Source organism: Nuphar pumila, chromosome 8 (genome assembly GCF_984573655.1).
Source record: "Nuphar pumila chromosome 8, dmNupPumi1.hap1.1, whole genome shotgun sequence".
Lineage (NCBI taxonomy): Eukaryota > Viridiplantae > Streptophyta > Magnoliopsida > Nymphaeales > Nymphaeaceae > Nuphar > Nuphar pumila.
In genome coordinates this window covers 108450393-108522481 of record NC_143256.1, presented here as the reverse complement: position 1 = coordinate 108522481, position 72089 = coordinate 108450393, and the positions used below count along the sequence as shown (strand labels likewise).

At 36.5% G+C, this 72089-nt stretch overlaps 2 protein-coding genes across 5 annotated transcripts; one reads left to right on the top strand and one right to left on the bottom strand.

Annotated features, from left to right (window-relative positions):
• Positions 1–42860: 42860 nt before the first annotated feature.
• LOC149830166 (CRS2-associated factor 1, chloroplastic-like) lies at positions 42861–46036 on the top strand. 3 transcript variants are annotated; one of them, XR_016433638.1, is made up of 4 exons: positions 42861–43699; positions 44176–44303; positions 44391–44541; positions 45910–46036. XR_016433638.1 is itself a non-coding variant. In XM_090015725.1 (3 exons), the coding sequence occupies exons 1-3, from the start codon at positions 42868–42870 to the stop codon at positions 45464–45466; spliced, it is 1143 nt and encodes a 380-aa protein (XP_089871851.1). In that variant the 5' UTR covers positions 42861–42867; the 3' UTR covers positions 45467–45514. The 3 variants fall into 3 exon arrangements, 2 of the variants coding, with proteins under 2 accessions (XP_089871851.1, XP_089871852.1); XM_090015725.1 differs by lacking the exons at positions 44391–44541; positions 45910–46036 and adding an exon at positions 45284–45514; XM_090015726.1 differs by lacking the exons at positions 44391–44541; positions 45910–46036 and having other exon boundaries at positions 44180–44317.
• On the bottom strand, positions 45732–49419 carry LOC149830165 (sugar transport protein 14-like). 2 transcript variants are annotated; one of them, XM_090015724.1, is made up of 6 exons: positions 49365–49419; positions 48969–49219; positions 47182–47504; positions 46473–47102; positions 45883–46318; positions 45732–45783 (listed from the first exon to the last, which is right to left on the bottom strand). In XM_090015724.1, the coding sequence occupies exons 2-5, from the start codon at positions 49105–49107 to the stop codon at positions 45884–45886; spliced, it is 1527 nt and encodes a 508-aa protein (XP_089871850.1). In that variant the 5' UTR covers positions 49108–49219; positions 49365–49419; the 3' UTR covers positions 45732–45783; position 45883. The 2 variants fall into 2 exon arrangements, with proteins under 2 accessions (XP_089871850.1, XP_089871849.1); XM_090015723.1 differs by having other exon boundaries at positions 45732–46318; positions 48969–49154.
• Between the last annotated feature and the right edge of the window lie 22670 nt (positions 49420–72089).

Here is a 72089-nt window from a genome sequence, read left to right as displayed (position 1 = left end):
CATACAATTCACAGATTTGTTGTATATTGGCATTTACAAGTTCTGATATGTCACTGAGTAAATCTTATTCCACAGAATTTTCACGATCACCACAAGATCCAACTGATGAGATTAGCTCTGAACAAGCCTTGAGAAAGTCTGGAATCCCTCCTCCAGATATGTAGCCTTTAGGTCCAGAGCAGCGACGTCCAGTGTTTGTTATTCCACTGATGCGATTAGTTTATAGGCAATATCTCTAAGATGATTGATCGTCAAAACAATGTTATGGCCTCAAAATGTGACTAGGGGTAGGTACAATGGGATCCAAATTAATGAAGATAGCATCACACTAATGCCTTGTGATAAAGTTGAAGGTGACATACTGTTTCTCAAACAGACTTTAGATACAGGATGCAGGGGCTATGAAACTGAGCATAGAGATAATCTGATGCTACGCATATCAATTACAGACTTAGCTCACAAAATAAGGTGATCATGATACCAGGATTGCATAATTACAAAAAGTTTACATTGTTAATGATGAATTTAACGGGATGCAATATAACAGGGATTAAGTGGAATGCCATAAGGAATTTAGGTGTAAATAAAACATGAATGCTATGTTAGGTGCAATGATAATGGACATTGAATAATACAGAACGATCAAAATGCAAATGATGCCAGAATTATCATGAAAAACACAAGATGGGATGAAGAATGTACTGGCATGGATGCTTGAGGACATAATGCAGATGGCGCTGGATTATAGTGTGGGAGGAAAATAAACCCATATAGGACCCATCCCCTCTATAAATCAAACATGAGTCCCGAAAAAAAAAGAAAAAAAATTTGTCCGGCGATCAGGGGATTTCATGGCAGATGCTGAAGTCTGCGAAATACTGATGCCCAGTTGTTTGGGTGAATATAACACCATGTGAAATTAATGAAGATAAAATCGATGCTGGGATGTTGAATTGATGTCAGAGGTAAGAGAGGATACAAAAATAAGAACGTGAGTTGAGAAGAAAAAAAAAAAGAAAACAAAATCGCATGATCTAAAAAAAAAAAAACAAAACCAGAGAGATTCAAAATCTTCTTACAGAGATGCTGGAACCCATATGAACAGCAATACACATGAGAGGATATGCTAGATTGTAAGTAGTATAATATAAGAATGGAACAAGAGATCAAACATTAAGGAAAAAAAAAAAAGGGAAAAACATGTTGGAATAAGGATTTCCATCGATTTTGCACATGAGTAGGCCGATTTTGCTATAAGCAAATCGACCCTACGCGGGTGCTTAAGGTAAAAGAAATAAAGAAAAGAACCAGAAAAAAAAAAGAAGAATAATAATAAAAAAAAAAAAATAACAATACAAAGAAAATGGAAAGGGACGAGAGGTGAGGATGGACACTTACCTGGTTTGTTGATCTTCGGTTCATAATGGAATTATGATGCTTTGTATGTGATTATAATATGATGCTTCTTTTCACTGAAGTTATGCAGAAGAGAAGTCTTTCCTCCGAGCACCGGGTGAATTCGACTTCTTCAGACAGGAAAAAGGAAAGAGAAAAGGAGGGGAGAGGAAAAGGATCGAAAGTAGGTGAAGAGGATGCTGGCGTTAATGGCTTCTTCCCAAGAGATCTCCCCCCTCCCCAGAGGTTGGGATGCCTCTTCTTTTAAGAGAGTTGCTGGCCCGTTTGTTGAAGATGGAGGGCTAATAGAGGAAGAAACTGTTGAAGATGAAGGGTGCGATGGAGGCTGTGATGGAGGTCGCACATGGGGGGGGGGGGGGGGGTCGGCCATGGAGGAGAGAGAGGCGGCTGAGGAAGGAATATGGCGAGAGTTAGGGTTTTCAAAAACCCTAACTCGACTTTAAAATGAAAATAATGCTTTTTCCAAAGAAGGGCCTCTTTTTTAAAAAGTTTTCTCTAAAACAGGTTTCTAAAAACTATTTTGCAATTTTCTTCATTTATTTTTGATTTTTTTTTTTTGTTCTTTTCCGAGTATTTTTATTTTTATTTTTTTGTATTTTGGGAAATACAAAATCCTAAAATGTACGGCAAAGCAAGGATTTAAACTAATTTTTTTGTATTTTTGAGAAATATTTACAAAAAGAAGGTTTTCAAGTCTATTTTGAGGAAGTTTCTTCAAAAAATGGATTCGGACCCGAATTTTGGGAAAAAAATGTTTGAGTTTTTGAAGCTCGAATTGAGAAATACATGTGATGGATCCAAACGGATGTCGAATGGACTGTCCGAGCTATTTAAAGACTATTTTTGGTATTTTCTATAATTTAAATTTAAAATTTGAACAAGGAGGTTTAGATTTGGATCTGGACAATGGATCCAGATCCAAAATCAATTTAAACATATGAAATGAATTTAATTTCAATAATACTTGAGAAATGAACTGAAATTTAGATTTGAAATAACCCATTTGCTAAAAAAAAACTGAATTTAGGGGCAAAAATGGAATATTTAAAAGATTTTGAAAAATTTGGGGTGTTCACAGCGCTCAACCCCATCAGAGGGTCGACCCCGGCAAGGAAAAGCCCTTTCCCATTGCACCCTCTCCTTCGTTGCGCTCGAGTTCAACCCTCACACCTCTCCATCCGCAGCCTTCTGAGCCTCTCCCATGTCCGTCGGAGCCTCATCGGAGTCACCTACATGTGCCTCCAATCGCCAGAGCCACCTCAACTTATCTTCCACAAGAGCTGAGCCCCGTTGAATGCTCAGCGGGGCCCCTCCACACCTCATTTTCCAAACGGTGCTGCCCATTAGCAAATTTAGTCACAATTCCTACAAATATGATATTCGTGGATCCATATCCGCCCAAGGATGAGTTGGCAGGATCCTATTGTCCTAAGTTTGAAAGGGTTTTTTTTTCATGGTGACTTCATTTTAAAACATCATTTTTTGTGTAGATTTCTCAACGGAACTCGCTTGTGCCCCGCCACCCGTGGTAAGTAAGTGACAAAAACAATCCAAATCGGGTAAATACCCGTGGTGAGTAAGTGATACAAGCGCATCACATGTCATTTAATTTATTGAATGTAAAACTTTATTGTTCACACACTCACTTAGTTGTTGATATCTAGGACTGCTTTGTTTGAGTTCGGAGATCATGCTGAGCATGATTTTAATATATGAATATGGAAGTGTTCTTATTTTTGGAGTACGGAGTCCATGCTAGGCATGGTAGTAGTTAGTGGGATATTGAAGTGTGTTTGTTGCAGGTACATGTTTGACATTTGTTTGATATGAATTATTTCGATGTATTGCAATGTTTGATGTGATTGTATCCATGCTTACATGTAGTTACTTTCAATTTGATTATGTCTTCCATGTGAAATTGTATACTGAAAGCATGATTCAAATGAATGTATCGTGTCATGAATAGTTTGCACATGAAAATATTAAGTTATCAATGCATGCATCATAATTCTTGTGATTGTATGACATCATATATTGCATGATAAATTTGATATTTTCTTCATCATAGCATTCTGATGGTTCTCTTTTAACTGGTTAGGATACTATTCGTAACATCATACGACAAAATGACTGCAAACCGTGAATGGATGTACCGTAGGATAGTGGACAATGAGTTATCGCATGAATATATGGATGGTGTTGACAGTTTTATTGAATTTGCAACGGCAAGTGTCAGTACAGTAGATCCCACAGGTCGGATTAGGTGTCCCTGCAAGATTTGTAAGAATAATCGATTTGTAGAACCTCATGGCGTTAGACATCACCTATACAGGAAGGGTTTTGTGAGTGATTATCAGAACTGGACGTTTCATGGAGAAGAATTTAGAAACGATTTTGATGCACGTGTGAATGTGGTGCACGATAATCCATATACGAATTTGATATTTGATGCCGCAGGAACAGAACTGGGTTCTGCTATGAGTTCTAGTGATGTAAGAACTGTCGTAGATGAAGAATCACCAAACGATGCAGCTAGTAGATTTTATGATTTACTTAGAGATGCTGATGAGCCACTTTGGAACGGTTGTGAGAGTCACACTATCTTGTCTGCAATTCTTCAACTAATGAATTTGAAGTCCGAGTATAATTTTAGTCAATCATGTTTTGACCGTTTGTGCATGATTGTGAAGAGTATGTTGCCCAAAGATGAGAAATTGCCACAAAATTTCTATCGTGCGAAAGTTATGGTCAACGCTCTAGGTATGGGTTACAAAAAGATTGATGCTTGTCCAAATCACTGCATGTTGTATTTCAAGGAGAAGGAAAACAACATATCATGCCCGTCATGTGGGCATCCTCGGTTCAAGCCAAAGACAAGAGGCAATGGTATTACGAGATCAAAGGAAGTTTCATACAAGTCGCTCTGCTACTTTCCTATCACTCCTAGATTGCAGCGATTGTATATGTCTTCAAGGACAGCTAAACACATGAGATGGCATGCAAATAAAGTTTGACACGATGAAAACAAGATCACGCATCCTGTTGACGCTGAAGCTTGGAAGCACTTTGATCGTACTCATCAGAACTTCGCAATGGAAGTGCGAAATGTTAGACTCGGTCTATGTACAGATGGATTTAATCCATTTGGGGGTAGATCAACTCCATACTCATGTTGGCCAATATTTGTAACTCCATACAACCTTCCACCAAGCTTGTGTATGAAACGTCCAAATCTTTTCTTGACTCTGTTGATCCCTGGTCCGACCTCACCTGGCCAAAATCTTGATGTATATCTAAGGCCATTGATTGATGAACTAAAAGTACTGTGGGATGACGGTGTTACCACGTATGATGCCCACAAAAAACAAAATTTCAACATGAAGGTCGTTGTTTTATGGACAATCAGTGACTTCCCTACATATGGTATGTTATCTGGTTGGAGCACACATGGGAGGTTGGCTTGTCCGTACTGCATGGAGGATTCCAAAGCTTTTAGATTGAGGCATGGAAGGAAGCCTTGCTGGTTTGAGTGCCATCGTCAATTTCTACCCAGCGATCATCCGTTCCGACGTCAAAAGAATGCATTTAAAGCAGGCACAACTGAAACGGAAGGTCCATCCTCAAGATTGTCCGACATAGAGATTCTAAGAAGATTGTGATACTTTCCAGATGTATTAACAGATGCCCGCAGTCCTACACCCTTCCGTGGATTTGGAAAGGATCACAATTGGACGAAAAAATCTATTTTTTGGGAACTACCGTATTGGTCGACCCTATTGATACGACATAATTTGGATGTGATGCATGTAGAGAAAAATGTGTTTGATAATGTGTTCAATACAGTAATGAATATTAAAGGAAAAACGAAGGATAATCCGAAGGCCCGTATGGATTTAAAATTAATATGTAAAAGACCAGAATTGGAACTCAAAGAGTATAATGGCAAAGTACTGAAACCAAAGGCGAAGTACGTGCTTAAACCTGATCAAATAAAACATGTATGTCAATGGTTGAGACAACTGAGATTTCCAGATGGATATGTCTCTAACATTGCTCGGGCTGTGAAGATTGACGATGGACAGTTATATGGGTTGAAGAGCCATGATTATCATATCTTTATGCAACGATTGATACCCCTAGCATTCCATGATATGTTAGACAAACCTATATGGGGGGTATTGTCAGAGTTGAGCAGATTTTTCAGAACATTGTGCGCATGGGAGGTCGTTGTATCAGATGTAAAGAATCTCGAGGACTCTGTCATCACCACTGTTTGTCTACTAGAAAAGATATTTCCGCCAGCATTTTTCGATGTTATGGAACATTTGATCATACATCTGCCATATGAACTAAGGGTTGGTGGCCCTGTGCAATATCGATGGATGTACCCATTTGAAAGGTATATGTTTTTTTATATTTGTCTCTTTAATGATAGATATTTAAAATTTGAAATGTATATTCTTGTCAGATGCATGTTCGACCTAAAAAAAAGGTTCATAATAAAGCAAGAGTAGAAGGCTCTATTTGTGAGGCGTACACTTTAAAAGAGATTTCAAATTTTTCATCTATGTACTTCGAACCTCATATTCCAACACGTTACACATGCCCACCCCGTAACGATGATGGAGAACAAGTAACTGTAGCTGACAAGCTGTCGATATTTCAACCACTTGGGCATGCATTTGGTAGTTGCCGATCAAGGCTATTGACAGATCGAGAGCAAGATGCAGCACACATCTATATTCTTTTTAAGTGCTCAGCGATCGACCCATACATCGAGTAAGTATATGTATATGCAACTCAATTATAAATCCTTTTATGTTCTATATGTGTATACATGGCTCGGTAATATAAGTATTTGTGGTTTGCAGACGATTTGATCTGGAGTTGCAAAGCGAAGTTTCACATCTCATTGATGCAGAAGTACAAAAAGAACGTGAAACTAAGTTTGTGGAGTGGTTGAAACAGTTGGTAAAGAAGCTAACATAAATTTTGTACTTATAAACAACACTAAGTTACTTAATTGATCATGATCACAATCATTGTTTATGTCTGTGCGTAGGTTCGCCATGGTGATGTTAAAGATCAAGCAATATGTGATTTAGAAAATGGTCCGACCAAAGTTGTGCAATGCTACAACGGGTATATCATAAATGGTTATTGATTCCATACAAAAGACTACGGTATAAACAAATCAACGATAAATAGTGGTGTGTGTGTCAAGGGTAGTAGCTACGGTGAAAATGAACATGATTACTACGGTGTTATAGAGGAAATAATGGAGTTGACTTACTTAGGCATGAATAACAGGGTTACGATATTCAAGTGTCATTGGTTTGATCCAACTGCAACAAGACTCGACAAAGCTTCAGGCATTGTGGAGGTGAATCATAAATCCAGGTTTGGAACATATGAACCATTCATATTATCCTCGCAAGCTCAACAAGTTTATTATACTTCATATCCGAGTATAAAAAAGTCATATAGAAATGAATGGTGGGCAGTTTGCAAGGTGAAATCCAAACTATACCCCGAGTATGATCAGTTACAGGAAGATGAGTTAGCTGAAGACAGCGATTACTATCAATCAGATGATGTCTATGACTTCGCTTATGGTCACGATGTTGCGCATGATATGCATGTCATATCTCCATTGGCCGATGAAACATTCATAGAGGAATGTGATCCAAATGATGTACCAAGTGGATGGGCAAACAATAAAGAAGAAGAAGAAAGTCAGACTAGTGACGAGGAAGAATTCTCAAGCTAGTTAGCAAAATCTTATACTACAAACCTCTATTTAAATGCATTGCAGTAATTAATGTGAGTTGTATTGCAATACTTGGTGTGAATGATTAAAAATTTTATTTGAATGTATTGTAATACTTGATACGAATGATTCGAATGCATTGTAATACTTGATGTGAATGATTTCAATTATTTGAATGTATTATAATTTATGCAACGAATGATTTGAATTATTGCAATACTTGATGTGAATGATTTGAATTATTTGAATGCATTGTAATACTTGATGCGAATGATTTGAATGCATTGCAATGCTTGATGTGAATGACTTGAATGCATTGTAATACTTGATGTGAATTATTTGAATGTATTGTATGACATGTGTTATTTGTTAGAATATGGTTCATGGAGGTTATAGTGGTCGCTCATCCAGTAGTAGCCAAGCTCAGCCTTCATCTTCACGGGCTCCTGTGATAGGTATATCATATAACTAATTGGATGTTTGATTAGTTCAAATGCGCATTCTGAGAATTTCTAATGTATTTTTTTACAGATGATGTTGCGCCTGTACACGACCCACCTACACCAGTTGATCACACAAGTCAACAGCCAACACAGGAAACAGGGTCTTCTCAGGCTGGCACAAGAAGACTCATTCGAATAGTGTATATCGATAATCGACCGTAAGTATTTTGTTTTCAATTATTGCATATCTTTTAAATATTTTATATTGATATTTACTGTGTAACAATTCATGTGCAGCACGAGGTTTGAGCCACAAGAAGTAGTACGGGAGATTAGGAATTCACTTCTTCAACATCTACCAGGACCAGTTGCTCAATGGAAAGAGTACCCAAAGGAGGTGTTAGACAGATTGTGGTCCTCATTTATGGTATACAGTTGTTCCTCACAGTTAATGTGTTTCATATTTAATTTATTTAAGCAATGTCTACTAACTTTCTGAAAATATTTGTAGGCTTCGAATCGCTTCGCAACTACGGTGGAAGAAAATGATGCAAGGAAGGTGTGGCAGAAGGTGGCTGCCAATCGATTTGCAGACATGCTGTACACTATGAAGACTGCAGCAAAAAAAGCATCTGGCGTAGTAGATGATCCATTACTGTGGAAGGACCATGGTCCTATTACTATCAGGAGAGATTACTGGGATGAAATGTGGGATAAGTGGGCGGGAGATGCATTTAGAAATCGCTCTGCAAAGGCTGCACAAAATCGATCGAAGATGCCCGAAGCCCATCTACACACAGATGGATCTAGGACATTTGGGAGCCACATGAAGAAAATGGTAACTCATTAATATATAATATTAATTTTATAAGTATTGTTGCAAACTTGTGTACTAAATCTTTTGTTATTTAACTTCGCAGGAAGCAGAAAAAGGAGGCAGTGTACCATATAAGGATGTGTTTGTTGAAACACATAAACGGAAGACCACGGGAGTCTTCATATCAGAGAAGGCGAGAACGACAACAGTATGTATTAATTCTATTAATAATTATTGCAATATATATGCAAGTTATCATAATGTTATCATTAATTATTAATGAATACTTTAAACATTATTTTGTAGGAGGCATATGAGCAACAGATGGTAGAGTGATATGGCGATGACGCTACTCAGCATCTATCATTTGATCCTACAGCATGGGTGACTGCAGTAGGTGAACCCAAAAAAGGTCGCGTGTTCGGGTTTGGGAGTAATATGAACACTTCACCAGTTATTGGTTCTTCCAATTACGGCTCACCGACTTCTTGCGCCGACATAAGCTCCAAGCAGCCGACTATTCTTTCCGATGATGATGTACGCCAGATCGTTAATGAATCACTGAATAACTACTTCCAATACACCGTCGCCCCCTTTCTCCGAAATGAGATCAAGGCCGTTGTTCTGGAAAGGGGATCTTCGATTCCAGGTCCCTCTCAGGTATAATCACATATTCAGTTTTTTGTCTGCCTTAGAACACATATGAGCATAATCGAATCACATATATAACTTTTTGCCTGCCTAAGAACACATATGAGCATGTTATAATCACATATTCAGTTTTTTGACTGCCTTAGCACACATATGAGCATGCTATAATAACATATAGAGTTTTTTTATTGCCTTAGAGCACATATAAGCATGGTATAATCACATATAAAGTTTTTTTGCCTGCCTAAGAACACATATGAGCATGATAGAATCACATATAAAGTTTTTTTGACTGCATTAGAACACATATGAGCATGCTATAATCACATATTCATTTTTTTGACTGCCTAAGAACACATATGAGCATGTTATAATCACATATTCAGTTTTTGACTGCCTTAGCACACATATGAGCATGATAGAATCACATATAGAGTTTTTTTATTGCCTTAGAGCACATATGAGCATGCTATAATAACATATAGAATTTTTTTATTGCCTTAGAGCACATATGAGTATGCTATAATCACATATAAAGTTTTTTTGCCTGCCTTAGAGCACATATGAGCATGTTAAAATCACATATTCAGTTTTTTGACTGCCTAAGAACACATATGAGCATGTTATAATCACATATTCTATTTTTTGACTACCTCAAAACACATATGAGCATGCACAAATCATATATATAGTTTTTTTACTACCTTAGAACATATATCATTTATGATAGAATCACATATAAATTTTTTTGCTTTGCCTGCCTTAGAGAACATATGAGCATGCTATAATCACATATTCAATTTTTTGACTGCCTTAGCACACATACGGGCATGATCGAATCACATATATAGTTTTTTGCACACATCTGAGCATGGTAGAATCACATATAGAGTTTTTCTAGCTTCCTTAGAACACATATGAACATGCTATAATCACATATTCAATTTTTTGACTGCCTTAGCACACATATGAGCATGATAGAATCATATATAAATTTTTTTGCCTGCCTTAGAGCACATATGAGCATGTTATAATCACATATTCAGTTTTTTGACTGCCTAAGAACACATATGAGCATGATAGAATCACATATAAAAAAAATTTGACTGCATTAGAACACATATGAGCATGTTATAATCACATATTCAGTTTTTTGACTGCCTAAGAACACATATGAGCATGATAGAATCACATATTCAGTTTTTTGACTGCCTTAGCACACATATGAGCATGATCGAATCACATATATAACTTTTTGCCTGCCTAAGAACACATATGAGCATGTTATAATCACATATTCAGTTTTTTGACTGCCTTAGCACACATATGAGCATGCTATAATAACATATAGAGTTTTTTTATTGCCTTAGAGCACATATAAGCATGGTATAATCACATATAAAGTTTTTTTGCCTGCCTAAGAACACATATGAGCATGATAGAATCACATATAAAGTTTTTTTGACTGCATTAGAACACATATGAGCATGCTATAATCACATATTCATTTTTTTGACTGCCTAAGAACACATATGAGCATGTTATAATCACATATTCAGTTTTTTGACTGCCTTAGCACACATATGAGCATGATAGAATCACATATAGAGTTTTTTTATTGCCTTAGAGCACATATGAGCATGCTATAATAACATATAGAGTTTTTTTATTGCCTTACACCACATATGAGCATGCTATAATCACATATAAATTTTTTTGCCTGCCTTAGAGCACATATGAGCATGTTATAATCACATATTCAGTTTTTTGACTGCCTAAGAACACATATGAGCATGATAGAATCACATATAAAGTTTTTTTGACTGCATTAGAACACATATGAGCATGCTATAATCACATATTCAGTTTTTTGACTGCCTAAGAACACATATGAGCATGTTATAATCACATATTCAGTTTTTGACTGCCTTAGCACACATATGAGCATGATAGAATCACATATAGAGTTTTTTTATTGCCTTAGAGCACATATGAGCATGCTATAATAATATATAGAATTTTTTTATTGCCTTAGAGCACATATGAGTATGCTATAATCACATATAAAGTTTTTTTGCCTGCCTTAGAGCACATATGAGCATGTTAAAATCACATATTCAGTTTTTTGACTGCCTAAGAACACATATGAGCATGTTATAATCACATATTCTATTTTTTGACTACCTCAAAACACATATGAGCATGCACAAATCATATATATAGTTTTTTTACTACCTTAGAACATATATCATTTATGATAGAATCACATATAAATTTTTTTGCTTTGCCTGCCTTAGAGCACATATGAGCATGCTATAATCACATATTCAATTTTTTGACTGCCTTAGCACACATACGGGCATGATCGAATCACATATATAGTTTTTTGCACACATCTGAGCATGGTAGAATCACATATAGAGTTTTTCTAGCTTCCTTAGAACACATATGAACATGCTATAATCACATATTCAATTTTTTGACTGCCTTAGCACACATATGAGCATGATAGAATCACATATATATATCACTTTTTTGTCTGCCTTAGAGCAGATATGAGCATGATAGAATCACATATAGAGTTTTTTTATTGCCTTAGATCACACATGAGCACATGATAGAATCACATATAGTGTGTATATTATTTCATTATATTTTGTTTATCAATACTGACTGTTCTTTTCTTGTGTAGGCTGCTAGCGATAATCAGCGTAGTGGAGCTAAAGGGACAGATAAAGACAATGAACAAGAAGACGCACAAAATCTTGGCGATGATTAGAGAACTGTGTTGAAGAAGTTCTATTTTTTTATGTTTCCTAATTGTAATTGTTGAATTGTAAATAATTAAACTTGTTAATTTTAAGGTGGAACGATTAATTGTTGTAGATTCTTGTTATATGAAATTTTTTGTGTGGTTTGTTTTTTATTTACAGGAAATATAAATTGTACAGGAAATATAAATTGTACAGTTCTCGGTATTTAATTTTCAAATAAATTTTGTTTAATTTTTTTTCGTGTTTGCGACGGATTAGCGACGGAACCATCCATCGCTATTCATCTAAATCTAGCGACGGCATAGCGACGGAAGTAAATCCGTCGCCAAGCCGTGGTCGCCGTTTAGTACCGGCGGATTGGCGACGGAATATAGCGCTCGTTAGTCCGTCGCACTTAGCGACGGACCTGGCGACAGAATAATTCCGTCGCCAGTTAGCGTCGAAATATTCGCGACGTAAGCATACCGTCGCCTCATTGTCGCTAATCCGTCGCTAAGATGTGTAGCGACGGAATGTGGTCGTCGCTAATCTACTGCTTTGTTGTAGTGTAAGGCTGTTAAAAAAAATTCATACTGATTCAATCATTTATATATTTGTTCTAAGGCTGACAAAAAATTTTCATAGTGATTCAATCATGGAGATATGTGTTCTAAGGTTGTCAAAAAAATATCATAGTGATTCAAGCATGCATATATATTTTTTAAGGTTGTCAAATAAATTTTATAGTGATTCAATCATGTATATATGTGTTCTAAGGTTGTCAAATAAAATCCATAATGATTCAATCATGCATATATGTGTTCTAAGGCTGGCATAAAAATTGTATAGTGATTCAATCGTGCATATATGTGTTCTGAAGGTGTCAAAAAATTTTATAGTGATTCAATCATGCACATATGTGTTCTAAGGTTGTCAAATAAAATTTATAGTGATTCAATCATACATATATGTGGAATAAGGTTGTCAAAAAATTTTTTATAGTGATTCAATCATGCATATATGTGTTCTAAGGTTGTAAAAAAAAATTCATAGTGATTCAATTATGCATATATGTGTTCTAAGGTTGTCATAAAAATTGTATAGTGATTCAATCATGCATATATGTGTTCTAAAGGTGTCAAAAAAATTTATAGTGATTCAATCATGCATATATATGTTAAGGTAGGCAAATAAAATTTATAGTGATTCAATTATACATATATGTGATCTAAGGTTGTCAAAAAAAATTTATAGTGATTCAATCATGCATATATGTGTTCTAAAGTTGTCAAAAACAATTTATAGTGATTCAATCATGCATATATGTCTTTTAAGGCTGTCATAGAAATTTTATAGTGATTAAATCATGCATATATGTCTTCTAAAGGTGTCAAAAAAATTTATAGTGATTCAATCATGCATATGTGTTCTACGGTTGTCAAATAAGATTTATAGTGATTCAATCATACATATATGTGGTCTAAGGTTGTCAAAAAAAATTCATAGTGATTCAATCTTACATATATGTGGTCTAAGGTTGTCAAAAAAATTTCATAGTGATTCAATCATGCATATGTGTGTTCTAAGGTTATCAAAAAAAAATTATAGTGATTCAATCATGCATATATATGTTCTAATGCTGTCAAAAAAATTTGTAGTGATTCAATCTTGCATATACGTGTTCTAAGGTTGTCAAAAAAATTTTATAGTGATGAAATCATGCTTATATGTGTTCTAAGGTTGTAAAAAAACTTTTATAGTGATTGAACCATGCATATATGTGTTATAAGGCAGTAAAAAAAAATCATAGTGATTCAATCATGCATATATGTGTTCTAAGGTTGTCACAAAAATATTATAGTGATTCAATCATGCATATATGTGTTCTAAGGCTGTCAAAAAAAAATCATACTGATTCAATCATTTATATATTTGTTCTAAGGCTGACAAAAAAAATTTATAGTGATTCAATCATGCAGATATGTGTTCTAAGGCTGTTAAAAAAAATTCATACTAATTCAATCATTTATATATTTGTTCTAAGGCTGACAAAAAAATTTCATAGTGATTCAATCTTGCATATATGTGTTCTAAGGCTGTCAATAAAAGTTCATAGTGATTCGATCATGTATATATGTGTTGTAAGGTTGTCAAAAAAATTACATAGTGATTCAATCATGCATATATGTGTTCTAAGGTTGTCCAAAAAAAATCATAGTGATTCAATCATGCATACATGTGTTCTAAGGGTGTCATAAAAATTGTATAGTGATTCAATCATGCATATATGTGTTCTAAAGGTGTCAAAAAAATTTATAGTGATTCAATCATGCATATATGTGTTCTAAGGTTGTCAAATAAAATTTATAGTGATTCAATCATACATATGTGTGGTCTAAGGTTGTCAAAAAAAATTCATAGTGATTCAATCATGCATATATGTGTTCTAAGGATGTCAAAAAAATTTCATAGTTATTCAATCATGCATATATGTGTTCTAAGGCTGTCATAAAAATTGTATATTGATTCAATCATGCATATATGTGTTCTAAAGGTGTCAAAAAAATTATAGTGATTGAATCATATATATATGTGTTCTAAGGTTGTCAAATAAGATTTATAGTGATTCAATCATGTATATATGTGTTCTAAGGCCGTCATAAAAATTGTATAGTGATTCAATCATGCATATATGTGTTCTAAAGGTGTAAAAAAAAATCATAGTGATTCAATCAATCATATATGTGTTCTAAGGGTGTCAAAATTTTTTTATAGTGATTCAATCATGCATACATGTGTTCTAATGTTATCAATAAAATTTTATAGTGATTCAGTCATGCATATATGTATTCAATCATGCATATACGTATTAAAATCTAACGATATAAAACTAATGACATGAAACTTTATACCTGATGGGCACCAGAGCTCATGTTGAAGGCAGACGAAGTTTCCCAATCCCCAAAAAATTGCACAACTCATTATGGATAAGGTTGAGAATGACTTCATATAAAAAGTCACGCATTGTGTCTTGAAGAAGCTGGCGGACACCATCCCAAGAAATAGCAGGGTCAATCAGATGTTGAGAGTTGATGCTGGTGGGAGAAGTCTGAGAGCTCTAGTCGGTGGAGGCAATGACTTGTGTGGTGTTCATATTACTCCCAAACCCAAACACACGACCTGTTTTGGGTTCACCAGTTGCAATCACCAATACTACAGGATCAAAAGGCGGATGTTGAGTAGAGTCATCGTCATATCGCTCTATCATCTACTGCTCGTATGACTCCTACAAAGTAATGATTATAGTATAAATTAATAATTAATAATTATAATGTTTATGATAATGTAATTCATGGTAACTTTTATATTACAATGTTTATTAATACAATAAATATATATCGTTGTCACTCTTACCTTCTCTGATATGAACTCTCTCATGCTCTTACGTTTATGTGTTTCAACAAACACATCCATATAAGGCACAGTGCCACCTTTTTTGGCTTCCTGCAAGGTTAAATGACAAAAAAAATAATTAGAAAATATGCAGAAATACTTATAAATTTGATAATATATATAATAATGAGTTACCATTTTCTTCTGGTGGCTCCTAAAAGTCATACAACCACCTGTGTGTAGATAGGCATCTGGCATCTTCGCTTAGTTTTGTATAGCCTTTGCTGAGCGGTTTCAAAATTTATGGCTCACTCACTTGTCGCACATTGCATCCCAATAATCTGACCTAATAGTAGAAGGGTCATGGCCCTTCCACTACAGTGGATCATTTATCCCACCAACTGCTTTTATTGTTGCAGTCTTCATATTATGAAACATGTCGACAAATCGACTAGCAACCACTTTCTGCCACACTAGCCTCGCGTCCTGCTCCTCCTTTGTAGTCGTGAAGCGGTTCGAAGCCTATAAATAATTTTAGAAAGTTAATACAAATGACTATAACAAAAAAATAAATATGAAACACATTAGCTATGATAAATGATTATATACCATGAATGAGGACCATAATTTGTCCAACACCTCCTTCGAATACTCTTTTATTGAGCGACCGATCCTGGAAGATATTGAACTAGTAACTTTTTAATTTCTTGAATCACTTCTTGTGGCTCGAACCTTGCGCTGCATATGAATTAGTATACATTAACAATTGACTACCAATATGCACTATTTATAAGATAAGTATTGGACAAGTGACAATGAAATACTTACGATCGACTATCGATATACACTATTTCAATGAATTGTCATATGTCAAACTGAGAAAACCCACCATTCGACATTGTCTCATGATGTGTATGAGTAGCTGGTGTAGATGGGTCATGTGCAGGTGAAACATCATCTATAGAACAATGAGTTAGAAATTCACACAATGCATATTTAAACTAATCAAGTATAGAATTATTTAAATGATATACCTATCGAAGCATTACCTGAAGACGAAGACTGAGACTGGCTATCACTGAGCTGGGATCCTATAAAGATGATTAACAAGTAACAATTTTTATATCAACATATAAGCAAAAACATAATAAATGTCTATATTTAAATATAACACAAAGACATCTACCTAATGTTGTCCCACGATCTCCACTTGGTCCTCGACCACTGAGTGCTCGACCACTGTGACCTCCATGAACCACATTCTAACAAATAAAAATGTTATTTGGATCAGTTACATAACTCTTAATCTTAGAATAGACATGACATATGCATGAAATGTAAAGATTTAAAGGTCCTACATGAATCAATTTTATAACTATGCATGAACTGTGCATGTACGTGCTAAGTATGCATGGAATGTAACATGATATGCAAGATACAATGTTAAAATAGATGATGCATATGAGAAAGTGATGTAGTATGTATTACAAGATGTATTTTACTAGCTCGAGTATGATTCCTCATCACTTGTTTAACTTTCATATTCTTCTTTTTCCTCATCCTCCTATTCGTCCTCTTCATCTTCTTTTTTATTGGGCGACCATCCACTTGGTATATCATTTGGATCACATTCTTCCATACATGTGTCATCGAACAATGAAGATGTGACATGCAGACCATGTGTGACATCGTGACCATAAGAGAAGTCATACATATCATATGATTGATAGTAATCACCCTTTTCAACAATTTTATCTTCCTGTAATTGATCATACTCAGGGTATAGTTTAGACTTCACCTTGCAAACCGCCCACCATTCATTTCTATCTGACTTTCTTGTATTCAGATATAAAGTATAGTAAACTTATTGAGCTTGCGATGCTAATATGAATGGTTCTTATGTTCTAAACCTTGATTTATGATTCACCTCCACAATGCTTGAGGCTTTGTCAACTCTTGTTGTTATGGCATCAAACCAATGACACTTGAATAAAGTTACCATGTGATTTATGCCTAAGTAAGTCAACTCTATTATTTCTTCAATAACACCATAGTAATCAAGTTCATTTTCACCATAACTGCTACCCTTGACACACACGTCACTATTTATCGTTGACTTATTTACACCGTAGTCTTTTGTATAGAATCAATAACCATTTACGATGTACCTGTTGTAACATTGCACAACTTTGGTTGGACCATTTTGTAAATCACATATTTCTTTGTCATTAACATCACCATGGCGGAACTACAAGCATAAACAATGTTGTAAACACAACCAATTAAGTAACATATTATTGTTTACATGGAAAGAATGCATGTCATCATCCTTACCAACTTTTTTAACCATGCCCCAAACTTATTTTCATATTCTTTCTGTACTTCTGAATCAGTGAGATGTGGAAGTTCTCTTCGCAACTCTAGATCAAATCGTCTGCACTTAACAAATAATTATATTACCAAACCATGTACGTAGAGAACTTAGTGTAACATATTATGTATACTTACTCGATGTAGGGGTCGGGTCGATCTCTGAACGTTTAAAAAGGATATAGATTTGTGTTGCGTCTTGCTCTCGATCTTCCAAGAGTCTTGACCAGCAATTGCCAAAGGCATTCCCAAGTGGTTTAAATATCAATAGTTTGTCAGCCACAATAACTTGTTCTTCATCATCATTACGAGGTGGGTAAGTATAACGTGTTGGAATGTGAGGCTCAAAGTACATAGATGAGAAATTTGAAATCTTTTCTAAAGTGTACGCCTCATAAATTGAACCCTCCACTCTTTCTTTATTTCAAACCTTTTTTTTGAAGTCAAACATGCATCTGTCAATAATATGCATCTCATAATATAATAAATTCCTAATAGCATTAGAAAAAAAATATAAATAAAAATATACCTTTCAAATGGGTACATCCACCGATATTGCACAGGACCACCAACCCTAAGTTCATATGGCAAGTGTATGATCACATGTTCCATAATGTCGAAAAATGCAGGCAGAAATATCTTCTCTAACTGATAAATAGTAGTGACGACAGAATCTTCAAAATTCTTTACCTCAGTTACTACAACTTTCGATGCACACAATGTTCTAAAAAATTGACTCAACTCGGATAATACCCCCCATATAAGTTTGTCTAACATATCATGGAATGCTAGGGGAATCAACCATTGCATGATGACATGACAATCATGGCTCTTCAACCCATATAATTATCTCTCGTCTATCTTCACAGCCCGAACAATGTTAGAGATGTATCCATTTGAAAATCTCAATTGTGTCAACCACTTACACACCTGCTTTACTTGATTTGGTTCAAGCGCATACCTTGCCTTTGGCTTCATTACTTTACCATTGTACTCTTAGAGTTCTAATTCTGGTCTTTTACATATTACTTTTAAATCTATACGAACCTTCAGATTATCTTTCGCTTTTTCTTTGACATTCATTACCGTATTGAACACATTATCAAACATATTTTTCTCCACATGCATTACATTCAAATTATGTCGTATCAATAAGGTCAACCAATATGGTGGTTCCCAAAATATAGATTTCTTTGTCCAATTGTGATACTTCTCAAATCCAAGGAAGGGCGTCATATTACGGGCATCTGTCAGTCCATATGGAAAGTATCGTAATCGTCTTAAAATCTATATGTCAGACAACTGTGTAGGTGGACCTTCTATTTTAGTTGTGCCTGCTCGAAATGTATTCATTTATCGTCAAAACAGATGGTCATTGGCTAGAAATCAACGGTGATAATCAAACCAACACAGTTTCCTTCCATGCGTCAATCTAAAAGATTGTGTATCCTCCATGCAGTACGAACATGCCAACCTCCCATGTGTGCTCCAACCAGATAACATATCATATGCAGGGAAGTCACTAATTGTCCATAGAACAACAAGCTTTATATTGAAGTTTTATTTTTTATGGGCATTGTTCATGAGAACACCGTCATCCCACAATATTTTTAGTTCATCAATCAATGGCCTTAAATATACATTAAGATTTTGGCCCGGATATGTCGGACTAGGGATCAATAGAGATAAGAAAAGATTTTGATGCTTCATACACAAGCTTGGAGGAAAGTTGTATGGGGTGACAAATACCGGCCAACACAAGTATGGGGTTGATCTAACCCCAAATGGATTAAATCTATCTATACATAAACCAAGCCTAACATTTCTCACTTCCATTACGAAGGTCTACTGAGTACGATCAAAGTGCTTTCAAGCTTCTGTGTCAACAGGATGCGTGATCTTGTCTTCATCATGTCGAACTTTATTTGCTTGTCATCTCATGTGTTTAGCTGTCCTCGAAAACATATATAGTCATTGCAATCTAGGGGTGAGAGAAAAGTAGATGAGTGACTTGTATGACACTCCTTTTGACCTTGTGCTAGCATTGCCCCTTGTCTTTGGCTTGAACCGAGGATGCCCACATGACGGACATGATCTGCTATTTTTTTGATCTTTGTAATACAACATGCAATGATTTGGACAAGCATCTATCTTTTGATACCCCATACCTATAGCATTGACCATAACCTTCGCATGGTAAAAATTTTATGGCAATTTCTCATCTTGGGCAACATACTCTTCACAATAGAGCACCGACAGTCAAAATATGATTGGTTCAAATTATACTCTGACTTCAAATTCAGTAGTTGAAGAACTTCAAACAAGATAGTGTGACTCTTGCAACCATTCCACAGTGGCTCATCAGCATCTCTAAGTAAGTCATAAAATCTACTAGTTGCATCGTTTGTTGCTTCTTCCTCTACCCCAGTCGGTACATCACTAGGACCCATAGCAGAACCCAGTTCTAGTCCTGTGACATCAAATATCAAATCCATATATGGATTATCGTGCACCACATCCACCCGTGCATCAAAATTATTCCAAAATTCTTCACTATAAAGCGTTGAATTCTGATAACCACTGACAAAACCCTTCCTGTATAGGTGATGTCTAACGCCATGAGGTTCTACAAATCGATTGTTCTTACACATCGTGCAGAGGCACCTGATTCGACCAGTGAGATCCACTGTACTGACATTTGCCATTAAAAATTCAATAAAACTGTCAAGACCATTTATATATTTAAGCGACACCTCATTATCAACTATCCTATGGTACATCCATTCATTATTTACACCCATTTTGTCCTATGATGTTACATATATTATATTAACCAGTTAAAAGAGAATCATAATAATGCTATGATGAAGAAAATATCTAATTTATCATGCATTGATGGTGGATGTAATGATTTTATATATATATATATATATATATATATATATATATATATATATATATATATATATATATATATATATATATATATATATATATATATATCACACACACACACACACATATATATATATATATATATATATATATATATATATATGATGTCATTCACCTCCAAGAAAACTACTGTCAAGCAAAAGTAGTTTTTCACACATTCAGATGAAATTACAAAGTAGGTTCCATTTTTCCAAGTTAATGGAAATGAAATGACTGATTTGTCCATGTTGGTTTGCTATAATTTGCATATTGTAGGTCATAAAGTCTTCATTTTGCTTGTTGCTTGTGTTGAGTTGGTTAACACTTTGTTGTGGTTTACAAGTCTGTTAGAAATTCTTGTTTGGTGATTGTTGGTGAGCAATTTTTTTGTTTCAGTTAATGTATAAATTTTTTCCCCTCTCTACCACAAACATGCTTAACATAAAATGTAATTTCATGAACTATTATGCATGCATTGATAATTCAATATTTTCGTGTGTAACACCATCACATTATATTTACATACATCACAAGGATATTTAGAAAGATGAAATCACATTCACAAACATGATACATTCATTTTAAGCATGTTTTCATGATACAATTTCACATGAAATGCATAATCAAATCGAAAATAAATTCATGCAAGCATGGATAGTCATGTCAAACATTGCAATATATTCAATCATTCATATCACAATAATATCAAATATGTACCTATAATAAATACACTTCAATATCCCGCTAAGTACAACCGTGACTAGCATGAAATCTGAACTACAAAAATAAGAGCACTTATATTCTCATACATTCAAATCATGCTCAGCATGATCTCCAAACTTCAGCAAAACAGTCTTAGATATCCACAACTAAGGGAGTGTATGAGTAAAAAAGTGTTGCATTCAAGAAAGTAAATAACATGTGATGTGTTTGCATCACTTACTCACCACGGGTATTTACCCGATTTGCATGCTTTTGCATTTGCATTTTTCTTGTTTCTTTTCGCATGGCATTTTAAGCTGCATACGATACTTAGCATTAAGCATCACGCATTTTGCTCTGCTACGCACCTACAATGCACATTTATATAGACAATATAATGCAATTTCTAATAATTAGATTCCTATCATACAACATGAATAACATTCTAAAACTTTAGTTTAAGAATCCTACCTTTTCGATGCGACAAAAAGTAAAACAAAGCTCGAAGTCCTGAAAGTCCAATACAAGTGCTACACGACGAAATCTACTCGTCCCTCTCATAAGGAGAAAGTGCTACAACTGCACACATAACGACCAACTTATCTAGATACGATCTCGCACATGAGCGATATAAACAAAAATGAACTTCGATAACCCAATTTGCGAAACCTCGAAGTGATACCCTAACAAGTCCAAAATAGATTGAACAACCATGTGGTGCTTCCCCATGGGCTGCACGTTGGCCCATGCATCACCTCACTGATGACACAACCATCGAGATAATTGATTTCAACTAAATATATACTCATTGGAACCAAAACCAACCCAAAGGAACAAAAAAAAAATTGGCAACGCAAAGGATACCCCCTGTTGTCCCACAACAATAGTCCTGCATGATTCCTAATGTTGGGAATCAGCACATAAACAAGGCATTCACCAAAACACAGAAGCAAAAACAAACTCAAAAGAGGTTTAATGCAGTCAAACAATAAACAATAATTCAAAACTAACGCAAATATGCAGTTCAACTCGAAAAGAAAATGATCCCAATCGATTAGGGACTCAGGTTTTCTAAGCGAGTAACATGCAAACATTCAAGAAAACCCTGAATAAGGTCATGCTGCTAAGGACAGAAGGACAATTTAAATGACATTTTATGAAGTAATGAAATCCCTGACTAGGGCCATTCTTCTGGCAAAAACAAAGGTCAAGCCACCTACGGTGGCTCGGGTTCTACCCAGATCAGTGAAATCTCCCCCAGAAAATAAAAATTATGATTAACTGGTCTGCTTACGATCACTGATGGAATGAACAACAAGATGGATTTCGTAAGTTGCTTATAGTGAACCACCCTGGTTCTTAGAAATTGTAAGGAAAAAGGGGCTTAGTATCCCCAATGCGTAAACCCTATCATAAGTTTAAGGAACTCCATCTGCAATGCATAGAGAGAGGATGAGTTACCTGACAAAAGTTGGGCCTCTCGATGGTGTGGCACTGATGTCCGGCAAGTAGAGGAACTGATGGCAAGGGTGGTCAGTGACGACACAGAACCGTCGCCATGCACCAAAACAGAGAAGGCAATGAGGGTTATGGCAGTGGCGCAGAGAGAAATGAGGGAAGAGGGAAGGAGAAAGGAAGGGAAGGTCGGTGACGACCTACAATGGTGGTGCTTTTCAGCAAGCAGGGGTGTCAGCGACGATGCGGCTCCAACGATGGTTAACAGTGATGGCATCCAACTACGGACGGGGAAGGGGAGAAGGCATCACGGTGGGTCACGATGGTGGCGACCTCCAGTCGGTGCTCGGACAGAGGGGAGACACCAGAACGACACATGAAAGAAAAGGGGAGAAGAAGAAAAGGGGAAATGAAAACAGAGGAGGAGATCATGGTGGTCACGACGGCACTACGACTTTGATCGATCGGCAAACGAGGAAGGAAGGAGGAGGAGGTCACGGCGTTGACAACCACGCTGGTCTCCGGCAGGCACCCAAACTGACACTTCACGACGGTGGATCACCTGACTTTCGGTGTCAGCGGTGGAGTGTTTCGGAAGAGAGGGAATCACCAAAATGGTGAGGCAATGTTGCATGTTCTGGCAATGACATAACTCGCAACTGAGCTGACCTCATGTTGGCTCTCGAATGGAGAAGGAACGAAGGAGAAAGGAGGTGAGAAGAGGGGTGATTTGGGGGTGTCAGTGACGACGCTGCTCCAGCAAGGCTGCAGACGGGGAAAGGCAAAAGAGAAGAGGGAGGAGGTGGCACCGCAGACAGGGCTCTCGGCGGTGAGAGAGATGGAGTGAGGGAAGGAGGAGGTGAAGGAAAGAACTCGGGCAACGACTGCGTGCAAGGGATGAAACAGAAAGGGAAAGAAAGGGGCTCGCATTAGGGTTTTAGGGAGGGGGGGGGGGAAGTAGTGACAGATTAGCGACGAAAACATTCTGTTTTAAACGCCGCTGCAAATTAGAGATGGAGTAATGACGAAAATTTTTTTATCGCTCATCCATCGCAAAGTTGTGACGGAGTTTGAGACATAATGTTTCTGTCGCTAATTAGCGACAAATTTCGAGACAAATTTTTTTTCGCTAATTTCGCAACTAATTCCAATTTTAGAGATAACTAGTTTTCTCTAGCTAAGTCGTCACAAATTTGCAACGGATTATTTTTGTCCCAAATTTTCATCGCTAATTAACGTTTTTCTTGTAGTGTTGTTTCTAGGTAGGAATTTAATACTTATTTATAACATAATAGAAATGTATTTCTATGTAAATTGGTAAGTGTTTCTCAAGTAATTGGGATGAGTTTCTTGAACATTTGATGGTTCTTTCTATGATTTCAAAGATGAGTTTTGGACACATTAGGGATATCTCAAGGAATGTTTGGCTGCTTATCCAAGCTTGGACAGAACACACTGTCCTTGTTCACAACATACACATTTTTGTTCTTGATGTGTTTTTTTGAAATTGTCCCTTTCCCCATCGTTGTCTATTATGTTCTGGAGTGGGGGGTCAGAATGCCACAAGACTGTGTTGTAATCATAGGCGGAGCCACGAGGGTGGGCATGGGCACTGGCACCTGACCCGCTGAAACCCTCCAAGGGGTATGGATCAGGGTGGGCACTGTCCACCCTAACCCACATAGGTGTAAGGCTAGTTCCCTACCCGACAGCCATAACCCATAAGGTCAGGACTCTCTCTCTCTCTCTCTCTCTCTCTCTCTCTCTCTCTCTCTCTCTCTCTCTCTCTCTCTCTCTCTCTCTCTCTCCATGGCTTCGCCCTCCCCGCGACCTCATTGTGGTCCCCTCCCTATTGTGACCCCACATCCAGGCAGCCCAAGCCCCCACTCTCTCTCTCTCAATTTCACAGCTTCGCACTACCCGCGGCGTGGGTTGTGAGCCTACGGCCCCCTCTTGGTGGCTTTTCCCCTTTCGATGAGGGTGTGACCCCATAGTCGGTGGCCTAGGTCCCCACTCAGCTACTCTACCTCTCTTTCCTTCTTGATTGGCTCTCGATTTCTGCCCTCCCCGTGACCCCACTTGTGGCGGTGGCCACCTTTTTGCGGTTTTGCCCCTGCCTACTACCCCCCACAGCTGAGCCCCCACTCTCCCTCTCTTTACTTTTTGCTCCCTCTGCAGCTTTTCCCTCCCCATGACCCCACCTGTGGGCCCCTCTCTCTTGCCCCCTGTGGCTCTACCCTTGCCCATGTCCCCACTGACCCACAATAGCAAGTCAGCCGCCAACCTCTCTCTCTCTCTCACTCTCTAGACTTTCTGGGATTTCGTGTAGCTCCCTCCACCTAACCTCATAGCATCACAAACGTCCAATACACCATGCACGCCGTCATCGTAGTGCGTATGAGATCTACTCTCTCTCTCTCTCTCTCTCTCTCTCTCTCTCTCTCTCTCTCTCTCTCTCTCTCTTGTGTTTAGGGCATAAATGCATAATTGATTATCTAAGAATTAAAGTTTCGATTAACACTTAGGTTTAGGCCTTTTTGCTTTTTTAGTTAGCATTTAGGTTTTTAATGCAATGAATATTAATTATTTATTTTTGTATTTTTTAAATCAAAATTATACATGATCCACATGCTTGATTTGATTTAGAAATTTGATGGTTTTGTTGTTTTTAATTTTAATTAGTTTATGTATGAAATCTATGAATGATGTTTGCTAGGATTGAGCTTTTCATTTAGTTTTTTTTAAATAACATAATTTTTTAGTGTTTTTTGTTTTTTAATAGCATTTAGAGTTTTATTTTGTTTTTGAATAATTTATATATTTTTGTGTCTTTTTAATTAACTTTAAACATGATTCAACATGATTAAATAATATAATTGCATAATTGATGATCTAAGAATTAGGGTTTCAATTAGCATTTAGGTTTAGGGCTTTTTGTGTTTTTTTTTCTCTCAATTAGCATTTAGGTTTTTAATGGGATGGATAATAAATAGTTATTTTTGTATTTTTTATTCAACATTATACATGATCTACGTGCTTGATTTTAGTTAAAAATTTAGGGTTTCTGTTAGTTTTTGTATAAAAACTATGAATGATGTTTGCTAGGATTGAGCTTTTCATTTAGTTTTTTTTTTAAATATCATGAATATTTAATTAGGTTTTAGATTTTTTTTTTAAATTGCATTTAGTATTTTATTTTAAATAAGATGAATATTTAATTTATGCATTTTTATATTGTTTAATTAACATTAAACATTATTCTATGTGTTTGAATAACATAAGTGCATAATTGATGATATAAAAATTAGGGTTTTGATTAGCTTTTTTGTATTTTTTCCTCTCAATTAGCATTTAGGTTTTTAATGGGATGGTGTTAACAAAATGTTTTTAGAAGTGTGGGGACGCCGTGTATGAGTTTGGATCATCCTTCGTCTGACGAGAAGGTAGGATCCAGACAAGTTCTTCGATTTTTGTAGCCTAAATTACACCATTGAGATGCTCAAATATGCAATAAAGATCAAATGTGTATAAGTATCTAGGCAAGAACAATAAAGACCTAAATAAAATAAAAAATAATTAAATGATCTAAAAAAATATTTTTTTTCGAACTCAAGGGTCCGTTTAGCTTTTAGGCTCATTTTTAATCTGTCTCTGCGCAAGTACGATGGTTGTTGAAATAACTTTTGCAGCACCTTTGCATAGGTATGACAGCTTGAGAGACTGGGGTATGGCAAGAAGAGGGTTCATTCTCTCTAGGTCCAATGTTCAGACAAAGAAATTTCATATGACCAGGCTCTAAGGGGAGACCCCTATTTACAGTTTTTCAAGTGGGATATGGATCACTGGATTCTTTTGAGTTTGGATTCAGTCCAAATGAGTCATGTTCTATCCCAAATAGAGATAAGACCTATTTGAAAAAGTCTTCCCCTCTTGAAAAATGCACAGAAGAGGGGAGGTTAGGATGAAATAGAGTAAAAATAAGCGAAATGACTTATCCTCTATGCTTAAGGCATGGGATGGGAGAAATATTTAGTCATCCCAAGTAGGGATGACCAAACAAATAGTTGTCCCATAGGTGGGATGACCAGACCAGACACTGTCTCAAGATGGGACAACACCAAGTGTGGTGGCAAGCCCGCTATCAGGGTCCCAAATACGAGAGAGAAAGGGGTCGGACGGTGGCAATCCCATCGTCCGGGTGCCGAAAGTGCAGAGAAAGAGGATCAGATGATGACAAGTCTGTTGTCTAGGTCTTGAGTATGGAGAGAGAGCGGAATAGACGACAACAAGCTCATCATTTGAGTCAAGAGTATGGGAGAGAAAGGGGCTAGATGGCAAAAAGCCCGTCATCTAGGTCCTAAGTATAGAGAGAGAGAGAGAGTCGAACGATGACTCTGGGTCTCAAGTATGGGAGAGAAAGGGGCCAGACAGTGGGGCTGCCATCGTTTGCATCTTGATTGTGAAGAGAGAGGGCCAAACGACGGTTCCATCTAGGTCTCCCCTTATGCAGGGAGAGGGTCAGACGACATCAAGCCTGATGTCTGGGTCTTAAGTATACAAAGAAAGAGTGGCCGAATGGTGGGGTTGCCATCGTTCGTGTCCTGGTTGTGAATTAAGAGACGGCTAGACAGAGCCACCATTTGGGTCCTCCTTGTGTATAGAGAGAGAGAGAGAGAGAGAGATGGCACATTTTGTGCCCTCCTATACCCGGAATAGGCCAGGATGCCCTATCTCAGCATAGGACAGCTTGTCCTCAGAGATAATAGCTTGTCCTAGAGAAAAATGATGGCATGTCTCGAAAGAGAATGGCCTAGATAGGGAGGACAACATATAGTGTCCCATCCTAGTACGAGACCCAAGATTTGGGCGACACCTAAGGAGTGTCATCTCCAAGTAGGACTAATGGACTTCTTGGGGTTTTAGGCATTCTAAAAAATTTAGGTGTATATAGATATCTCTGTTTGTCATTAATTAATCGAATGTATTCAATTTATGACAAAGAAAAAAACACACCTAAATTATAAAACAGTTGGGTTGCCGAGACCATGTCTGGTCTCGTCAAATGAGGTTAAGTTAGTTTGAAAACCACTGAGTTGTGGTCACCGTTTAAGTCTCGCTGAACGATGTCTAGCCAATGTTTTTAGAGAAAAGCTAAGTTGTTGAGTCCATGATTGGTCTCACCAAACAAGGTTGGGCTAGTATTTTAAAGAGAAAACTGGATTGTCAAAATTGTGATGGGTGCTGCCAAACGAAGTTGGGCCAATTTGAAAACCACTGGGTTGCGAGTATTGTTTGAGTCCTGTCAAATGAAGTCAAACCAATATTTTTAAGAGAAAACTAGGTTGCTGGGATCGTGATTGGTCTCGTCAAACGAGATTGGGTTAGTTAAAAAACCACTGGGTTGTGGGGACTATTTAGGTCCCACCGAATAAGGTTGGGTCAGTGTTTTGAAGAGAAAATTGGGTTGTCAAGACCGTAATTGGTCTCATCAAACCAGATTAGGCAAGTTTGAAAACCACTGGTTATGGGGATTGTTTGGGTCACGTCCAATAAGGTTGGGCTAGTATTTTGAAGAGAAAACTATGTTGTCAGGAACGTGATTGGTCTCATCGAATGAGGTTAGGCTAGTTTGAAAACTACTAGGTTATGGATACCATTTAGGTCCCGCCGAACATGGTCAAGCTAGTGTTTTGGAGAGAAAATTGGGTTATTGGGACAATAATTGGTCTTGCTGAATGAGGTCGAGTCAGTTCGAAAACCACTGAGTTGTAGAGACCGTTTGGGTACTATCAAACGAGGTTGGATGAGTGTTTTGGAGAAAACTGGGTTGCTAAGGCCATGATTGGTTTCACTAAACAAGATCAAGCTAGTTTAAAAACCAATGGGTTATGGAAGACATTTAGGTCCCACCAAACACTAAACACCAAACAATGTCAGGCCAATGTTTTGGATAGAAAACTGGGTTGTCATGACTGTGATGGGTCCCACTGATAAGGTCGGGCCAATATAAAATTCATTGGGATGTGAGGATCATTTGGATCTAACTGAATGAGGTCGGGTTTTGAAGAGAAAACTGAATTGTCAGGACTGTGATTGTTCTCATCAAATGAGGTCAGACTAGTGCAAAAACTACTAGGTTATGGGGACTTTTTGGGTCCCGTCGAACAAGGTTAAGCTAGTGTTTTGGAAAGAAAACTGGGTTGCCAGGATCGTGATTGGTCTCATCGAACGAGGTTGGGCCAGTTCAAAAACTACTACATTGTGGAGACCGTTTGGGTCCTATCGAACTAGGTCTAGCTAGTGTTTTGAAGAGAAAACTAGTTTGTCAGGATTGTGATTGGTCTTGCTAAAAAAGGTTGGGACAGTTCAGGAACCACTTATTTGTAGTAGAGAGGGAAAATGTTGGGCTTCGGGTAAAGATAGCACAATTGGAATGTAGCTTTATTTCCTTCATTTAGGTCCATTTTGACTTTTTATGCCTTTATAAATGATTTTGCTTTTTTGAGAATTTATGGAAGCAAACATCCTGAGTCCTACACCTGTCATGGGTTTATGGATGAGACAAAGTAGACCTAGTAAGGCCTCATGGTGAAGGTGTCCTTATGAAGATAGTTGATTTAGACATGAGACTTTCTACCCCATTGAGGAGAGTCAGAGATACTTTGGTCAGATGGCATCGAAGAAAAGGAAAAAGCTTTTTTTGTACTCTTCAGACTCAACATCTTTATGGTTAAACTCTTTGATGCATAAATGAACTTTTTGGATATACAGTGGGACTCATGCATTTATAGCAGAGTGGGTAGCCTATGAAAACTTTGAATAATTGATCATTTAGGGTCAAAGATTTTTATTTTTTCTCTTTCTCAAATATTAGATCCTTCTTAACAAGTCGATTTCTGCACTTGAGATTTCTACACTTTAGACTTTTCTCCTCTCAGGTTGGCCTAAGATAGCAACACTTGGTTTCACTGAAATTATTCTTCTCTAATTTCGTCTTGGTTTCAAGCAACTAGTTATAGGAACATGAGATTAGGTCTCAAGGAATTCTTATTGGGTCTAATGGTCCACACTAAGGCTTGAACTCTAAAGAACTAGGGCTTGATGAGAATGTATTCAAGTACACCTCTTGCCCCTAGGTACATTTTTTGGAGTCTTTGTTTTTAACTAGGAAGGAGCTTATTTCTCACTTTTGCCATCTTTTGACCTGAGGCCTATAAACCATGGGTCTTATAGCTTCTCGATATAAGAGAGATGCCCCTAGCTGTCCAATATTTGCCTCTTGAGAGTCGTATGACTGAATCCTGCCACCTTGCCATAAGTCAAGAGATATGTAATGACTTTCTCCTAGATCTTATTTTTCATTTCAGCCTCTACCCCTAAGAAAGTTTCATAACCAGAGCCTACTACCTCAACATGGACTCAGAGTAGGTGTTAGCCTAAATGTAGTACTCTTTTTTTGTGCTTTGCTTTTTCTTTATTGGATTTTACTTTGTTTCACTTTTTTTCTTTTTTCAATGCTTTTTCAATGTTTCTCGCTATTGAGATAAAAGAAAAGGATCCTCAGGAGGTCAACCTATGAAGCTGATTAGTATTTAAAGTATTCAACACCAAACTTTTTTCTTAGAGAGTTGGTTACCTAGGTGGGTTTTGTAACGCCCTAAAATTTTTAACACAAAAATAAGTGTAATTTTTCTTATCATTTTTTTTTGAAATATAATCCAACTCAAATGAGTGGATCAGTACATAGCGAAAATAATTTTGGTTTGAATTAGATAACTCTGAGCAAGTTACAAAAATCAAAACACTAAACTGGACTAGATCCAATTCTTATTTGGAGTTAATTCCAGATCCGCAAAGTAAATGATTCCATTGAAAATCTAACTCTACATGAATTGAAACAAAATGTAATATCATTAACAAATTAAACCATAATGTATCAATATTCAACTTAAACAATAACATGTTCAAAGGTAAAGAGACTAAATCATCTCAGTTATACCGAGATCTAAAATATCCTAGGATTATGTATCAATAGAATATGGTATCCTAGCCTCGCCATTGCATCGCACCATCATACTGCTCAATAATGCTCACTTGACCATAAAATGCTCAGACTTATGAAAGTCTGATAGGTGAATACAACAACCACATAAAGATTAAACAAGCATAAAATCATACATTACAATCATGCATATCACATTCATAAATACCACATTTATGTACATCATAATCATGCATATCACATTCATGTATATCATAATCATGCAAGAGACATCATATGCATGCATATCACATTTATGCAAGAAACATTTCATGAGATATCTTAAGCATGATAAATACTAAACATATCACTCATCATTCGAGATATCAACCACATATATATTCAAGATATCAAACATATACATTTAAACAAGATGTCAAACATGTATCTCATCATTCAATAACAATATCAAAATTTGTGTCAATGAGTCTTTGTTTTTCTAAATCCCGAGTACTCAGAGGTCCACCATTGCAACAGTTGCAACTACAACGAGTGTTTATTATGTAATGTATTCTTTTATTATCGAAAGTGTCTAACTGACCAAATATCTAGAGTGGGTGGTCTGTGATCGGGAGCAGTTCCAACAAATATGACATTCAGAAAAGGATTGCAATCCAAGACTAGCAGCAATAGTTGAGATCTATTACCTAGGCTACATAGATAGTCTTAATCTCAAAAACCTATGAGTGATTGGAGACCAACTGTGTAAGACCTATAATTTTTTAGTAAAAATTCTGAGTAAAACTAAGAGGTATTTTATGTAAAATTATCATATTAACTCAGAATGCGAAACGAATGAATTTCATCAAGCCAATTATACTTAGGACGTATATACCCTCAAGAATATATGCTCAAATAGTCAAGGATCCATAACTCACTCCCTGGACAAAATTAGAAGATTTCGTAGAGCCAATCCACTTCATCTCGTCGAGACAAAGAAAATGGTGTACTCATATTTTTTTACAAAAGATATTGGCAAAACCCCAAAATTATGCATGCCCTATAAAAATATTTGGAGGGCCCCATAAAAATATCTCACCAAAATATCTTGTGGGTCCTACATAAATATCTCATAAAAATATCAAGTAGGCCTCACGGTGATATGGATGTCATTTAGTTACTTTGTCCTTAAGTTTGGATCTTGGATCAGGTGGACTAACTGGATCGAATCCAGACTATATGTAGATCCAAGATTCACAAGATTTTTTATAAATAGGAGGAGACACCTTTGCGTAGGTATGACAGCTTGAGAGAGAGGGATATGGCAAGGCGAAGGCTCGTTCTTTATAGGGCTAGCATTCAGACAAGGAAATTTCATTTGATGAGGTTCTAGGGGGAGGCCCTTATTTATAGTTTTTCAAGTAGGATATAGATCACTAGATTCTTCCAATCTAGTCCAAATGGGTCGTAGTCTATCCCAAATGGAGATAAGTCCTATCTAAATTTTTCTCCCCTCTTAAAAAATGTGTGGGTGGGGTGAGGTCAAGATGAGATAGAGTGAGGATAAGCCAAATAGCTTATCCTCTATGCTCAAAACATGGAATGACATAAATGTTTGGCTTTCTCAAGCAAGGATGACCAAACAAACAGTCGTCCCATAGGTGGGACAGTCAGACCAAGTGCTATCCCAAGATGGGACAACACTATGTATGGCAATCCCAGGGTATGAACTAAGAGAGGGAGAGGGCCATCCTGGATAGGAGAGAAAGGGAACCAAATGGCGAGATTGCCATCGTCTGTCCTAGGTGCGAAGAAAAAAGGGGGGTATAAACGATAGGCTTGCTATTGTCTGGGTCCCAGTTGTGGAGAGAGAAGGCCGCCAGGCGATGGGTCCTAAATGAGAAAGAAAAGGGCCAAACAATGGCAAGCATGTCGTTCGGGTCTCGAGTATAAGAGAAAAAGGGGTTGAACGGTGGCAAGCCCACCGTCAAGGTCCCAAATGTGTAGAGAGAGAGAGAGCCAAATGGTTGCAAGCCCTCGTCTAGGTCCCGAGTATGGAGAGATAGAGAGAGAGAGAGAAAGGGTCAGACGACTCCAGGTCCTAAGTATAGGAGAGAAAGGGGCCACACGATGGTTTCATCGAGGTCCCCCTTGTGTAGAGGGAGAGGGCAGGATGGCGGTGCCATTTGGGTCCCCCCTTATGTAGAGAGAGGGTCGAACGATGACAAGCTCACTGTTTGAATCTTGAATATGGGAAAGAGAGAGGGGCTGGACTATGGGCTGCCATTGTCTGTGTCATGATTGTGCAGAGAGAGGGTTGGACGAGGTTGTCCAGATCCTCCTTGTGTAGAGAGAGGGGGATGACACATCATGTGCCCTTCCATAGCCAGAATAGGATAGGACGCCATGTCTCAACGCAGGACAACCTGTCCTCCGAGATAATGGCCTAGATGGATAGGATGGCATATAGTGTGCCATCCCAATATAAGACCCGAGGTCTGAACGATACCTAAGGAGTGTCGTTCCAGAGTAGGACAAATGGACTTCTTAGGGTTTTGGGTATTCTGAAAAAATTGGGTGTCTACAGATGGATATTAATTAGTTATTTTTATATATTTTAATCAACATTATACATGATCCACATGTTTGATTTTAGTTAAAATTTTGGTGGTTATGTTATTTTTTGTTTTAATTAGTTTATGTATGAAAAATATGAATGATATTTGCTAGGATTGAGCTTTTCATTTTTTATTTTTTGAATAGCATAAATATTTAATTAGGTTTCAAAATATTTTATGTTTTTAATAGAAAATAGAGTTTTATTTTATTTTAAATAAGATGAATATTTAATTTAGGTATATTTATATTTTTTACTTACAATTAAACATGATTCTACATGCTTGAATAATATAAGTGCCTAATTGATGATGTAAGAATTAAGGTTTTGATTAACATTTAGGTTTATAGATTTTTGTGTTTTTTTCTCTCAATTAGCATTTAGGTTGTTAATGAAATAGATATTAATTAGTTATTTTTGTATTTTTTCAATTAACATTATACATGATCCAAAAGCTTGCTTTTAGTTAAAATGTAGGAGTTTTGTTATTTTTGGTTTCAACTAGTTTCTATATGAAAACTATGAATAATGTTTGTTAGGATTGAGCTTTTTATTTAGTATTTTTTAAATAACATGAATATTTAATTAGATTTTAGAAGATTAACTAATTAAATTTCTATTTATTTGTAGAATGTTTGTAGTTTTTTGTCATGTCTTGCTTAATGCATTTCAAGATCGAAGCTTGAGCTTAGTCACACTGCATTATTCATGGAATGTACTTTTTTTTAATGAATGAGTTTGTGTTTGAATGATAGAAATTTGTGTTTGAACTTTGAATGTTTGAACAAATTTATAAGCAGATAATAAATTTATTATTTTAATTGAATTGATGGGCAGGTTATGATGTTACATGTTTGAATGATAGGCAACTTACAAAGTGTTTGAATGAATTTATGTTTGTGTTTAAATGTTAGTAGAATGAATTTATATTTGTGTTTAAACTTTGAATGTTTCAAGGAATTTATGAGCATAGAATAAATTTATATTTTTAAATGAATTGCTAGACATGTTATGAAATTACATGTTTGAATATCTGGTGGGCAAATTAAAATGTATTTGAATGAATTTATGTCTATATTTAAATATTAGTAGAAGGAATTTATATTTGAATGGCATATGGTTGTACTTTTGTAAAGGTATTTTTAAAAAGATATTTTCAATAAAAGTTTGGAAAATCAATAACCAAATATATAAAAACCGACTTTCCACAATCGTGGCAAGTACGGGTCAAATCCACAGGGAACGAGATAATATTCAAGATTAACTCTAAAACTTTCAATTTATTAATATTCCAAAATGTCTACAATAACAATATAAGTTAATTCACACACTAATATAAATAAAAACTAACTAGGAAAAATTATAATTCTAAACTATGCTGCTCGAGCCTCCTTCTAGTTCAAAGGACATTTTCATCTTTTCACAAGCTATAGCATTCACACTCTCAACATAAATACGCCTTTTGACCTCCAGTATGCTTGTCAACCTCAAGGGCTGTCTGACGATGAAGGGGAGAGAAAGAACGATTATTGTTGTTCGGAAAGCACACCCATCACGTTCTTTGATGGTCTGCAATGTCCTTCAAGTTGCTGCACTCATATGGGAGTCGAGTTGCGAAGAGAAGATCGAAGGTGAGAAGAAGAAAGAGCGCCGAATGGGGTATAAGCTTAGCTGATCTTCATTGATATAGATGGCACACCGAACCGAGGAAGACTCTCACACAATCTGCAACACTTGTAAAAAAAACACAACACAACAAAGAAAAACATAAACAAGAAATAGAGAAAGGAGGAAAGAGAAGCGGAAGAAGAACACGCAAGGGAGGGCATGTGAGAGAGAGGGAGAGAGGTTGGACAATTTTTCCAAAATAGCAAAAAATGTGTAACCCTATTTTTTGCAACTATTTAAACCTCTAAAATTTGTCTTAATTCTAAAAACTACTAAGTGCTAACCTAATTCTAACTAAAAGTCAACATTATGTATAAATTACAACTAAGTACCTAAGTGCATTATGAAGAGGGGTTTTTTAGCAAAATTTATGCATTGCACTTTGGATCAATGGGTTTATGGATCTTTAGGGTTTGGATCTAGTCTCTGATCCAATCTTTTGACTTTGGATCGGGTCTGGATCCGATTTACCTTGGGATTCACTTCAAATACCCTAAAAAAAAATCTATTTTTCTCAATTTAGCTCAGATTCGAGTGAAATTCGAATTGTAACTTCTTTGCACCGAAACACGCAAATGCATGGATTTTAATCTTTCAAACTACATAAAAATGCATGAATAATGTATGAAAATAATATGCATTTTATGCATCATCAAATACCCCCATGCTTGAATGTTTGTTAGTCCCTTAACAAACTAATAACGGCAAACTAATATGCTAAAAACTAGAAATAAATAATACATGTAATGAAAGAAGTAATATACACTTCTTTACTCACTTTGGTAGGAATTACAGTTGCATTTAGCACATGCAATAAGTCCTTTAAACCTTTGGGTTACCCCAATGGATGACTAAGGTCTCATGAGGGTTTGCAGTGATGTTACCCACAAACATCTATGTCATGCTTGAATGAAAATTTCTTTGCAAAAAGTATTAGGCAGTTAAGAAATTAGTTTAAGCAAGTATTTCATGCAATTTACATTCTCATGACATAATTAGAATTTACATGCCTCCACAGAAAAAGCTTTTTCCTTTTACTTTTCTAAAAATTATAATTATCTATGATTTTTCCTCAGAAAATCAAGTATTATCATGTTATTGCTTATTTATCATCACTTGTATATTTTCTGTACAGTTTTTTATAATTATTTTTAAGCAATGAATTTTTTATTAAGCTCTCATATTTTTAATTTTTTTAATTTTTATATTTTTTACTTTTTTCTTAATTGAGCACTATTTTAAATTTCTAGTTTTTGTAACCCATGTAACGAGCTTTAGGTCAGTGACTCCCAGGCCAGACGACCTTAAGGCATCAGATACAGAGTATCCCTCAGACTTAATTGCTCAAGTCACTAGACCTTCTATTTTCATAGTTTACGTATAGTCCTCTTCTTGTCATATGCATTGTCTATATTCATTAGGCTTTATATGAAGTCCATGTAACGGGCTTTTAAGCCGGTAACTTCCAAACCAGGTGGCTTTAGGGCACCAGGTGTAAACACCCTTCAGGCTCTACTTGCTCAAACCAAATAGGCCACAAATATTGACTAAACAAGAAGGTGATTTCCTTCGTTATCCTTTTTGTCATGAGACTCAAACACTTTAACTTGTGTCTAAGCTCCGCTACTAGGGTTCACGAAGACATTAATAACTAAACATATGTTCTTTTTCTTTTAAGCTCATATTTCTTTATATTTTTCATTTGCTTAGTAGTTCAAAAACAGACTGTGCATACTTATACTTGTGATTCAAAATAACTTTGATATTCAAATACAATATTTTCTTTGAAATTCACATAAATAACTACTCTTTCTAGATCATTCAGCAACTTTTTTTCACATGGGGCTTAAAGATCTCTAAAATGTCAAATTATGTAACAACATTCATATATGCTTAAAACTTGTTTCTTAAAGGCCTAATTTTATGAGTTTCTATCACACACAACTACCAGAACAAAAAAAAAAATTGAGTGTGCATCTATACCCTCCCCCCATGCTTGAATGACACTGTCCCTAGTGGCATATAAAACTGCAAACATGCAACTGCACACTAACGAACATAAAATAAATAAATAATGGGAGAAAAGAAAGATACCACTTGTTTATGTGTAGGACTTCTTGAACTGATTGTTGTCGTAACTTCGCACCACCACTATACATATACAAATGCTTAATTTTTTGTTGGTCTGGCCAATGGTATGCTCCTGAATCAGTGCCTTGTGTCTGATAACCTGAAACTCATACACTGAAGCATCGAATATTAAAGCCCAAATGCATGACAAAATGATCAAAGTAAAACAAAAGCAAAACAAATAATGAAAATAATAAAAAATTAAATTATATTCCTACTATATACATATGATACACTATTATGCTCAGATCCTATCATATTCCTCAGTGGAGCTCTGGCATATTCAGATCGAAAGCCATAAGTTCCTTGCCCTTGGAATTTATAACAGGTTGGCTCGACAGACTACCCTTGGTTCTCCTCGTTAATGCATCTGCTAACTGTCTCATCTGTGTTTCGAGATTGACTATGGAATGAGTATGGGAGTTAAGCAGTTTGTTACATTTCTCCAAGGCATTATGTCTAGAGGCTTTCACTTCCTGTAATGTTTGAAGAATTTTCTCCTCAAAAGAAAACTGTGGAGTGGTCTCCTGAGGAGGAAGCATGGGAGAGATCAGAGAAGGCTGGGGGTAATTTGGCCTCTGGGATGACTGAGTGAATGTATTGAGCCTAACCTGATGAGACAAAGGGGCTGAAGTTGGGGATTATTGGTTCTTCCATGAAAAATTAGGATGGTTTTGCCAACCAAGATTATATGTACATAAAAATGTGTCATTCATGGATTTGGCAAACCCCTGAGCAGCCTGAACTTGTTCATGAACACATTCAGGGTACTGAGTTGCCGAAGGGCACTTAGTGACATGATGTGCTGGACTGGCACATAGAGTACACACCGTCTGCTGATGGGATGGTCCAGCTAGAAGTTGGTCCAATCTATACGCAAGCATATCAACCTTACTCTGAATTGTATCAGTAGAACCTACCTCTAGTAGCCCACCCTTCTTGGGACCACTTAGTGCAATCCTCTCAGAACGAAATGCTGAAGACGAAGTTGTGTGGTGCAGGGAGTTCTCAGCTAATGTCTCAAATAACTCCCATGCTTCGTCTTCACTTTTCAACATGAATGTACCACCACAGGACGAATCAATCATTTGTATGTTCCTCTCGAAGAGACCATCATAAAAACTCTGCACTATCTGCCACCTAGATACTTGATGATGTGGGCATTTCCTAAGCAAGTCCTTCATACGTTCTTATGTCTCATAAAATTGCTCACCATCCATCTCCGAAAAGTTGGTGAAGGCTCGCCTAAATTGGTTTGTGCGACCAATAGAAAAATATTTCCTAAGGAATTCCTGCTGCAATCAAATCCATGTCTTGATTTGCCCCGGGTTCAAGGTCTTAAACCAATGCTTCGACTTGTCCTTCAGAAAGAACAAAAAGAGTGTCAGTTTCATTGCATCGTCTCTGAAGTTATTGATTCAGACCATTGAACAAATCTCGAGAAACTAATCAAGATGCCTATATGGGTCCTCATGAGCAAGGCCATAAAAAGAATGTAGCATTTGAATAATGTTGGCCTTGATCTCATATTGAGGCACTCCTATCTCAAGTCTCCTAATGACAGATGCTTGGGTGTACTGGTTAGGGATAAAGAAATCCCTCAATGGATGAGGTTCAATCCGCTGCTCCATCTGCTCCGCCATTCGATTCAAACTTTTGGATCTTCTCAAGATGGGCTCTGGTTCTGGATCAGATGGGTGAAGAGGAGCTCCTAAAGTTCTCCGCTCCTGTATACACCGAGTCAACCCAGTGTATGAATCGACTAAATCTAACTATTCTATCCAATCTATGCAATAAAAATTTACTCAAATACAAAGTCAATGAAAATAAAAATGATCTAAACAAAGTTAGAATAAGTTAATCTACTCTAAAAAATTTAAATAACAAAATCTACTCTAATTCACACAATTAGCAAATACAAGAAATCACAAACTAAGTTTGTGAATCCTAGAAATTGTCTATTCGCTCTTTTGATCATGCAATTTAGTGAATCCTAGAAAAATAGTATAGGAATCCTATATGTAATTACTATGTGAAAACCTATATTTACTTATTAATCCTACTAACTACAATAAAAATAAATAAATAAATATTAATAAAATGAAATATTAGAGATACTGAATATCAATCGTCGTTCCCCAACAACGGCGCCAAAAATTGATTGTACTTTTATAAAGGTATTTTTAAAAAGATATTTTCAATAAAAGTTTAGAAAATCGATAACCAAATATATAAAAACTAACTTTCTACAATTGGGGTGAGTACGGGTCGAATCCACAGGGAACAGGATAATATTCAAGATTAACTCTAAAAATTTTAATTTATTAATATTCCAAAATGTCTACAATATCAATATAAGTTAATTCACACACTAATATAAATAAAAACTAACTAGGAAAATTTATTATTCTAAACTATGGTGCTCAAGCCTCCTTCAAGTCCAAAGGGCATTTTCATCTTTTCACAAGCTATAACATTCACACTCTCAGCATAAATACGCCTTTTGTCCTACAGTATGCTTGTCAACCTCAAGGGTTGTTTGACAATAGAGGGGGGAGAAAGAATGGTTACTGTTGTTCAGAAAGCATGCCCAACACGTTCTTTGATGGTCTGCAATGTCCTTCAAGTTGCTGCACTCATATGAGAGCCGAGTTGCGAAGAGAAGACCGAAGGTGAGAAGAAGAAAGAGAGTCGATTGGGGTAGAAGCTCGGTCAATCTTTGTTGATGTAGATGGCACACCGAACCGAGGAAGACTCCCACACAATCTGCAACACCTATAAAGAAAACACAGCACAACAAAGAAAAACATAAACAAGAAATAGAGAAAGAAGGAAAGAAAAGAGGAAGAAAAAGAACACACAAGGGAGGGCGTGAGAGAGAGAGAGAGAGAGGGAGAGAGGTTGGGTGATTTTTCCAAAACAGCAAAAAAATGTTTAACCCTATTTTTTGCAACTATTTAAACCTCTAAAATCTGTCCTAATTCTAAAAACCACTTAAGTGCTAACCGAATTCTAACTAAAAGTCAACACTATGTATAAATTACAACTAAGTGCCTAAGTGCATTATGAAGAGGGGGGTTTTAGCAAAAGTTTATGGATTGCACTTTAGATCAATGGCTTTGTAGATCTTTAGGGTCGAGATCTAGTCTCTGATCCAATCTTTCAACTTTGGATCGGGTCTGAATCCAATTTTACCTTGGGATTCGCTCTAAATACCTTAAAATTTATTTATTTTCCTCATTTTAGCTCAGATTTGAGTGAAATTCGAATTGTAGCTTCTTCAGACCTAAATACGCAAATGCATGGGTTTTCATTCTTCAAAATACATGAAAATGCATGAATATTATATGAAAATGATATGCATTTCATGCATCATCAGCATACGTTTATGTTTGAACTTTGAATGTTTAAAGGAATTTATGAGCATAAAATAAATTTATAATTGAATGAATTGATGGGCAGATTATGAAGTTATATATTTGAATGTTTGAATTTAAGTTTGTGTTTAAATATTAGAAAGAATTTATATTTGTGTTCTAACTTTGAATCTGATGGAATTTATGAGTAGAGAATAGGTTTATATTTTCGAATGAATTGATGTGCAGGTTTTGAAGTTACATGTTTGAATGTTTGATGAATAGATAAAATGTGTTTGAATGAATTTACATTTGTATTTAAATGTTAGTAGACGAAATTTATGTTTGTCTTTGAATGATATAAGTTTGTGTTTAAACTTTAAATGTTTGAAATAATTTATGAGTAGAGAATAAATTTATAGTTTTGATTGAATTAATGGGTAGGTTATGAATTTACATGTTTGAAAGTTTGATGGGCAGGCTAAAATATGTTTCAATGAATTTATAAATGTTGAAAGGAAAATTAAAGTTAGAATGAGTTTTATGGATGTTGTTAGAGTGCTTACCTAAACTATGTTATCTAGTTGAAGACACTAGTTTAGATATTCTATATTTTTTATTTTTTGCTAATAAAAGACTTGATGCAGCGAGATGAGTCATCAAATTCACGAGTCACTTGTGGATGAGCCGATTCTTGTGTCACTATGCATGTGTACCCACCCTGACTTAAATTCTTGGCTCCACCCCTAGCTGAAACAACACATCTGTGCATCTGGTGTTTGACTGCACCACACCATCTTGCACATCCCTGACATCCCACGAGACTTATTGTCAAACTTGCAGGGTTGTCAATAGGTCTAGTTTATATCTTGTACCCAACTTGACTTGTGATGCAGCGCATCCTGACAACAACGGAGAGGGCACATTAAAAACACGTTTAGAAAATATGTATCATCAGACCTGAACATGAAAGACATGCATATGCCAAGCGTAACGAGTTCGAAACTTCATTTTGAATAAACTAGATTTATTTTTATGCATCTTTTTTCATTTTTTTAATTTAGGATAGTGCCCTTGGCCAGTAGGATCTATTTTGGCCATTGGCAGGTGTTGCGGGTTTTCGAAGGTAGTTTCCTTTTTTTTTCAATTAAATGTGGGCGTATGTATGAACCTAGCCAAACTGGACCCAAACTGGGACAGATCCGGATCCACAGTTTGAATCCACTGGAAGGGGAAAGAAGCACCTATGAGCGTCCCACTCGTTGGGTCCAAGAACAGAAAGAGACCCCCAACGTCTCTCTCCCTCTTTTCCCTTGGATTCTTAAGAGACACCCTAACTTGGAGAAGGCATCACTGGTTTGAACCCTTGAGGGAACATGAGCAAGAGGAGGTCGATCCACTCTTCCCAATCGATCTCTGCCTCGTGTCGATCTCATCTCTACGGCTGGACCCTTTCGTGCTTAAACTTATTACAGTTTGAGATTCCACCTCATCCCTAGCCAACAACTGTGTTTGGCTATTTCTGTTTGCTGTGTGGTTCGCTTGTATTTGTTTGGCAGAGCGTGTTTGTTATTGATTATTATTCGGGCATGAAAAGTGCCTACCCGAATGATACTCAGGTCGACCGTAACTCGACCCAAGCAATATGTGATGCGGGTTTGGGTCATGATTTTTGTCGTGTACTCGATCTGACTTTGAATATTATATATATAATAAAAATAAATTTCTAAAGTTATATGGGACTAAGTTTGCGATTTTATTTTTGTGACCCGACAAAACCCGAACCCGGTTATTAGTTATATGAGTGGGTCTGGGTCAACCCTAACCCGATCTATTGACAGCCCTACATACAAGTTACAACTATAGTGACAAATCTTGTGAAATTTATGAAATTCTCACAAAAGTATTGCGAGAAATTACCCGAAAGTTAAAAATAATAATTTCTCGCCAAGTGTTTTTGTCAAAAAACATAAATATCATGTTTTTAAATGCGATATTTATGTTTTTATCAGCTATTTATCATGAAAAACCATGTGGTTTTTATTTTTAAATATTTTTCATGTATATTTTCTTATAAAAGTAAATTTTATATTTTAATTTAATTTTTATTGCCAAGATCTTGCCCAAAAATGCAAGATTTTAGAAAAAAAATCAACTTTTCGCGACTTTTTGGATGCCGATATTTTGCGGTTTTTATCTTTTGTCAATATGGTTACAAGTTACAACTATGATCGTACGAAACACCCAAACGAGTCGGATCTCTGATAAGACCCGTATCGATTCATTTTAAGCGATACGATTCGTCAGAGTTCCGAGTCGTACAAATCTCCTTGGTCAGTGTTGAAAGGAACGGATGAAAACTGCTCCGGCACCATTTTGGGGCCATCGGGCTCGCCGGAAAAGCGTGAAATATGGCCTTCGAGGTTGCCATCTCCGTCGCCGGATCCCCTTCGGCGTCGCTGCTCCTCCTCCCCCCTCTGGCCGCGCCCCGCCGCTCCGCCACACGGGTCGGCTTCTCGCGGTGGAACAACGCCAACGCGGAGCCCCACCTCCTCCGCCACCGCACCCAGCAAGCCATCGAGGAGGAGCTGCGCCTCGCCAAGAAGGACGAGCTGGCCGCGAAGATCGTCTTCTCCGAAGCCTCCAGTGTCGGAATCGACCCTTCCACCGCCTCCGGTGGCCCCGCCCACTTCCGCTCCGCCGGAACCCCCTCCTCCCCCTCCCGCCCTTCCATCCCCGGCAAGAAATCCAAGTACTCTAGAAACCCTAACCTTAATTCCCATCCCGCCTTCCGCCGGGTGCGGCCGCCCCGCGTTCCCAGGGTTCCGGCAGAGGGGGAGGCTGAGGCGGCCGTTTCCGTAGGAGATGGCGGGGTTTCCTACCGGCTTCCGGACGCCCCGTTCGAGTTCCAGTACAGCTACACGGAGGCGCCCAAGGTGAAGCCTCTGGCCCTCCGCGAGCCCCTCTTCGCGCCGTTCGGGCCGGGCACGATGCCACGGCCGTGGACCGGGCGGGCGCCGATGCCGCCGAGCAAGAAGAAGCTGCCAGAATTCGATTCATTCCAGCTACCTCCCCCGAACAAGAAGGGAGTGAAGCCGGTGCAGGCGCCGGGGCTGTTCCTGCCGGGGACGGGGCCGTGGTACGTGGAGTCGAGGGAGGAGATTCTCGCGGAGCCATTGACGCCGGAAGAGATCAAGGCGCTGGTTCAGAGTTGTCTGAAGTCCAGGAGGCAACTCAATATGGGTGAGTTTCTTTGCGCCGTCGTCTTAGTTCTCTGTTGAAACAAGAGAAAAAAAGGTTCAAAATTTCTCCTTTTCCTTTTGGTTTAGATGTTCATGAAGTGGTAGTTGTTCACTGCTCTGTTCTACCTGGTTCGCATTCTTTCGGAAAGATTTGATATTTTCACATATTGGTGTCTTCTTCCTATTTTGGTATGTAGGATTGCAAACTACAGTAGTGAAATTTCAGATGACATATCTCTTGATTCATTTCACATTCTTTTTTTGTTGGTTGTGTGATATTGATGAATGTGGGTATTCTAGACTGTTCTCAGTTGTTTGATTTCCTATTGTTCGCTTGTTCTTTGAGCTTGGACTACTGTTTTTGTAGTGTGCGCTGAGGTGTTTTGTTTTGTGTTTGTTGAGTAACTTGTATTGAATTCCAAAACCATGAATAAATTTTTCACAATGTATGTCGAATTGATTGGTTTTTGATGATAGGTAGAGATGGCCTGACTCACAACATGCTGGAAAACATTCATGCTCATTGGAAACGTCGAAGAGTTTGCAAGATAAAATGCTTAGGGGTGTGTACAGTTGATATGGATAATGTCCGTCAGCAACTAGAGGTGGGTTAGCTCACGTTGCATTATCTGTTATTTGATGCACTGAGCCTACTTCTAACCGCTAAGTTTTTGTTGTATAATATTTGCAAGAATTTGCGATGCATCAATAGCTTTTGGGCGACATTGAAATGAATAGACGGTGAAAGGAAAGCTGGATATGATTTGCTGGGATATTCACAGATTATATGGATAAGTGGATACATGTTTTGGGGTGCGTATCAGGCCAGTGCGTGCTCTGATGGTAATCTTCAGAACTTGCTTTGATGCTGGCATCCCAAATACCATACATATCAACTAATTTTCAGTCGTTCATTTTGCAAACCTTAGATGCCGTTCATCTAGGGCATCAAAGGCTCTGAAAAAAAAAACGTGAGACCCATCTAAAAGGCGCAGAGTCCATCCATGGATTTTGGGATGCCGTTCGTCAGAGCAAGTTCTGATGGATTACCGTCAGTGCATGCTCTGACCTGATACGCACTCATAGTTTTGGATGCTGGGACTGCTAGTTGTTCATCAACGACATATTCATAAGATAATATTGAAATGGTGCTAGTATGTCCCATTAGCGTCAGGTGAGTGTATGTGGAAGAATGATGCTGATCTAGGCATGTTCCATTACACATCAGGTGCAACTATCTAAATCTTTAGTGGTTGAGAGAGAGAGAGAGGGGGGGGGGGGGGGGGGACTCTTTGTGAGAACCATAGTTTTTGCTGCAAGCTTTAATCCTTCACGTAACCTCAAAATCAAGCAGTTTAAAGCCATTGTGTGTGGTATAATGCTACAAGGAGTAGTTATAAGAGCCTTCAGATAATAGCCATTTTAGCTAAAACAGTTCCTAATTTTCTTCAGACTAGGATTTTTTTTCCCACATAGCACCTTTTTCCTTGTGACATGCAGAAACAAATTTCACTCTAATAGTTTTATTTCTTTCTTTTTTTCTTATCATTCTTGTTCTGATGTGCATTAATCTGCTACTTGGCAGGAGAAAACAGGTGGCAAAATAATCTATAGTAGAGGAGGGGCTTTATATCTGTTTCGTGGCAGGAACTATAATTACAGGACAAGACCTAGGTTCCCACTGATGCTCTGGAAACCTGTGACACGTGTTCCAAAGCTGGTTCCACGTGTCTATAAAAAGTGGAGAAAACTGTCCGAAATGCACTAATTTTCTTGAGAGACTTTTCTCCCATATTTGTTATGCACCAGAAAGAATCATGGGAAAAAAGTTCCACATGCATTTTGGGGGAACCTTTCCTCTTCCAACTTTTTTGTTCTTTTCAAACAGGGCCTAAAAGAAGATTAAAAATAAAGTGGGCAATTGAAACAACACATTATATAGTTCTCATTACTTCATTAATGCCATATCTTTTTTAAACATTTTACTTTTTTCAATGGGAATCATATGGGAAACTGGATAAATCCTTAAGTGATGCTCCAACATACAATCTTTGCCATGGACATTTGCATCATGTCTTTACGCAACTGCATGTGACAAAATAATAAATAACATGGAAATTTTCTGTTGAAAAAGAATGCAAGTATGCACATCTAATTATACTGTGCACATTGTATTGGCAATACCTCAGATGGGTGGTTGTTTGGTTTCAGGTGAGAGGACCATTCTTTTCCAGAACCAATGGTTCTCCCATAGTGCACTCATCTCCTCTATAGGAACTTGCTTGGTTTCAGGCAAGAGGAAAAAGATGAAAAGGCTCATGATGATGATCAAGCAAGCAAACAGCAGGAAGACTCCATATTTCAGATGGCACAGAGAAGCAAGGAAGCATTGGGCAATGGCTGCTGTGAAGAAGAGGTTGATGCAGACGACAAGGCTCTGACCTGCAGACCTGGTCTCTAGAGGGAAGATCTCACTGGGCACGCTCCACCCAAGAGGACCCCATGACCAACCGTATGCAGCTACAAACAAGCATGTCATGATCACAAGAGGTACACCATATGATTTTGGGAGTGGCTCATTGTGGCCAAACTTTAGTCCAAGAAGTGTTGCAATAATTACCTGCAACAAAATTTCAAGTGGTTCAGTACAGTAGCTTTCAGAAGACTGCCTGAACTAACAAAGCAAAGCTGTTGCAGGAAAATATTGTTAAGCTTGGAAGTTGAACAAATAAAACATTCAAACAGTGGTGAAAGAATAGTCATGAACAAATTACCATGGAAATGATCATCTGGGTACCAGCCTCCATGAACAGAAACCTTCTACCTTTCCTGTCTACAAGCACCATGCCTACAACAGTAGCAGCAACCAGGACTGCACTGGTTATTATGGAGGAGTATAGTGAAGCGCCCGAACCGAAACCCAAGCTCTGGAACATAACTGGTGCATAGAAGAGGATCGAGTTCATGCCAGACAGTTGCTGGAATGCAGGAATCCCAAGCGCACCAATTACTAACTGGGGTCTGTTCTTTGGCTTGAGCAAGTTGCGGAAGGGGTGTTTGATGGCCCGTGCAGCCTCGCTAGCTTCAACAAGGTCATCAAACTCCGCGCTTATATTCGGAGTGCCTCTAACCCTCTGGAGAACGTCCTTAGCCTCTTCCATTCTGCCTTGTTCCACTAAACTGTTCGGAGTTTCTGGGAGGAACAAGCCTCCCACAAACATTAGAGTTGCTGGAACTGTTGCCAAACCAACAGAAAGTCTCCAGCCCCAAGGATGGATCTTCTCAGTGTAGTAGTTAATTATGTTTGCCACCAGTATACCGAAGCATGTAGTGAACTGGAACATCAAGTTCATTGCTCCTCGGATCTTTGCAGGTGCCATCTCAGAGAGGTAGAGAGGGACAGACTGTAAAAGATAACAGTCAGTTCTTCCTGTGAAAAGAAAATTTCAACTAGGGGCTGCCTTATGCTGCAGCAGAACTTACTTGATTGCCGAATCCAACGCCAACTCCGAGAAGTATGCGACCGAAGATCAACATGGCAATGTTCACTGCAGCTGCATTGATGATTGCACCTGTGAAGAAACTCAGTGCACCTACAATTATACTGGCTCTTCTGCCCTTGTTCCTGGTTACATAAGATGCTCCAAACGTGGATACGAGCCCAGCAAAGTATAGGGAGGAAGTGAAGAGTGTGAGGAATTGGTTGTCATATTTACAGTAATCTGTTTCATGGAGAGTATGCTGCTTCCTTTCGTATACTTTTGGGAAGAAAAGCTTGAGGAACTCATCCATGGAGGTGACTCCACCTGAAATGTTCATAGATGTAAAAGGTTTGGGACAGAAAAGCAAACTTGCTATTTTGAAATGGAAATGTTTGAAAGAAATTTTAAGGTGATTCTATTGAGGGGTTCATGAACTTTTCAAAAAGCTAATAGCAGGCTTTGTTTTCCTCTTGTTTCTTTTTTTTGTATTGATCTTAAAAAAGTGTAGTTTGGGTTTGTCATGAATTTGTCTGCATTGTAGGATTTGCACGTACTAGATAGAGTTGTCATACAGTGACCAAGAATACAAACCACAAAGTCAAGCCCCATCATGACATGCTGCCAGTTACATAAAATTTGGAATCTTCTTGGATTCACAGAAAAGGTGGAGGTTTGGATATCTGACAATACAGGTGGCAGGCTAGAAGCAGATAGCTGTTTAAGTCTTGAAGTGTTGAGAGAGAGAGAGAGAGAGGTGGTAAAGGAAAATCGATTTTAAATCCAGTTACAAATGGTTAAAAAGGACAAAGATAAGTAAAATCATGCTTTTGAGAGGTCTTAATCAACCTTTAGCAAAAGGTAGGAAAAAGGGGACAAGCAGCATTTTAACTACAGTAAATGAACACTTTATTTAAAAGGCATTTTAAAAACCATTTGATAAGATCATGCATTTTACAAAAGTGTAAACAAAGTTTGCCAAAAGCACAGTGATGAGGTTGGATAAATGAGAATTGAGAAAGCACGTGAATTTTAAAGTACTAAATATTTTATCTGAAGTACAAGAGAAGGTAAAACCGACAGTAGATACTTGAGTACTAGAAGGGCAACCATTTAAAATTCCTTCGGTTGTCTTTTCAAGTTTTATGCAATTGTAGGACAACTAAGGTTTCCTTTTTGTGGAGAATGCCTCCACCTTGCTTTTATATAGTGTGACATGAAATACATACCCCCCCAATGAATGATCACAAAGAGAAAAAGAAAACAATCAACAAAACCACAATATGGTTAAAAACAAAATAATACAGAACCAACTTAAACACATTAAAAGCAGATTTCATTAACTGAAATTGATCACCGACACATTTAGAGAAGACCAACCAAAAGTTTATCCTTGCTTCTAATCACTATATTCACAAGGCAGATGAAAAAATTTGAAAAATAAAAAATCATCATTCTTCAAGGGCCAAATCCTTATTAATTATAATGGCACAGAGAGAGAGATTAGAAAACACCCAGATGATTCACATCCACACCCATAAAGAGAAAAAAGATCAAATCTTCGTTCAAACAGAGCACCATAGCCCCACCTCACCAAGAACATCCAACTTATCATTACCAACACAGTCTAGATCTTTCATGATACTCCAAATTCAAATCACCCAGACCAGTGGATCTCCTTAACTCTCCACAATTACCCACGAGAGAAACTATGGCGTTTGACCAATATCAAACCAAATAACAAGAGAAAACAACACATGGTAAGAGCAAAAAAAGAAGCAGAAAGCTCACCAGAAATTCCAAGATCATAACCAAACAGGGATCCACCTAAAGCTGCAACCATGCAGGCAAACACCACATAGCTCGTGACCTTCCCCTCGTAGAGCTCCGCTCTTCCGGGTTTCCCATGAACCATGAATCCCCCTGCCATTGCTGAATCCTCCCTTTCACCTTTTCACACTCTCTTGGAAACAGTTGCTGATATCAGAAGATCCTCACAGATCCATTCAGTCTCTGTTAGAACAGAGCATATTCAAAACATGCTAAAGAGAGAGAGAGAGAGTCAAGTCAACCAATAGAGTCATAGACTCACGTGATAGGAGATCAAATAAAAAGAAAAAAAAACCAACCATCAAGGGGCAAAGATCCATGTGAGACAGTAGTGTTGGGAATAAAATAATGTTATACCTTTTCAAAGAGTTTGAATTGTGTCTCCCACAGAGACCAAAAAGTTCCAAGTGGGAGTCGAGTTTGGAAGAGAGAGAGAGAGAGAAAGACCCTTTTAATATTTTACAGTGACAACCAGAGAGAGCGAGAGAGCTATCCACATAAGATTAGAATTAGGATAAAATATCTAATCATCCAAAGGCCCTGGTTTTTTTGAGGAGCTTTTATTAGGTGGCCAAAATAACATCAAAGCCAGTTGGCAATCTAAAACACACGAATCCCATTATTGAAGTTGGAGCCGCTTTAAATGGCAAGAATAACCATCTTTCTGTTTTTTTTTTCTCACCAAACCTTTTTTTTCCTTATTTTGCCTGAGAAGCCGCGTTCCTGGCTGGAGATAACATCGCCGTCCCAGTAGCTTAAAATGCCAACGTTAGGACCCTCACCTTCAATGCTTATGCTGAGCTTTATGCAAGAGGGTGGTAGCACCGGAGAGAATCCAACCCCAACTACCCATCTGACAGCCAAGGCTCACTCCAACTCCTCTAACCCCTTTGGGGTAAACATCATCCTTTTTAGAACTGGAATTCTGAAAGTAGTTCACCAGGCTGGCCAGAGTCATTGGTCAATGGTCACCCTCTCTTGGTTTAGTTTGTATGGTAATACAATGTTGTGTAGAATTGTGGAACTGGGTTTCAGTTAACTGGCCAAAATTTTGAGAGCTCCAGCTCGAGGCAGTCTTTTTGAGGGAGGATCAGGTGCAATGTAATTGCACACTACAGTTTTAGTGTGCCACTGTCTGAGTGAACCAGTGCCGAGTCTTCGTGGTTAAGTTTTTTTGAGTCGGTATGGACAAATGAGGTCGTTTTTTTTATAACTGAGAAAAACCACCTTATTCGCTTATGATCGCATTAGTGCATGTAAAAACCACAGTTCCCTTGTGTTGTCCATCATGGAGTATACCATCTTTCTCCTTGCGGTAAAGGACACATTCCTATGGGTTTTGAACTCGCGATGTCCCTTCAGCTTAGTAACATTCACAAGTTGCCCTTACCTCATGAGTGAAGCCCCTGTGGGCTAACAAATGAAGCATGTTGTTGATTTTAAGCATCATCCAAATCCCTTATTAGGTCCAAAACAATGCAGCTGAGGTGGTAGCTAGGATGCAAATGGGTTGGATACAAGACGGAGGTTTTGTAATTTTTTACTAACCCAGTCAGGTTTTGTTTGGTAACAAATGTCCATGATATTTTGAAAATCATGATTTTATTGCGACTTTATAAGCTGACATAATCCAATAAAAAGTGACATAATCATGCTTGTATTACAAATTTGCAGTATTGACCCAATAAAAAACAATTCATTATTGTTTTCATATTATTTGTGTTTTTCTGCTTATATATTTTTACAAAAAAATTATAGTTTTTCATATGCCAATTTTTTTAATGTGTGTTAGTTTTACTAATATATTACCTTGTGTAAGGTATTGATATCGGTACATTATCGGATTAATTGGGCAAAGAACTTAAATTGTATTCACATGGCTAAGTTAAGCTAGAAGAGTTCTTGCTTTGATACTAATACGCTGAGTCGTAAAGATTTAAGCTACGATGTTTTAATCGTAATCTTGAAGAGGCTTCTCATGTTCTTACACTAAATTGTGGAGACTTGAGCTACAATGTTTTCAACTACAGCCTCAAAATACTTTTTATATTTTCAAGCTTTATACTTATTAGAATTTAAATATTTTTTTACTAGACCAAGAATGGTTCTAAGCTTGTTTTATGAGAAATACAGTACTGAACCTGTGATATACGTAACAAGTCATGCATCCAGAAATGATCAATTTTGATTTCATTAAAATGATAGTCAAAACCAATTTTTCTATCCTTGCTGTCTTCATCCAAAGAACTCTTAAATTAATCTTCTTTTTTTTATAATTCAAAGGAAAAAACCATTCATCTGATACGGCACCTTACATTAGCTGGCCTCCAATTGGTAAAACCCTTGCGACAAGGGACACCACCCATGGATTTCAGACTTATAACATTCGGTCAAGTGTTATATTCATCTAATTAATGCAATAATTAGTTTGAATTAGGTGATGTTAAAGAGAGAAGAGGTTGAACTTATCTTCTCCAAAAAAACACCAACCGCTGGTAGGAGCAGCTAGTGCACGTCACCTTGTGTTGGGACGTTGCAAGTTCGAATCCCAATGGTATCTAATTGTATAACTGATAAGGATCTGCCTAGCCACAGCTTGTCTATCAAAAACAAAACAAAAAAAAAATCGTTCTTTCTATATATTTCTGGATAAGTCCACGTTGTCATCTCTCTCCGTTGAATTTTTGGGAGTTTGGGATTTAGATATGATGAGAATATCTTTGGCAAATACAACCCAACTCTGGGGTATGTTTTTATTATTTCATTAATTTCAGCAATATTTCCAAGATATCGCTGAATTCATTCCATACTTTTCCAAAATTTCCATTCATGTGCTTCCATGGGTATCATTGAATATGGGTCGTATCCAGTGGATCCGGATCTAATTTATATTTTAATTTGAGCTAGGAAAAAAATGATCTAATTTATATTTTAATTTGAGATAGGAAAAAAGATGATCTAATTTATATTTTAAAGTATTTGTATTTATTATTTCATTTACTTCATCAATATTTCTAAGATATTGCTGATTTCATTCCATAATTTTCCAAAATTTACATTCATGTGTTTCCATTGGTATCAATGGATGTGGGTCTGTTCTAGGAGATCCAGATCTGATTTATATTTTAATTTGATCTAGGAAAACTGAACATGATATGAATCAACTTACAATAATTAACCTGAATATCATGACCTGAAAAATAGGAAACATTCATCAGTCATATGGGGTCTGAAATTCTGGTCACATGTCTTGGGAACTACTGAAATGGTACTTCCTGGGGCAGGTCACATGGGATTTGGATCGGACCCACACATCATCATTGTGACCATCACCAAACCTTGCCCATTCACAGAAGCCGTGTCCTATAATGGCAACTATAATGACTTTCAAAGAACTACAAAGAATGCAAAACAAAAGTTGCAATGTTTTGTAAGCAATGTTAAAGCTCTAATATATCGCCTTTTTATTGGTGCTTTGTATTATCAGTTTATATATATATATATATATATATATATATATATATATATATATATATATATATATATATATATATATATATATATATATATATATATGTGGGTTTCTAATTTATTTTATTTCACAAAATTTTGACAAGAATTTGAGTTCAAGGAAATTTTTTGTTTTTGAAGATCTCATGAGAAGTTTGGAGCCAAATAAACTCGTCATGCTGGACATGTTTGATTACCCCAAAACTGTGGGGTCCACTCCCAACGCTTAGTTTTGCAAATAGAAGATCTCTTATCCAAGGATTTGAACGGCCGCAGTGTGACCCACGTGGCCAGCGGGGTGGTTGTAAGGGTGTTGAGTTGAAGTCATCAGATCAAACCCCGCTGGTGTACAGGTGTGTTTGTAGCTTTTATAGGTCAGCCATATAAGGCAGGGTGGTCGTGGGGCTCCATCTTGGGGTTTTCTCATTTCGGCAAGGGTTCCTCATCATAAAAAAAACAACTATTCCTCAAAATGCCAAAAATTCATAGATCATTAATCAGATTACTTTTGGATTTAGATCAGATTCAGAGTAGTATTTTACAAGATTCAATATACAACAACAACTACTACTACACCTTCATCCCAAAACAATTGGGGTCGGCGATATGAACCAAAAAAGAAAATCATTTTGGGTCTTCCACATGAATCCTTCTCCTCCAATCATTTTTATCCAATGCCATGTCCTCGGTGAGGTTCAAAGCATTCATATCCTTTCCTGTCATCTCCATCCAAGTCTTCCTAGGCCTACCCCGACCTCTTTTAACTAATATATTTTTTTATTTCTCCATCCTTCTAACTGGAGCATCATTAGGCCTTCGCCGAATATGTTCAAACCACCGTAAATGATTCTCTCTCATCTTATTTTCAATTGCAACGCCTACCTTCTTGCGTATCTCCTCGTTCTGAATCTTATCTTTTATTGTATTTTCATACATCCATCTAAGCATACACATCTCAGCTACACTCATTTTTTGAATATGATGTCTCTTGGCAGCCCAACATTCCGTACCATATAGTAAAACAGACCTAATAGTCGTCCTATAAAACTTTCCCTTCAACCGCAATGGCATTCTACGATCGCACAACACTCCAGTTGTACTTTTCCATTTCATCCACCCAACCTTTATCCTATGATTTATATCTCCATCAATTTCTCCATACTTTTGAATGATAGATCCCAAATATTTGAAACAATCATCCACCGGTATTTCTTGCTCACCAAGCTTCACTACACTCCCATCACTACTTTGTTGCTTACTAAATTGACATTTCATATATTTTGTCTTACTCTTACTCAACTTAAAACCTCTTGCTTATAATGATTGTCTCCATAATTCTAACTTAGCATTAACCCCAGCTCTAGACTCATCAATTAAAACAATATCATCAACAAATAACATACACCACGACACATTTTCTTGAATTGATCTCGTAAGCTCATTCATCACTATAGCAAATAGGAACAGGCTTAAAGCAGATCCTTGATGTAACCCAACACTTGTAAGAAAATTGGTTGTCACTCCTCCACAAGTGCGGACATTGGTTACTACTCCTTCATACATATCTATTTTACAAGATCTAATATTACCTGTATATTTGAGGTACAAACTAAACCCTACTTCATCATATCTCATTTGGATTTGAATTCATGTTCAAATATAATACATAAAATTCAAATTCAGATAGGGATGTAAATGGTTGGGATTGGGATCAGATGTGGCCAAAACCATATCTGACTAATAGGATTCTGGCGAAATGGATTTGTATTCGGATCCACTTTTTACATGTAAACGGATTCAGATATCTGTGTAATTCTGATATTTGTTGGATCGGGTAGCAAAAAATCAAAACCATATCTACATCTGATTGTAACCGAATATGTTTTTGGATTACCAAATGCAATTAAATGGAATCAACTACAAAATCCAGTTCATTGACATCTCTAGATTCAGATTTACATCACGCTCTGAACCATATCTGATCCTATCACTACTATTCAAAAGCAGTACCTGACATTGGGAGGCCTGATTGGATACTAGCTAGTGCAGTCAGGTTCTTAACAAGCTTGCACGAGCTAGGCCCAGGTGCTGGGCCAAGGCCAAGATTTGAGCACCCCCATTGATCTTTTGTTTTCTTTTTCTTAACCCAGACCCAAACCCAACCCACTTTACTGTTTGGGGCAGGAAAGGGCCAGATCTGTTTGGTTCCAGGCTGTACATTTGGTGCAAGTTGGTCCATCTTTGGCCGAGTATGAAAATTAGATTATGGTCATGTATCTTATTTTTTAAATTCTGACTATACATATGTGATCTAAGTACTTGATTTTATAGGGATCAACTCTTGAAGCGTTTGATTTCAACACATGGGTGATTTTTTTATAGTTCAAAAAAATTAACTGTCCAAAATCTTTGTAAAATTTTGAGGCTCCAAATATCAATTTTTTATCGAAAACACATGATCCAGGTGTGGATTCTTAGTAAATTGACCATGCCCAACACGTTTATAGGGCAACAACTGTATAAAAAGCATTAGAGAAGATGAAAAACTCATTTGGAACGTGATTTAACACCAAATGGGTTTAGCACGAACCCATTACTCTCTCTCTCTCTCTCTCTCTCTCTCTCTCTCTCTCTCTCTCTCTCTCTCTCTCTCTCTCTCTCTCTCTCTCTCTCTATCTATCTATCTATCTATCTATCTATCTATCTATACATACATACATATATATGAATGTCGCCATACATTTGCAGATCTCCTTGACGATCAATTACTTAAAGAAGATTTGCATGGTAGCTTGCGATTGTCGTATTATATATATGTGAATGTCACCACACATTTACGAACAATTAGTTACTTAAAGGAGATTCGCATGCTAGCGCATGAATATCTTACTATATATATACATATGAGAATGTCATCACACATTTGCAATCAATTACTTAAAAGAGATTTGCATGGTAGCTCACGAATGTCGTAATATATATATATATATATATATATATATATATATATATATATATATATATATATATATATATATATATATATATATATATATATATATATATATATATATATGTGTGTGTGTGTGTGTGTGTGTGTGTGTGTGTCATCACATATTTACGGACCTCCTTGACAATTACTCACTTAAAAAAGATTTGCATGGTAGCTTGTGAATGTCGTTATATATGTGTGTGTGTTTAGCTACATAACCCTTAGGTGTGTAGTTATAGGCAGGATGACACTGTGATGTGAAGGACGCTCAATGTTTTTCTTCTGCCAAAAGAGTTTTACCAACAATAAAAGTTGTTGCTAAAGGTCTAGACTTTTAACAGTCTTTTATTATGAATCTAATCCAAATAGATTAGTCCTTATCTTCATGGGGGATAAGGCTCATCCATGAAGAGTCTTACATGAATACTCACAAGAAGAGATCGAGTTTGACTGGTATATGCTTTTCTGAGAAGATTATTTGTGCACTCGATGGGGCAGATGACATAGAGGAGTACCATCCTAGAAAAGGACTGCATACTAGAGTATCATCCTAGGCTAGGATGACACATTAGAGTGTCGTCGAGGATTTAAAAAAATTGGGTGTTTATAAATACCTCTTTTTGTCATTAATCAAATGTGATTCGATTTATGATAAAAAAACAAACACCCCTTGGTGGGATCAACCAATTTTAGCAACAACTGAGTTGTTGAAGTTGTTTGGATCTCACCGAACAAGGTTATGCCAATTTTTAAAAATAACTAGGTTGTGGAGATTGTTTGGGTTTCACCGAACGAGGTTGGGATAGTGTTTTGGAAAGTGAACTAAGTTATGCAGACCATTTAGGCCTTGCCGAATGAGGTTAGCTCAGTTTAGGGATAATTGGGTTGTCAAGACCATGATTGCACTCGTCGAACGAGGTCAGGCAAGTTTTTAAAGACCACTGGGTTGTGAAGATTGTTTGGGTCTAGCCGAACGAGGTTGTTCCAGTGTTTAAAAGGTGAACCGAGTTATAGAGACTATTAGAGTCTCGCCAACCGAGGTTGAGCCAGTTCAAGAACAACTGGGATGCCAAGGCCATGCTTGGTCTCTCCAAATGAGGGCTTGTCAGTTTTTGGGGATAATTAAGTTGTTGAAATCGTACTTGGTCTTGCCAAATGAGGTCAAGCTAATTTTTAAAAGTCACTAGATAATGAAGACAGTTTGGTTCTCACCGAACATGGTCGAACCAATGTTTAAAAGGTGAACTGGGTTGTGGAGATCATTTGGGTCTCGCTAAACAAGGTCGAGCTAATTTTGAAAGTGATTGAGTATTGATCCTGACTCAGGAGAAGGAGTTGGCAACTTTGAGGGTTATTGTGCAAGCTACACCATCTCATGAAACATTACCCATCCACATTGCTTACTTGATATGAACTTGCAACAACTCTTGGGTCCCATTGACCAATTTAATTGTACAAGAAAAAAATTGTTGGGCTTCAAGCTGAGATAGCCCAAGAGGTATGTAGCTCATTTTTATTTTTTATTTCTTGACAATTTTTGTTTTTTAATTTTTGCAAAGAGCTTGTAGGGAAAAATACAATGAGTCTTGCATTTGTACCCATGCATAGTTGCAGATAATAGACATGCTTACAAATCAATTGGTTCATAGACAAGGTGGATCTACCCTAGTAGGGGCCACCTTTGCGCTTTGAGAACAGTTGGGGATCATGCCCTTCTCGTTAGCCTATTGTTGGGCTATTAGAGGGAGGCACTTGGACTAGGTGGTTCAGGATGCAGAAGGACAGAGTTCTCCACGCAGCTCAATCCTAGTATCTTTATGACTAGACTCTTGTACGCCTATGATGCATGATGTGTCAATGTGCTTTCATGATATGCAATGAGATAAGTACATTGCATATCCAACCTTTACCTCTAAAAGTTATATGACTAGAGTCTGCCACCTTGCCATAAGTCTAGAGGTAAGTATTGGTTTTCTTCTAGCTTACACTTTCCAATTCCAAGCTCTACTCTTAAGGCAGTTATATGACCAAAGCCTTCAATTATGACATAGATCCAGAAATGCGTATCAATTTTTTTCTTTCTTTTTTTCTTATCTAACCTCTACCTCTAAGGTAGTCATATAACCGAAGCCTACCACCATGCCATAGATTTAGAAGTGAGTATTGGTTTTCTCCTAACTGACCCTTTCATATTCCAACTATCACCCCTAAGGTAGTTATATGATCAGAACCTGCCACCATGCCATAGAATCAGAGTAGGTGTTAACTTTTTTGCATCTTTCATTTCGTGCTCTTTTGGGCTCTTTTTTTTTTTGCATGTTTTTCATTGTTTTTCCTATCGAGATAAAAAGAAAAGGCCTATCAGAATCAATGTATGAATCAAATTAACACTGAAGGTATTTAACACCTAACTTCTTTCTTGAAGAGTTGGTCACATAGGTGCACTTCCAAAGGATTTATACTTATACATTATGATAATTGTGTGCCCCTATAGTTCATCCTTATAGACTTATTAGCCAGAACCATTGGATTAAAGTACCTTGGTCTCAACGTATCAGTACCTTATCTTTCCCTAAGACTTAGATGCCCTATGTGATAGACTCTCATAAGCAAAAACACACTTGAGGAAAGAAGCATTTTGAAAATAACTGAATCAATAATATTTTTCAGATATGGTGCATTGATCAGATCTGATAGCTCAACCCCATCAGCATTAAGGAGCCAATATGAGTTTTTAGGAAAAACTTTTTTTTACCACATACGAACCCTCCTAGTTTGGGTGCCATTTTCCTAAATTATGGCTACCAGTATGGTGGATCCGTTTAAGGACAAGTTCTCCAACCTTAAATGGTCGTTCAATCACATAGTTTGCATAATAACATTCTACCCTTCTCTTATAATTGTTTGTATGCTCAAATGCTAGAGGCCTTTTCTCATCTAATGGGGGAAGGGTTGTCTCAGTTTTAAAGAGAGACTTGAACTCAAATAACTCTATGGTATCTTTTCACTTGGTTTCATGCTTAGGTTTAGACTACTTTGACTCATCCCACATGATTTTGATGAAAAAAATACATCATTGGATATATTGAAGAAAGAAAAAATAGGAGGCTTGAAAAAAGCATCCTTAGTTTTGTCTACATGAATAATATGCTCTTGCAATGAAGAAGATAGCTTGGACCCCAAGAGAGAATCTTTTGGGATTTTTTGGTTTTTTGGTTTTTTAGATTTTTGAAATATTTTATTTTTTTTACATTTTCAAAAGTTTTCCATTTTTTTATTTTTATTTTTTATTTTTCAATGAAACTAATTTACACAATCCAGGTTTTCGAAGGCTTACTAGGAGTCGTGGGGTGATGAACCATGCAAGAAGTCTTTTTTTTTAATACCATTATGGTTCTGCCCTGACTTGTCATTGTCTCACTCAGAGAGTTATGATCTGCCTTGAAAGGAGAGATAGAAGAAGTTTAGATTATTGCTCAACTTCTGAGATTGGAGGTTGAGCTCATGCAAAGGAAGTGTTAATCCTGTATTGTAATATCTATACTTTTTTGGTAATTGTTTAAAAAAATAAAGATGATTTTATGTCTAAATTATGGATTTTAATTTATTCAAATATGCATGTAAGTTAGATTTGATTGTGTATATTAATTCGAGATTTAATTCTAAGTGAATTAGAATTTTATCTGAAGTTAAAATAAAATTTGAATTTAACTCAAGGTTAATTTCATGTAAATTAGAGTCTATATGGAATTTAGCATGAATTTGGGTTAAGATTTAATTTCAATTAAATTTGGATTTGGCATGTGGGTTTGAATCCTAATTAGGTTTGAAAAATTATTGGGTTTGGATTAGGAATAAAATTTAAAACCTAAAATGGATCTAATATCCAAATTAGAAAATTTGGAATTAATCAAAATTAATAAATATATTAATTAATTTAATATGATAGGTCATCCCAAGAGGGTGGGACATCTCCTTCAGTGGGCCCATACCACTTGGATGAAATTTGGTTTCCTAAAATCAAATCCACTTGAATTAACAAGTAAAAAAAAGGAAGAAAAGAAGAAAAAAATGGCAAGCTACTTTAGAGATTTAGGTTCGCTTTTTGGAAAGAAGGAAAAGGCTAAGAAGAGTGGGTGAACCATCCACTTTCCTTTGCTAATTGGGCTGCTAAGTCAAGTCCAAAGACTTTCCTTATCTAGAACCAAGCTCCATAAAAGAAAGAGAGATCCCAAGGGAGCATCCCACCCTATTCTTTCTCTCTTTCTCAATCTTTCTCAAATCTTCTTCTTCCTCTCTCTCTTTGCCTTCTCTTTCACCTTTGGACCAGAGTTTACAGCAGCCATTAGATCTCCTTGAAGGTGATACAATGGGAGGAGGAAGTGTACGAACCATCAAAAACCGTTTTGAGTTAAGTAACTCTATTGCATAGGCTCAAAAAGGGATTTCAGGTACATAGAGTTTGCATTCATGGGTACTATGGCTATCCTTGAATGGATCAGACATATAACTAGCATAGGGATCCTTTAAATGTCTGGTCTTGATATATATAATGCCTTAGAGTTTTCAAAAATACAATTTATTCAAAAACCATGTTCGTTTCACAGCTTTACCAAAAACGGTTTTGGAAAAATCGTGTAGTTTTAAAAGCTAGATACAAATCGGTTTTGATTGTGTATTTATTGTTTTGTGTGCATGTTTAGATGTATGGATTCTAATTATGATGTGTATGAGGGTTTGTTAGATATGAAATTTTGGATTTATTAAATCTTACGTTTATGAGTGAATAATGTGTTTTTCTAAAGATGTAGTTTTAAGATCTTGGTAAAATTGTGTGTTGATTGGTGATCTAAGTGCATGCACTAATTTCTTTTCCAAGTTAAAAAATCATGATTGATTGATTATGTGTGTATCATGCTTAGAAATTCATGATAGATGTGCTTGTACATGTGTTTTCATATAGAGCAAGAAATATAAAATATATCTACATGTTTTTTGCGATTTTCCTACGCGCCTATTGTCGATAGAAAAATTATAATGCCTAAACCACAAAGAGTCTGACCATATCCTTGTGGGGATTATAGAGACCTAGGAGGACCCTATAAAAACAAAAGTAGGCTCAGTGGTGGCAGGATCTAAGGTTTTTTATTGTTGCAAAAGTTGTCAGGCGTTCTGGCCTATATGCAAAGCAAGATCCAGTAAACGTTACCGCAAAAAATCCAATAAATTGATATGTTGTGCTAGACATCTTGTGTAAGCCACGAAAAATAATTAAAAACCATAACTCTTGTCTATGGGTTTCAGAACTTCATCCAAGTTGCTAAAATTCTAGTTTCTGCAGAAAAATAAGGCCTGTGTAGTCCCTTGACAGGGGTTTGGTCCAGAAAATGTTTAAAATTCAGGGCATAGAATTTTTCTACAATAATAGATGTCTGTGAAAGCTAACATATAAGGTTATCTTCAGAAAATGAAAAAATTAATAAGCCTTCCATAAGGTTGTTGAATCACTGCTTATTTTGGAAGTAGAATTATGTACCTATGTATGTTGATAGAAAAACCAATTTCGGCTCAAGAATTACTGCAGTAAAATATAATGGTGTTCTTCCTCTTTTTCCCCTTCGCCCGCATAATCAGACATTTTTATTTTTAGTTTTAGGCTTTTCTCCTTCATCCAATTCCTAAAAATTAGGTTCATCATCCTTGAGATATCAAAAGAAAACAAAGGTGTTTTGTCTATTCTGTCCAAAAAAAGGGGGAAATGCACATCTGTTTGAAACATTTCCCACGTCATTTTCTTGATCCGTAGCTTGGAGATGTTAGGGGACACATGTAGGTGTCACCTAGAATTTTTGTCAAGCTTTTGGTGCTCCATATGCAGCATGGAAAAGCCAGAAACAATAGTGTATTTTTTAAAATATACTATTTTTATGAATTATATTATGAACCTATGCTATCTGATACATGACATGCTTGCATGAAAGTTATGATATTGCAAATCATTGTACAACATGAAAATTTTATGAAATTGTTGTATGCCAATATGATAAATGTTTATGCATGATGAAGATAAGAAATTCCATGCTTAATTGATGGGATGTAACATAATTAGATAAACCATATGTAATGGCAATGTGCATGAGTGATGCATTGATGGTTTTTGTTATGAGTATGGGCATTATGCATTAGGTGAGTGGTGTATGTGTAGCATGTGGGGGTGTGGTAGGTCTTGAGGGATCCTACAAACAGCTCGTGATGACCCTGAGTTTGGTAGAACCACTGCGATGGTTGTGTGCACCATGTTATAAATATTTATATTGCATGTTCATACACACTCTAAACCTTAAGGGAGGTATGACTTAAGGGTACTTCTGAAAGGAGTATGTTACCACGAGTTAAGGATCGAGGGCATCCCAGAGTCGGGATATGTTACCGAGAACTTGGTTTTGAATGAGTTAAGATTTATCTTGTGTTATTGATGAGAGCATCCTGAGGGAAGCTCGAGCTAGGGAGCCCATGGTGCTGAGGCACATGAGTTAATTGGTTAGTCTAATTAATCAACATTAAGTAACCCGTTCAAACCATTTGTTTACCTTAGAGAGGTTAGGTAGCACACATGATTGAGTAAAGAGATAGTTATTTTAGAGAGTGAGGCATCTCGTTGGTTCTCCATCCTCGTCGTAGGGAATCAAGACTACCTAACAAGGCTTAGGTAGGTAGCTTCACGACTCTGTAGAGTAGGAATCGATTCTCTTGATTATAGACCGACCGAGTGAGTGTGTGCAGATTCTTTTAAGTCCTTGGAGATAATAAAATACATGGCATATTGAACACCCTGTTAAATTGGTTGAATTAAAGTTGAAGTCCTTGGAGTGTACCCTTACAAGACGAGAAAAGAGAAACAATGTATTACATATGAGGTTCACATGTTTGATACTGAACTGCATGAAATGGATGTATGCAATGGTGCATGATCTTGATTGCTGATGAGTTTGAATGCATGTATAGTGCTAAAGAGTAAGTTAATGCTTGTATATTTACTATATGCTCATTTATATTTGAATGTAATTTGGATCTAGGTTTTATGTTTGTTAGTTATACCAATTGCATGCTTTGTGTTTTTTAAATTTCTTTCCTTGTTTATAAGGTAGAATGTTATTGGAGCACGGTTTGACCCCTTACTTTTACTATTTTTCAACCAATGAGTAAGTTGGTGATGCGGTATGCTTGGAGTGGTGCCAAGATGGTTTTCATAGCTCTAGTCTCGAATCTACAACTCTTGGTGTTTGGCTCTTGGGCAATCGAGATATTTTAAATATTAATATTTTATTAAGACTCTGTTGATAAGTTGGCATATGCTGAAAAATCATTGATAGTCCACATTATCACTGCTCGCATCTAAAATATGGCTTTAGTTGATGCATCGTACATGCTAATGCCTCTATCCCATAACTCTTTCAAATCTTTAATTAATGGTTGCATGTAAACATCTATTTTATTTTCAGGTGCTTTTGGTCCAGGGTTGAGTAAGGAAAGTTATATAAAAGAATCTTTCATACACATCCATCGAGGCAAATTATACGATAATAATACTATGATTCATATGTTGTTTGGTAGACTCATATCTCTTAATGGATTGAAATTATTGTTTGCCAAGCCGAGATGAACATTATGAGGTTCTATCACAAATGATATATATTTATGTCAAACTCCTTCCACACTGTAGAATCTGATGAATGAATTAGTATGTTTGCATCGCTTGTACGTCGGGTCTTGTATCACCTCATATTTGATATTGTTTTTGTTGTCATAAACAAGAATTACAACCTCGGTTTACGGGAAAATATTGTAATACCTTTTGAGGGACTTTCATTTATTTATCTTTGTGTGGTTTTTCATCTTCACTTTGAGCACATTTATTTCTTCTTATGCTCTTCTCAGAAAAGCATGCAGTCATTCATGCATGCATCTACGTTCACGTAATCAAAGCCTATGTGATTCACATATGTATTTGCCTCATAGAAAGATTTTGGCAATCCTTTTCACTCGGACAATGCCTCCAACAAATCAATCAGCATGTCAAACGATTTATTACTCTAATTGTTCATTGATTTGACATGTAACAGCTTGAAAATGAAAGCTTGTTTTATTAACTTTGTGCAACCTAAATATAGATCACTTCGGACATCACCCAATAAAATCTTGAAGGGGCCTACATTCTCCATTATCGTCTAGAGTTGAATCCAATATTGTCCCCATAATAACATCGTTCAACATTTCTTTGACCCTATCATGAACATTTATTATATCCTCACTCTCATCATGATGTACATGTAGTGCATATACATGAGTTTGGGACACACTCACATGGGATTGAATATATTTCATGGTAGAACTACATCAAATCAAGTGTAGTTTGATCAGTGGTAGAACTTTATATTTTTTATTCTTGAATTTCTGATATGAGCATCATATTCTACCAGCGGAATCAACATGATCATGTGACGCTTCAATGAATCGATGAATTCTAGATGTATAAGGTTCATAACTTCTTTTGTAAATGTGTATCCACGATTGATCTATATTCACAGACGATGACCCCACTATATGCAATAAGAGAATCTTTGATCAGTGACATTTATAAATAAAAACACATTTCTAAAATTTTATAAAATATTCCTAACATTTTAAGTTTCTAAAATTCTAAAAACATGCCCCTAAAATGAAGTGTGGTTTGATGAGTGTTTTTTTAGATTCTGATTTTGCATAAGTATGAGAAAATCAAGCGACAATGGAATAAGAAATGCAAATCTAAAGTTCAGTGGCATAAGATAGTTAATTGAAGGGTAATATATTGTCGCAAGCCTGAGTACAAGATGTTGAAGGGTAATAGAGATAAATTGAGATAAAAAGAAAAACAACATGAATGAGCAATTCTTCTTCAATGAATTTAGCACAATACCATTGCACTGTACACACACACACACACACACACACACACACACATATATATATATATATATATATATATATATATATATATATATATATATATATATATATATATATATATATATATATATATATATATATATATATATATATATCAATGTTTAGTTTAGAGTGGATTGGGTCCATCTAATGGATCCAATCCAAATAACAAGATCCTTCACAAAGATCTACCGATAGTTTTATATATATATATATATATCACACACACACACACATATATATATATATAGAGAGAGAGAGAGATTTGTATGTTTGAGAATTAGTCTGTATTTTTTGATCTAATTCTAGACCCCGAGTGTTCATCAATTTGGATCTCTTTTGGTTTAATCTTGTTTAAAAAGCTCGTAACTATTAAATAACTTGATAAAAATCCAAAATCACATCAATAATTAAGTGTCGATGAATTACTCATAAAAATACCGAGATAATCCCTTATTATTTATTTATAAATAATCCAGAAAATTCATGAACTTTACAAAGATGACCCAGTTCGCAGTTCGTAGTTCATACTTCTTTGTTGGCTTTTGTTGTTGTGCTACAACAATAGAAGATGATGTGGGTGTGGACCCCTTCGACACAATCTTCTTCTTATTGGTCATATTGTATTAATATTGAATAAGCATTGCAAAAAATAAACAAAGTATTTGTGTTTCAAAAAGCATAAAATAGAAAGTGAACATTGTGCTTACAGAAAATATTTCATTAAAAAAAATAAAAGAGAAGGGTAAATCCTCAATTCGCTGTTGTGAAGGGTAAAAGGATCCTAACTATTTTAGATATTTGTGATTTTGGACATTGAAAGAATATAAAAAATTATAAAGTTTTTAGGAATTCGTGTCAAATTATGAATACAATACAATCATTTTCCATAAAGAAAAAGTAGAATCAGCCAAATGACATAAAGCTCATGTGTGTAACAAGTCTATGACAAGGCAAATAGTGACAAGCTAACCAAGTTAGTGACACTACAAGGAAAATGTGTATTGGCGACAGATGCTATCCATCACTAATCCGTCGTTGAACATCTTTGCGATGGATTTTGTGACGGACTAGCGACGTATATCATCCGTCACATAACCCTAGTCGCCAAATTGTGACAGAATTTATCTGTCGCCAATCCGTCGCTACGTTGCGATGGCTTAGCGACGGATCATATACGTCGCAAATTTATCGCTAAATGGAGACTGATTTGGTTATGCGACAAAATTTAATTTGTCGCTATTCCGTCGCTACTATTTATCGATGGATAAGTATTTGTCGCTAATTTTCGTCGCCAATGTGGCGATGGCCATTAGCAACGACTTACATTCCGTCATAAACCGACGATTGCTTCAAATTGGCGACGAAGTAGTGACATATATTATCCGTCGCTAATTTGTAATAAAAATTTTAATTTTTTTTTTGAAATATTTTGAAATTCGAGAAAAATCTCTCATACAATTCATATATCCTGCTTATAAAAAAATAGTACACATAAAAAATACATACAAATTAAACACAAATGCTAAGTTAAGCAAACTTTAACAACCAAATACATTCCTTTCGAAGTTATAATTATTTACAAGTTTGTCAAACAAATTAAACAAACAAATCTAATCCTCGCCAAGATTTTAGGCATCATCCTCTTCATTTTTTTGATCTGCCCCTCCCTTCATGCCTTCATCAGCTCCTCTACGCTGATCATCTCCAACATCCTATAAAAGAGAACCAATATGTTAGTATTTATAAAAAAAATATAATAAAATAAATTATATGCAATCCACCTAATCTAATGCAACAAAGTAAATAGTTGAATGACACATAGACTAGTAATAAACTGAAAAACATTAACAAAATTATAAGGAAAAATTTATAGTAATTCAATCATGCATACCTGATGGTCACTTGAGCTCATGTTGAATGCAGATAAAGTTCCCCTATCCTGGAAAAAGTTGCACAACTCATTACAGGCAATGTTGGGAATGACTTCATTTAAAAACTATTGCATTTTATCCTCAAGACGCTGACAAAGATCATCCCAAGACATAACAGGGTCAATTGGTTGTTGGGAGTTGATGCTGGCGCGAGAACTCTGTGGGCCCGGGCTGCAGGAGGCAATGACTGGTGTTCATGTTACTCTCAAACCCGAGCACACGACCCTTTTTGGGTTCACCTGTAGTAGTCACCCATGTTGTAGGATCAAAGGGCGGATGCTGAGTGGAGTCATCACCATATCGTTGCACCATTTGTTGCTCGTATCACTCTTATAAAGTAATAATTAGAATATGAATTAATAATTAAGAATTATAATGTTATGATAACATAATTCAATGTAACTCGTATATTACAATGTTTATTAATACAATAAATACATATTGTTGTCGCAATCGCCTACTCTGATATAAAATCTCCGGTAGTCTTACGTTTATGTGTTTCAACATACACATCCTTGTAAGGCACAATGCCTCTTTTTCTGCTTCTTGTAATGTTACAAGATAAAAAAATCGATTAATAAGTATGCAGAAATACTTACAAATTTGACATGACTCTGCAACATCCATGGAAGATGACTCTGTCACTACTGCAATATTGTCCTTCATGGCCATCATATTAAAACTGCAAATAAATGACAAACTCCAATAAATTACATAAAACATCTTTAAGGTGACTCACCTCTCTTTGGTCCAATTTATGGTGACAACTAAACATATTGATTGATGATCGTCACCCCATGCATGTCGACAATGGCAACAAAATTGTTGCGAAAAGGATGGTGTTCCATCTTCTCCATTGTCATCATTATTTGTTCTTTCTATATATTTTTTTGAGGACCATCTCCTTGTGAGCATGATAATGCATGGTTTGTACAAACATCCCTGCAAACTCTATTCATTTACTTATTCTTTTAAAGAGTCGAAGATATCATGATATCTAGAGCATTACTTTTGTGGATCTATGCCTTGTTTTTGTCAGTTCTCGAGCAACTTTATGTCAAAGAGTTTGGTTTGAAATGGTGTGAATGTATAGTGTGATTTCCAAACGTGTATTGCCTCTTTTCATTTTTTATGATGAACCAGATCACATAATGAGCCTACTCCATGCAAGAACCAGATCACTTAATGTGCCTATCCCTTGAGAGATAAACCATAGGTGGGGTTATGACCGGCCTTTGTGTCATCCTTGCTAGTGCGAAGAAATCAAGCTTCCCAACAAAAGAGTGAAGTTGTAAAAATAGAGAAAAAAACAAAACCTATTTTTAAACCGAGTTTTGGGAGCCATCTAAGTGGTACCTTAGTTTTATTCTCATCATCTCAAACTAACAAAATTAGGTCCCTCCCAGTTTTCAACATGGTTTATTGGGCCCTCCCAAAAAGAGAAGAGAAAGAGGAGGCTGAGGAGGAAGAAAAGAGAGAGAGAGAGAGAGAGAGAGAGAGAGACCTTGCACGGAGGAGGGATCAGGCACTCCAACGGTGGTTCGGCGAAAGTGCAGAGAGATCGTAGAGAGAGAGGAGGGAAAAGGCACTCTGGCAGCAGCTGACGGTGGTTCGACAAGAGTATAGAGAGATGGTAGAGAGAGAGAGAGGTAGAAAGAGGAGAATAAAAGAAAAAGGGTCTGTCGGGGCCCTTTTAAAATACTAGGCTATAATGGTGATAGACATGTTACCGTTATAGAGAAAGGCTATAATGGTGAGCTTTTTTAGCTTACTGTTATATATCAATAGTGGCGATATTATATGCTTATTAAATATTGTTGTAAAAGTTTTTTAACGATAATAATTAACGGTCATATAATGTTGCTATTATAAATGAGAATATAATGGCAAGATTTATATCTCGTTGTTATATATCAATAGCAACAATATTATATGCTCGTTAAATATTGTCTTACAAGTTTTTTAACGGCCATATAATGTCATTGTTATAGACACAACTATAGCAAAAAATCTGAATTCACCATTATAGATATGTTTATAAGGGTGACATATTAACGGCCATATAATGTAGTTGTTATAAACATTCCTATAACAGTGATATATAAAAGTATCATTATAGACATGTCTTTAACGGTGATATTTGTGTGGGGCCAAGGCATTCACGGAGATATCTAAAGTTTCTGTTAATGCTTGTCAATAACGGCTACTTTTTTTGTCGTTGTTAAAGAGTCACTGCTACCTTCTGATAACTTCAAACCTAGCAGCATAATCTGCTATAGGGACTAATTCTCAAGGAAAAGATTAGATTCTAATGTCAGAATGCAGGTCTTCCTTGAAATTCCACTATAAAGGGGGTGAATAGTGAAATACGATGCAGATCGATAAAATAAAAAATAAGGCAATAAGGCACAACACAATAAACATAGGATTTATACTGGTTCGGTCGAGTTACTGACCTACATCCAGTCCCCAAGTAAAACACTTGAGCCTTTCACTATAACATCCGTGTTACGGGATAAATAGTACAACACCCTCTTCCTCAGAGGTCTACTTCTCTCAACAAAGAAGGAAAACACTATCTTCCTAAGAGGTCTACTTCTCTCAACAGAGAAGGGAAACACCCTCTTCCTCAGAGGTCTACCTCTCTCAACAATTAAGGGAAACACCCTCTTTCCCAGAGGTCTACTTCTCTCAACAGAGAAGGAATACAATGAATAACAGAAAGATACAATACTTCTTATAGAACCTTCAAAATGATATAAATGCACGAATAAAGGATTCTCATAATATTCTGTTCTTTTCACTCAGACAATACTATTTGTCAAAGAGCTATTCTTGATTTTTTCTCTTTCTTTTCTCTTTCTTTTTCTCGACTCTCTTTTTCAAATATTGAATAAGAATTTTTCTCTTTGTAAGCTCACATGTCTTGTTTGAAAAACTATTTTGTTTGTGTTTATATAGCCTCCAGCAAATAGTCGTTGCCTTTTTGAAATGATTGTCCTTTTGAGATGTGAGATGTCAAGTCATTTCAAAAACAACTTTATGTATTTTTCGAAAAAGTCTTCTTTCTATAAGTGTAGTATTTGGGGTACACTATTTGTTGTAGTATTTTAGGTGTGATATATTTTATGTAAAAGGTTTAATCTTATAATAAATGATTTGTAGTACATTGAACATTGGATTGTAAGTCATCATGCAGTTTTGTCTTTATTCAATTTAATGATTTGTAGTATATTAGTATTTATATTAGAAATCGTCACTTCTTTACTTAAATGTATGTAAGTACAATAAATGCTTTGTTGAGTACATTATTTGTAAATGGTCATATCTCAAAATGCTTTATGAGGTGTTATTTAATGTCTACAGAAAGAATGATGACTTTAAGTAAGTCGACATTCTTGAGTGAGGATTTTATTATTGAATAAATAGTCATTTCTCAAATGCTTTTGAGGTGGCTTTTAATGCTTATAGAAAGAATGACGACTTTAAGTAAGTCGACATTCTTGAATGTGGATTTTAAAATAAATAAAGTCTTTTTCAAACACAATTGTCTTGTATATAAAATAATATTTGTTTTCTCAAATTGTCAATTCAAGATGAATGGTTGTGAAGTACACTAAATGCTTGAGTAATACTTATATTACAAATAGTCATTTCTCAAATAAATGTTTGTGTATTATCTTTTCATACTTTGTCTTTTCTTACATAAATGTTTATGTATTATGAACCAAAATTTCTTACGTAAATATTTATGTATTATGAACTAATGCATTTTGTCTTTTCTTACATAAATGCTTATGTATTATGAACCAATACATCTTTTCACATTTTGTCTTTTCTTCATAAATGCTTATGTATTATGAACCAATACATCTTTTCACAATTTGTCTTTTCTTATATAAATGCTTATGTATTATGAACCAAAATTTCTTACGTAAATGTTTGTGTATTATGAATTAATTCATTTTGTCTTTTTCTTTCATATTTGAAATCATTAGCTTTTATATCTTTTCAAGTTGTCTTTTTCATAAATGCATGTTAGAAGATACAATTAATGCTTTTGAAATCATGAGCTATTATATCTTGTCAAATTGTCTTTTTCATAAATGCTTGTAAGAAAGTATAATTAATGTTTAAAAAAGGTGTTTTTGAAATGCTACAATATACATAACATATCCTTTTATGAAAGCTTAACTTTTTGTAAATAAATGGCTTGTATGATTTCAAAGCATATAGTCTAATATGAAATATGCATGCTTCTGAAGGTTCTGTTACATATGACTCTAAAGAAGAAAAAAATCTTCATCTTGAGGTAGCCGATCTTCTTGGATAATCTTTATGAATGTATGGCCCATCAAACTTTTTCTTCAGAGTAGTATGATTGCATCAAATAGTTGCACTTGATCAAGTTGTCTTAACTCTTCTTAAGTGAAATAACCTTGCATCAAATACTCGTTAAATACATAGCACATCATATCCAGTCATAATATAACATATTCAGTTTCACATATGAAAGCATATCATATTTATCATATCTCATGAAAGCATATCATGTATTTATCATGTATCATATATATGCATCATGAAAGCATATCATATTTATCATGTATCATCAAAACATAGTTTCTCAACATTCCTTATCAAGTTCTTGAAATAAAAAGCCTTTTAAGGGCTCCACGTCTATATAGGTGGGTCTGTTTAAGATATTCAAGGATGTAAGAGTTCAATACCTAAAGTGTGTCTCATTTGCAACAATGCCACATGTTGCCTGATGGGCAAACAAGGCAGCCTTAGGGCTTTCCGCCATGAATTGTGGAGGCTACAGCTTGGCAGGACTGACCCAACATCGGTTTCCTCGTGTAAGAAATGAGAGGAAAGAAAAAAGGCCTGAATAGTATTTGGTTTGACCCAAACCTGAATTTTCAAGTATGAGCATGGAAAGTGCCAATACGAGGGCTAGGTTTGGACCATAATTTTTGCCGACATGACTTGGCTTTTTCGCTAGGTACCAGAACTGGCCTGAGTATTTTATATGTATTTTTAATAAAAATAAACTTCTAAAATTATGTGGGACCAGGATTGAGATTCCATTCGGATATACCCCTGATGGGTAGGTAGTTGGTACTTAGGCCCCAAGGCGAGGCCAGTGCCTCTGGCGTATGGCAACCGCATGCCTTACCCTTAAGGTGCATGCCTCAAGATTAAAAAGTGTGGGGTTGGGGGTAGCCCAAACCGTTACATTATCGAGTTACCCACGACGGACTGTTACAGCCATGCCAACTACCTAAATCAAGTCTCTCTCTCTCTCTCTCTCTCTCTCTCTCTCTCTCTCTCTCTCTCTCTCTCTCTCTATCTCTATCTCTCTCTCTCTCTCTCTCTCTCTCTCTCTCTGTGTGTGTGTGTGTGGAGGTGAAAAGAAAGGGTGAAAGAATATGAGACCCTCTTTCCTCCCTCCCTTTGCAAACCCTAGAATCCCACTTCCTTTCGATGGGACATAGTCTTTTTGCCCACAAGACATATATGTCATAATTGTAATCTGATTTATTGTCTTTATGGGTGCAATAATGTTCATCATAGAGATAAAGAAAATTGAATATTTTTTTACATTTAGATAAAGTGCTGAAAATTATGCTATTACAATATCATGCCTTAAATGTT

Coding starts and splice junctions, on each gene's coding strand:
- LOC149830166 (XM_090015725.1), top strand. CDS start 42,868: ATGGCCTTCGAGGTTGCCATCTCCGTCGCCGGATCCCCTTCGGCGTCG. Junction 43,700..44,175: donor CAGGAGGCAACTCAATATGG/GTGAGTTTCTTT, acceptor TTTTGATGATAG/GTAGAGATGGCCTGACTCAC. Junction 44,304..45,283: donor ATGTCCGTCAGCAACTAGAG/GTGGGTTAGCTC, acceptor GCTACTTGGCAG/GAGAAAACAGGTGGCAAAAT.
- LOC149830165 (XM_090015724.1), bottom strand. CDS start 49,107: ATGGCAGGGGGATTCATGGTTCATGGGAAACCCGGAAGAGCGGAGCTC. Junction 47,505..48,968: donor TTATGATCTTGGAATTTCTG/GTGAGCTTTCTG, acceptor TGAACATTTCAG/GTGGAGTCACCTCCATGGAT. Junction 47,103..47,181: donor GCGTTGGATTCGGCAATCAA/GTAAGTTCTGCT, acceptor TATCTTTTACAG/TCTGTCCCTCTCTACCTCTC.